This window comes from Arvicanthis niloticus, chromosome 3 (genome assembly GCF_011762505.2).
Source record: "Arvicanthis niloticus isolate mArvNil1 chromosome 3, mArvNil1.pat.X, whole genome shotgun sequence".
In the NCBI taxonomy this organism is placed as follows: Eukaryota; Metazoa; Chordata; class Mammalia; order Rodentia; family Muridae; genus Arvicanthis; species Arvicanthis niloticus.
The window spans coordinates 125,085,992-125,157,659 of record NC_047660.1 but is presented as its reverse complement, the minus strand read 5'-3'; the positions used below and the strand labels follow the sequence as shown (position 1 = coordinate 125,157,659).

Here is a 71,668-nt window from a genome sequence, read left to right as displayed (position 1 = left end):
TAAGTTCCATCCAAAGTCATTGCAAAATGTTAAAAGTAATATTTTGTCATATGAACAATTTTCTTTTTTAAAGAAAAAAGTAAAATACCACTTACAAGAAGGTTTCCTAACCAGATTATATATATTAGGCAACACAGATGCTCAGTGTACTGAGTTTTTACCTGGGACAATATTTTTTGACTTTCTATTATGAAAAAAAAAAAAAAATCTCCCGTGCAAAACCAGAAACAGTCGTATAATGAGCCCTGGGTGCCTATCTTAAAAAACAACTACTGTGTGTGGCTGGTTTTTACTCCTTGTGGACATTATCTGTGTTTTGCCCCTCCCATTCACTCGGCCCTTCAAAGTATGTCCTCAAAGGGAAGCTTAGCTGCCACATTGCAACCATCAATTTCAGAGGAGCTGTGTGAAGTAAACACCTCTGATCTTTGCCTGACTTATGTCTGTTTTGGAAAAGTTTAGACTACCCAAATAGTCACTGACAGACAGCCGTTTATCCTGGAGAATCCCCGGTCACAGGCCTGGCTACATTCTCTCAACTATCTTCACACACCTTTATCCCAACCCGAATTCACCGACCTATGGTGTCAACTGCACTTTATTCATGATTGTGCTAACTCGAGGATTTGACTTACAAAGTGTCCAGGGAACTAATAGTCATATGTTCATGCTTTATTGTTCTAGAAACAGCAGTCTAGTGTTAAGACAGGAAGTCTCTCCAACCCCCTCATCCCTCATCCCTGCCCCACACCCCATCTCCCTCAGCCCCCCCAACTCCTGCTTGCTGGCTAAGGTAGAAAACTTGCCTCTCCATTAGCCCTTTATATGAATGCTTTGCTCTTGGTTCCACATTTCCCTACCCACTCCCTCTAGAAAATTCTATATCTTCACCAGAAGTCTATAGCACTGAGCCAAAATGACATAAAACAATAGTAAATTTCTAAAAGTCTGCATGTATATGGTAGCTAACAAGTTTCATATCTCCCACTTCCCCAAATCATACACTCCCTGGTACAGATTACTCCAGGTGGGTCTGAGAGAACAGAACGCACATGACCACAATTTTATCCCTGAAGGAAGTATTAATAGAAAACAGACAACCAACCATCCACACTCCCAGGACTGAGGATGTGGTTTCTAAATTAGATAACACTAATAACATACACATCTCTACATAAAACTACTGTATATACTTAGTAACTATCGGGTATTATATTTTTATATATTACCTTAAAATAAGTGATGGTATGAGATTACCTTCCCTATAAATCAGTCTCCAAATTAAAAACTGATGTTTAGAACTATAAAAAGATAATCATTGTTTTGCAGCAGTGAGTACTAATTCAAATTCCTTTGAACGCCATCTGTAGCAATTTAAGCTTTAGATGCTTCAAAATTGACTCTTCTTGATATTTGGTTGAAATAAACTCAATATTTAAGTCAAACATTATATACTATTAATGGAAAAAATGTAAAACAATATGTTGCTTTTAAGAAGTATGATGTTTCTTTTGTACTTTAAACAGTCTGAACTGTTTATTTCCCCAATCAAAAACTCAAATTACAATGTCTTATAATACAAAATATTTTGTTATTGCTTGTTGGCAGTTGAGAATATAAATGGTTTCTAATTTTAAGGATTCAAAGATTTAATAGCTAGATGAATTATGTTTTAAAATTCCCATTAACTTATTTTCAAATGAGGAAAACCCACAACTCTGAGAAACTGATTATTATGGGGAAAAGGCCTTGATTTGTAATTGTACCCAAATATGAAAGCCTACATTTTGTAAAGCATAAAAATTACATTCTCTTCAAAAGATTTGCAAATTCTCATAGGCACATAACTTAGAGAATGAGAAGATTGTAATTTGAAAAATTACAGATTTCATTGTTTTTTGATGTGTGAAACCTATAAACAAATATCAGGAGATTGTATTGCAAAACTGAAAATCTCTTGTTTAGTTTTGTAAAGGACAGTGCCCTATGTGGCTTACACAACCCTAACTTAAAAGAAAAATGCAGAGTAATGCAAAAGACATTCTAATCACTGCATCTAATTACAAAGAAGAACTCAGCTGAAATTGTAAGGGTCCCTGGGCGGGCGTGCGGTCTAGTGGTCAGAGCATGGGGTTTCAAGTCAGTAGTCTAAATTTCTATTTTAAACACCACTTTCAAATTTCTCCATGACTTTCAGCATGCCATTAACTTTATTTTTAAATAAGAAGCTGAGGTCTGTTCTTGGTAATTATAAAGCTGTTCTAAAATCTTCCAACATGGCCATCAACTTAATAAAAAACGAAAATAGAAAAGGAGGGACAGGTGAGTCCATGACTTCTTAGATACAAACAAACTGTCCTTGACAGGAGACAGAAGCGTCGTGTGTTTTCAAGCATTTGCCTGTAAGTGTGAGCAGTGCTCTACCCCTGTGCCATGCATAGCAGCATCTGAGCCTGAACAAGGGGCTCATTGGTCTGGTGACTTCCTTCAATACCTTCTTGCTCCTTTGTGTCTGAGGATGGCGTGTCCTCACAGGAGCCATGCTGCATCTTTATACTGACTGATGCTTGTCAGATCTCCAGCCATGTGCCTGCTTTGCATTTTCCTTCTGTGCTGTGCTGTGCTAAGTGTCCCTCCAAGGGTAGTCAGACGAATAAGCATGGGTGTTTTCTTTAACTTACTGCTGCGTTTCTAGGGATCCATGTAGACAGTGATTCAAATTCTAACACTTCTATATGTCAATTTATCACAGAAATTTTCCCTGGAAATAACTTGCATTTGAATTTGGGAAATGTGATGCCCCTCTCCTGGATGCCCTCCCTCCCTTTATTCTTCTCTCCTTCCCTCTTTTCCTTTCTTGGCAGTTTTGAGTCTGATAATATTCTTGTTTGGATTTTAGTCCTAGTTCAGCCAGAGTGTGCCCTATTGTTGAAATGGAGTATACAAATTAGAAACAAAAAGCAGAATCAGGAAAAGGGTGGCATATCACTACAGTACACAAAGAGGCTAGCCAAAGTTGGCCCATGTTTAACCGCACCAAACCTACTCTATTGCATATTTTGCAGCACGAATGTGGCCTTTAAAAAAAAAAACCACCAGTTTATCAAGATAATGCTCCGTTAAGGGAATCAGAGGCCACAGAGGGTAAAGTAAAACAACCCACCGGCTCCTGTTTTATGTTTTCTGATTGGAAATGCAGCCGGGGATGCCCTGGAAGCACCTCAAGCGCTGATAAGTGGTCCAAATCTCAGGTGGGAAGTCACAGAGTTAAAGGATCAAATCCCAGCAGGACTGGTTTGGTCTGGCTTTGTTTAGGATTAGGAAGGGGGCTTTCGCTAAATTGTTTTGTGCAGAATATGCAGGTTGGAACCCTGCCTCGTAGATTGCAGGGGCTAATGGCGGCGTCCCCAGATTTCCAGAAGGGCTGGATGTAGAAAGCAAAGGAAACTAGTGTAATACATTTTTAACACTTGACAGGCTTATTGTCTTTAAAAATGCGAACATTACAGTAAACAGAGGTGTTTATTCTACATACATACATTTCCTTCCAACCCATTAGCTGAGTGACTGCTCTAGGTTCAACTTTGTATTCATAGTCAGGTAGAGGAGGGAGGAGCAGATCTCACCAGGAACTCTGCACTATAGTTTTTATGACCAGTATGTGATCATGGTTCTGTAATACAGTTAACATGTTCATAATTTTTAATTCTTTTGTCATCATTCTTGATTTTACATTTCCTACTACAAAACGATAATTTGGGGAAAAGATAAAGTTGTAACTTTCATGGTGGTATAAAAATGAACACATGTTAAAGATGTGATTTTACTTATCATATAAAGGACTTAGGCAGACGTTTTGGCTGACTCAGAGAAGCCAGACAGCAGAAATTTTAGTGTAGAGAAATATTGAGACAAATTACAAATCAAACAAAATAGCTTTGTTGGGAGAGAAGGAGAAAACTCATGCAAGGAGAGGTAAAATTGACATATCTATCGATTACCAACAATGAACAGAGTTGTGAAGTATCTCAAGGCCTATAAAGAGACCTAGAATCTGAAACTCTGAAGGATATGGGATACAGGGTGCAGTCTTTCACTGAGGCACATTTTCTTTACAGACTTCACCTTTGTGGCAGAAACATCCTTGGCCACAAAACTAGATTAGATTGGTCTTATTGCACTTGGCTTGATCTGTACATAGGTGAAATGAGATTGTTGGATTTCTATGTGGGCCTTTGTACATGTGTGTGAGTGTGTGTGTGTGTTTGTGTGTGTGTGTGTGTGTGTGTGTGTGTGTGAGAGAGAGAGAGAGAGAGAGAGAGAGAGAGAGAGAGAGAGAGAGAGAGAGAGAGGTGCTGTAATGCTATGTGTACAGTGTGTGGATGTGTGTGTGGGTGAATGTGGGCACATGTGCCACAGAGCAGGTGGAGATCAGAGAACCACTGTGGGTGTCAGTCTTTTCTTCCTTCTTTGAAACAGGGTCCTTTTCAATGCTCACCTGTGTATACCACACCTGCTGCCCCATGAGCCATCCCTCCAGTCTGGTTTTCTCTTCTTAATCTGTCTTTATTTGGTTCAGTTGGCAGGGCCCAAGTCAATGAACATATACTAAGTGAAGGAAAATGTTTCCTCCTCTCTTATATTGCCATGAAAACAAAAAATATCCAATAAGAATTTTTAAAGGGCCAGGCAGGGAAAACACCAGTTATAAAAGTTTTTATTTTAATTTACAAGAGTGTAGTCTACAGATTTTTATGGGTTATAAATGTCTTGTGAGAAGAGAGGAGGTTTTCTTTACATATCTGGACTAGGAAACATCAAACCATCAACAACGTTCCAGACAAAAGCTATAACAGCTGTCAGTTCTTACTCCACTGCATCTCAGGTCAGCTGTTCACAATCTCATCAATGTCCTAACAAAAGGTTTGGCAATCCTGACTCGCCACATCAGTATAAAGTGCTGAATTATAAAACAACTCAAAGATTGTTTAAGCCACAAGAAGCTAGTATCCAAAAACACCTGGCAGATCACTCTTCCATGGGATGGTCTTTGTTGAAGATGAAGCCTGCAACTGACTGTAAGAACTTTCAGAGACACATTAGAGGGGATGTGCTACATACTGTTTTGTCAACTTCCCAGGGGGCAGTGCCACCCCCAGACAGGAGATCCTGGGTGCTATCAGAATGTGTCTATACAAGCCAGTATACAGCTCTCCTCCATGGCCTCTGTTTCAGTTCCTGCTTGCTGGTTCCTACCCTGACATCTTTCATATTGGACTGTGCCATCTCCTCTCCAAGTTGTCTTTGGTCATGGTGCTTGTCACAGAAATAGAAAGCAAACAAAGACAGGAAACAAGCAAAAAGTTTACAGAGAACAGAAGACTTAAAATATTGATTATTTCTAAAAACTAAAACTCTGATGAGAATTCATTACAAAATAATGCATTCTAGAACCCAAAACCTAGTCAACAGCTCCAACCAGGTTTCAGACAAATCACAAACATAACTTCATTTTAAAAAAAGACTGAATAATATGTTTAACTTGTAAAGTAAATAAGCATAGTCTTACAAAGAAAAATATGACATAGGAATAATGCAGAGATACAATATAATATGAATATATCTAAATATATGAAGATATGACAAGAATGTATAAAAATGTAAAGCTGTCTAGTAAGCCTGAAACAGATCTTAAACATATCACAAAGATATTAGTGAAAGTCTATGGCTAAGTAATATGAGATGTGTGTGTGTGTGTGTGTGTGTGTGTGAGAGAGAGAGAGAGAGAGAGAGAGAGAGAGAGAGAGAGAGAGACAGAGGAGAGACTTTTGTAAGACTACATTTATAAACCATTGACCTGGAAGATACTTGATTCAGAATAAAAATGAAACTGAGTTTTAAGTTTTAAAATAACTGAAACTATGACTGACCACTTATTCTGTAACAGACAGCCTATACTGTGATTGACAGGCTATATGTGACTGACAGCCTATACTGTGACTGATAGCCTATGCTATCGCTGACAACAGCCTAAATTATATAATTCCCAGCAAAGCAGTAGCAAGATTGTAGTTGACAGAAACATGACATGGACTCTAGGAACTTATAATAAACTTATGAAGTGTTTATATTAATTTTGGACATCGGCCATCTCATGTTTTGATAACTGTTCACACACACTATTGACAGACACATGGCAAATGAATAGAGATATTTCTAGTACCTCCCCTTAGAAGGTGAGAAAATAAATGTTTTTTTTTTTCCTAGAAACATTTGAGGGTGTCTCGGAGGCAGTTTCAGGTGCAAAAGAAAATGTATAGCAAGCTGTATTTTAGATGCCTTTACATTTTGGACTCCATTGTGAGAATGTAAAACTTAATAATCAGAAGATTTCATCATTTAAGACAGAAATCCAGTCATTAACTCTTAATATATAACACTTGTCCACTTGCTTCTTAGAGTGCCAACAAAACATTTAAAGGGGGAATAGACCAGAGCCTGGACTCTGGTTGCAGGAAGGATTTTTATTATCTGAAAAACAAAACAAAACAAAAACAGAGCATAAGAGACATAACTAAACTTACAAAGAACCAAGGAGACCAAAACCCAAGGTCTTTAGGTCAAAACTAGTCCGTTCTTTGACAATGGGAAATAGCAACATTTCTCTAAAACCACTGATCACAGAGTCTCATTTACACATGTTAGTTATAATTTTCAATCAAAGTCACAGAGAATGAGGTGGCAGGAGGTCGGGAGGCAGGGGAAGCAGCCCTGAGTGCTGACATTTTTCAAGTTCTCAAACCCTGGTGATACTATACAGCCATGATCCACACATCTCTTTTGCACCCTCTCCTTTACCTTCTCCCTCTCTTCCTTCCTTCCTTTTTAAAATTTTCTCAGAGCCTCATGTACCCAAGGCTAGCCTCAAACTCATTATGTAGCTGAGGATAGCCATGAATTCCTGATTCTTCTGCCTGTATCTCTGAGGTACTAAAATTACGGACGTGTATCACCTTACTCAGGTAAAGTATTTTTAAAATGGCAAGGTCACACTTTATTATCTCTATGAAACATATAAAAACTAGTAGAAAAAGCACAATCCTTTTTGTTGTAATTATCTTTTATTCCTTCTTTGGTAATTTCATAGACAAATAAAAAAAATTTTTTTAACCATATCAGACTCATGTTCCCCTGTATCTCCTCCCACCCCACCCCACTCCCACTTTCACATCCCCCTTTCCTGGACTACTGAGTCCAGTCAGTGTGGTCCTTACATGCACAGTTATAGGACCACCCACAGGAGCCTGACATCTGAACAGGAACCACTACTCTTAAAAACAAAAACAAAAAACAAAACGAAACAAAAAAACTCAACAACCCCAGATCTTTGCACTCCAGCATCCACCATCACCTGCAGGGCTCCTCAGCCAGGAGTAAGCTTGCAAGCTCCTCTTCCTATCTAAGACTGGTTCAATCTTGTATACTTCTTGTGCAGGTAACCATAGCAACTGTGAATCCATGTGTGACATCAATGGTGTGTCCAGAAGACACCATTATTTTGTAAAATTTCTAACGCTGGCTCTTATAATCTTTCCACCCCTTCTTCCACAATGTTTCCTGAGCCTTATGGGGAAGGAGAGTAGAGGCACAATAATTAATATTTCAGAGTTTAAGTCATCTAAGTCATGCAGTGTATGGTATACCCTTCGGGAAAGGCTGTCTGTGAGAGGGTGGTAGGATATTGATATTGGTTTGGGTTTTCTTGTTTTCACAGACACACTTGATATGTTGTTATTGGCATTCTAGCCTGCCTGGGATGCCAGTAACTAGTCCACCTATGTTTGAACTATGATACACATATGTCAGCCTCCTGGGTACAAGCCCTGTGATAGATGTCCCCCTAGTATGTGCTGTTCTGTCACCACATTTTAATAATGTTAATGTTCAAATGCTTAATAGAAGAGGATGTCAGAAACAACAAATACCTCATGTGTGTATCCAAAAGAAATCTAGCATATTTGAATATTAGTTCAGCTTTATTATTTTCTGGAAATTTAGGAATATTCGGTCAAAATAAAAATGTACTGATAGGTAAGGAAGAATAAGGCTTCTTAGAGAGATACTATAAATTTTAATTTATATAATTCAGATATAGAAAGATTAAAACTTCACACCAAAGGTCAAAAGTCTTTCTGATCTTGGAGACAGACACAAATACAACTCACAATACAACTTTCAGTTTTTAAAATTGTTTATATGGTAGGTATAACATTAAGTAAAAACACTCACCAGTCTATAACAAATGCTATTCTCTTCTACGTGAGTGCAAACAATCAGTTTGAACTTAAAATAGAGAAAAGATCAATAGATGATACTTTATCACCTCTCCCTCCACAGACATTTACAGAGATCACCCATGCTGACTATAAAATCCAGATTCCCACTGGTGAATAACTAAATTAGCCACACATAAACCAAAGCCAAAGTTGACCTAGAGCAAAGTACCAATGACAACAACAGAGCTGTCTTGTCGGTTTGGATTCAGCCCTGATGACCAGGAAAGATGTGCTGTGGCATAAAGTGCTGTGCACTTCCTTGGCAACCATGTTGGTCCAACTCTAGTGGGTGGAAAAACCATTACATCTCTGGATTGTATTTCCAAAACTGTAAAAGGTCATTTTCAGCAAAATATAAAAATTTTGTCTGTCATACATATACAAAAAGGAAGCTATATCAAATAAAACCATATGTGTAAAGTGGTAGGTATTGTAATTATTTTTTAAAGTCAAATATACATTCATAAGGATTAAGGAATAATGGATTGAATTAAAATTGGATACAAAATTGGAGGTTGCAGTGGACAATGGAGAAAAAGCCACCTATACAGATTTATAAACTTAGCATCATCAATACTTTACAGAGAGTTCCAAGACATATCAAAGATAATAAAGATGGCTAAAACCTGATAATGACCTTGGAGGGTATACTACAGAAATTGCAAAAAGTTTTTCACTGAAATATTTTGTGTGTGTGTGTGTGTGTGTACACAAGTTTTTTATTCTTTGAAACATGTATTTATAATTGAAATACCTAAATACAAATTTCCTTTCTGTCTTCCAAGGCATAATTAGAACTTGCTACTTGATTTTGAATGTTTTATGGATTGAAACAGAGGTATAGAAGATGCTATGTAAATGTGTTTCAAACATGAAAGTCTTGAATAAAAGATGATTATTCTATAATTCCATACTTCTGTAATAGTCTTCCCTCATTGTTCCATTGGATTATTTAACCAAACAAGGAAATATAAAAACTTACAGGAAGAATGAAAGAACAACAGATCAATACAGGCAGAAAACTTGGGTGGGATAGACTTTTAGAATATATTCTATTTACAGAATGCTGTCCATAAGTTGCACTACGTTGTAGGATATACATGGTAACATGGTGGTTTATTTAGTAAACTTCAAAACCACACAGGTTAGGATAAGCCAGGCATTCTAGGTAAGCCAAATATGCTAGGAAAGCCAGGGAAAGGGCTAGAAAGAAAAGGAGCAAAAGTTGCACAGAGAACAGATCACAGAATCGAGAACTGCATGTCAGGTGCAGGAGAGAACATTCAGAGTTTCTGAATTTGTATCTTGCCTAATTTTCCCCTTAGAATCCATGCAGGGAAAAAAAATATGCTGAAGCTCAAAGGAAAAGCAGAATTTCTGAAGAGAAGACACAGAACCCAGAACCCAAAGGGCAATTTGTAGTTGGAGAATTTTCTTGTAAGGCAGTAAATGCCCACACAAGGACTTGGTTAAAGGGAATTCAATTATAGAGGCACTGGGGATGACTTAAGGCTCCTCAGATGCCAGGATGAAAGACTGACGTTCAGGAATAGGCCAAGTTTAAACTTTAAACAAATATGTGTGAGAGATCTCCTATTAGTGCTAACAAAATAGGATGTGGCGTTTTAAAAATAAACGTATTTATTATCAGAAGTGTTAGTATTTTATTTGCTAAGTTGAACGGTGAATCAAATTATGATCTGTGATTTTTCTGTGATTTTTCTTGTTTGTTTTGTTGTTGTTGCTTTGTTTTTTGAGACAGTAGCCCTGGCTGTCCTGGAACTCACGTTGGAGACAAGGCTGGCCTCGAACTCAGAGATCAACCTGCCTCTGCTTCCAGAATGTTGAGATTAAAAGCATGTACCACCACCATCCAGCTGTACTGTTTAAATTTAATACTGCATAACAAGTTTCCCTTAAACCAAGTAGCTTAAATATTTAATTATGATTGATCTTTAAGTCAGAATAATCAACAGAGATGAACTAGGTGAATCTCACCCCCTCTGTGGCTTTAACTAAGGCAGTGTAGAATTCAGCTGGCATCTGGTCCTGGTCCAGGCTAGTCTGAAACAGCAAAGCCCTCTTCCCTAGGTCTTCACGTGTCAGTTTAGAAGGCCAGGCTTGGAAAGCCTTGTGCTCTCTCCTAAAGACACTCAACCTCCTTAAATGACCGTTGCTCAGGATCCCAAAAGGGAGCTATTTTAGAGGCCAGACCAAAGGTTAGAAATGTCTCCAAAATTCCAGAACACACTTTCATCTATGGTGCTGGACAAACAGAGTCCAATTTAGACTCCAGGATTGAGGATGTAGACCTCTCCACTCAATGAGAGAATTTCAAAAGACATGTGGCCATCTTTTATTCCCCCACAGCAGGCTCACACTGCCTTCTACAGCTTAGTTCCCCAGGAAATCAGATACCAATAGCAGATTTCAAATTTCACATTTTCTAAACTTTCAGTGTAAATATTTTCAAACTGAGTTGCCTAACCCAGGAAAACAAGAACCACTCCCGCCCATGCAGATGCTGGTCTCCAGCAAACCATGCGAGCTCATTTGCTTTGATCTCCAAGTGCTAGCTTCAAACTCTCCTGAAACAATGATTGTGTTTCACTTTCTGTGTGGCTCTTCAGGCCCAATTTCCTAGTTACAGCACTGTATCACTAACTGGGAAAGTGCAGGTTACCAGGTCCCAGAAAGCAGTGCTAAGGTTGTGGTAAAAAATCAGAGGCTATGCAGAAGACAGAACTGTGGACCAAGGGCTGTCAACTAGCACAAGATTTCCATCCTCCATGCAACTAGCAGTTACTGGCAAAGGGTAGAAGCAAAGGCTGTCTCAGCAATAGGCATATGAAGTGGTAGCTTAGATGTGGTGTCTTCGGGGGATACACCATGGCTTTTGCACAGCTGGGGAGGAGATTTGGACATCTCGTCTAGGAGTAAGGAAGTGCTACCTCCAAATGGAACTTAAATTGGCTTAAAAAATGTGTTATTGTTTGCAGATGTGAGCCTGTGGGCAAAGATTCTCATTGCTCTCGACTGCAGCCTTATAATATTTTATAATTTTCTTATTATCTTTTGGTGAAAAGTCTACTACCCTGCAGACCATCGCAAACACTACAAACCTCTAAACTGCTACCATTACCAAGCCCAGCTCTGTTTCTCAATCACTGACCCAGCTTCCTTCGCAGACGTTCTCAATTTCCTGTCTACCTGTTCCCCAGAGTTCCCTGTGCTTGAGTTCATTCTTTCTCATTAGCACGTGCTCTCTCTTTTTAGCTCAAGATCAATACATGCATTTAAGATAACTCCATAAGAAACCAAGCTAAGAATAACTGTAGGAAGGCAATCTGACTTCATAAGAAAAGCCAATGCTCTGTTCTCTCCTTGGGTTGCAAACCATTCTCACCTGTTAAGTGGAAAAGCCAAGTAATAATTCTTTTAGAAAGGTGCTCCTGAAGACCAGAAAAGAAGTAAGGGACTAGCCAAAGAAAGAGCAGAAGAAAGAGTGAATTAGGCAGAGAAACATGAACCCCTGACGCTGTGAGAGTTGGGATATACTGAAAACCTTAAAGAACGGCATGGCCAGAGAGGGGAGGGAAGGATGATTCTGATGGACAGGCAAGCCTAGAGGCCATAGAATACTTCAGGTCATGAACTTCAAACTGTACAGCACAGTGAGAGTTACAGGCAGCCAGAATTTGGGGACAGAGTAAAGTAGCTGAGGAGGATTGGAGGAAATAGGGTTGAGCCCAAGGGAAAACAAAGAAAGTCATATTTTGACATCTTGATTGAGAAATGGAGGCAGGGGATCAGGGCTTTGAGTCTAGTCAGGCCGGCAAGAGGCCTTATCTCAATAAAACAAACAAAAAGCTCAAAACCCAAATCAAAAAAAAAAAAAAAAGCCATATTGTGAGCAGGGTTGATATATTAGATGAAGTTGAACCTTTAGGAAAAAGATTCAAAGTCAACAATACAGTAAGTTCTTGCATAATTCCTCTAAATAGTAAGATGCATGTATAAAGTTCTCAGCTCAAACTATAAACTTGAGAACTGCTAGCCCATAAACAGTAATACAAGCACTGGTAACGACTGGGGCTACATTGGGAAAACATGTAGAGGGTGAGTGAGCTTAGAGGTGAGCTATAATCAAGTGTGAACAGAGAAGGCTAACTAGCAAAAAGGTTTAAGAAGGGTTAGTCAGAAAGCTGAGGAGTCCCAGAGAGCATGGTGCTCTGGAAGAGACTTGGGAGGGCATGCAGACAGGAAGAGGGAGGAGGATGGGGCTTAGCTGGAGAGCACCCACCTCTGGTTCAATCACAGCATCTTCAAAGAGCTCCAAACAACAAATGAGTGGGTTCTTACGAGTCACATAAGGTGCCAGGTATAAATGAAGGCAAAGGGTATGGGTTCTACCTAGCAACATGGGTGACCCTGGTGAACGGACAACTCAGTGCCCTTGAAAGTGTGTTGAGAAGCAAGACTGGACTGAGTCAATCAACCAATGAGAATTAAGTTAAAAAGATGCTAGAAATACATAGAGAGAGGCTAGAAACTGCATAGCTGAGGTGGGAGAGAATGGCAATGCCAGGCAGGCAGGCAGGAGACGGGATGGAGACTATCTCCTCGCTGCACAGGAAGAAGGAAAAATGGCACACATGATCATATTTCCAAGTGAAAAGATGGGCCATTCCTGCTCAAAGAATTCTGTTCTCAGTCCCAGACAATATCATCAGTTGATATAAAGAAGGTATGAAATAATTGACTCAAAGGGAGAAACTACATTTACTTATAGTTTAAAATATTAAATAAAATAGTATTTACACATACTGTTGATTATCCTAATTAAAATTTGTAACTGTGAAAATATGTGAAACTTCTTAGTTGTGCTTACCTGCCCTAAGAGCACAGCTATTATTTGTAATAATTACAATTGTGTTGTTATAAAATGACAGAAAATAATGCTTGGTAGTAAAGGAGTGGATACATTTTGGGAGATATTTACATAATGAAACACCACGTGCCTATGAAAATAAGTAAGCTTTTGTGATGATAAAGACAGAATTCTAAGAGACTGAATAAATATAGAACAAAGTATAGAAAAACTTAGCATTATGCAAGTTCCTATTGATAGTATATAGAGAGGGGAGTAACATATCTAAATTTGAGGTCTTTAAGAAAAGCAAATGTTTCCTTATTTACTAGCGTTCAGAACTGAAACATGAATCAGTAAGGTAGAAGTCAGACCACAACCTTCATCGAGTTGGTATAGTAACACCTATACTTCTCCTGTGTGGGTAAATGACATTCCTAACATTGAACTCCATAACGAGCAAACTCCTGCATTCACAATACAGTCTCAGGTCCACATAGAGCTAGCTATTAGAGGATTATCAATGAACACGGGTTCTCTGTAAGCAGGCTTTTTGTGGAGGAGGAGGACCTGAGTTGAGCATACACAGATTATTCTTCTAAGATTTTCCCATGAGAGAAGCACCTGCATCTCTTCAGGCAGAAGGCACACAGAAGCAAGGCTATGTGTGATCAAAGGAACTGCTGTAACTATCACCACAGAATCTAACTCTAAGAAGACGGTAACAGGAAAGAGCAGAACACTGACAGTAACTGCGAGTCTGGGCAAGGTTCTGAGAGTGCCCAATGAACAAACTGGCAATCGGTCAATCGCACCGTACACCCACAGTACACTGAGGAAGAGTAGGGAGGGTGTAGCTAATGTCTCAGAAGAATGCAAATTCAGGTCTGGGTAAACCTGAGGGTAAACAGCTGTAGGAGCGTGCAGGGAAAAGGTGGAAAGAACAAGGAATTGAGAAAGCAGATGTAGAGTAGGTTACCCCACATGGGCAATTAAATTCTAAAAATGGGGAAGAGGAGGAAGTAGAAACGACTTAACTCAAAACTCATCTGCAGTGTATGGGAGGGAGGAAAATATTAGATATTAGCAACGGGAAAGGTGGATGAGTTTTGAAGACACAGAGGAAAATGAAATACCTCAAAAGCAACAACAGAACAGGAGAATTCTACTCCCCTCTTACCTCTGGGCATTTCGGGTGTGAGAAAGAAAACAGCTAACAATGTCCCTAGGGAAAGGCCATAAAAGGCAAGGATGTCAGAGCTCAAAGGAAAGAAACAGGTTCAGGTCACAGGGCAGTGAGCTGGCACAGAGTGAGCGGTGTGGGGCACCATGCAAAGCAGGGTGGGGAGACAAGGAACAGACTGAAGCTGGGAGAAGACAGGCAGATTCTCCAGCCAAGTAAGCAGTGAGGAAACAACACAAGAGAACCTGCATGTCTGAGTTTATGTGAACTAGGCGGCGGAGGCCTGTGAGGCACAATATTTCTGGTTCCTTAGAGAAGGGTGACTTGATTCAAAGTGTAAGCTGTCAGCTCTGGTTTGTGGACACTGCAGGCAGCGTTGGGGCACGCATTCACACTGGCTTTTTCAAGAGGTGCGCGTCTTGGGACCAAGCGTGCCCCTGAGTATTAGAGCATTTGCCCAACACACTCAGAGCTGACTTCAACCTCCAACACGGAAAAGCAAGGATGCCAAGTCTTAAGGTTTTCAGTATTCAAACGTTTTAGTTAATCTTCCTCACTCGCCACGCCTGAGGCTGGACTTCATCAGCATTGGCTCTTTTCCTGCAGAAGCCAGTGTCGTCATTAGCATGCCCTCACCTAACCTCTTTTCTGCCACACGTCAATTTGCCTGGCAGTCTCTACCCATGCCAAGCTTTCCCGTGCCGCCTCGCACGGCCTGTGCCTGCTCCCTAGTCTACACTGTCCGTTCCCTGTTTGCAGAGTAACAACCAATCTTACTCGTATGGAAGCCCCATCTGACTGCCACTTTAACTGATTCCTTAACACCTCCAGCAGTCTGGTCTCATAAGCAGCCCATGGGGCTAAAAGTTAGTTCTTATGCATGATGCATCTGTCCGGAAAGCTTCATATCAGAAAATTCTGTTACTGGATAGTATAATCCACCAAATAATATATACCTATACATTTTTCACAACAAAGGTGTCTTCCCATTTTCTTCCTGTCTTGCTAGTTACTTTCTTCTACTCTCAAAGGAAGAGGGCCCCCTAATCCTCTCATGTACTCACAAAGTTCTTACTTCCAGGTCCCTTGCTTCCTTTGACAGCTTCTTCCACCTCTCCTGTTTCCCTCTTTGTTGTCAAGTAAATCCAGGTCAATTTTCATCTGCAACACCACAGCCCCAACTTTGCTGCTTCCTGTGGATACGTCATGAGTTTTGCTACATCTCCATCAACATGAGATGAAAAAGCATCTCCATTCTTCCCGCCACCTGCCACATCACAGAAACACATACTAAAACCTAAACAAAAGGGAAACTTTAAGAAAAAACACACTTTCGACCATTTTGTAATTTAGCAAGACTCTACAAATGCCAACATAAATTCTGGACATTTTACTTGTTTGGACCCATTTACACATTGGGCAAAGGATACTTACTCAGGCTGTAACTTGAAGGCAATCATCAATGTTAATCTTCCAGCCACAAATGTCAAGTCCAAATGACTTGCATGTTTAATGGTAGACCCTTGAGAATGCGCTAACCAGCAAGTAAGTGGATTTGAAAAATGTAGTCATTTTAACCTAGTTCCTGGGGCTCACAGATCTTAAAGCCTATTAATGGACCCCATTAAAAATGTTGATATAAAAATTAGGATTTGGGCTGGGCAGTGGTGGCACACACCTTTAATTTCAACACTTGGGAGGCAGAGACAGGCAGATCTCTGTGAGTTCAAGGCTCGCCTGGTCTACAGAGCTAGTTCCAGGATAGCCACATATTATACAATGAAACCCTGTATCAAAAAAACCACAAATAAAATAATTCTTTTAAAGTTAGAATTTGGCAAATATAAAGTTTTCCTTGTTTATATTTTTAATTCCTCCAATGAAAATAGACTATGTTAAAATTTATAGTTGTTCAAAAAACAATCTTATTCTATATACAGCTAAAGGATCTTATAAATTCATTGCACAGTGAATTTGTCAAAGAACTGACAACACTGAGTTAGAAATTATGACACAAGGCACTCAGTTTTCACATCTGCAAAATGGGGTAATTAATATTAACCACTCATTCTGCAGCAGAGAATAGTATTTGTAAGACTCTTAATAGTTGTGAATTTTCTGGGCCCTCTCTGGGTAGTCTTTTATTCAGGCTTAAGTAGATTTAATGCTGTGGCTGTCTCTTCAGCTCTTCTGTTTTTGGAAGTGAACACCTTCCTGGAACGTACCTAAGGAGTCAGTCCTTTGTTTTCTGATAATTAAAGCACTGCAGTATTGATAGCCGACATCTGGATCCACTTTTAAAGCTTTGCCTGTGGTTTTCTGGCTCCAGGGAGATTCATGAAGAACAATGCACTAGATGAAAACGTGGTGATATGCTTCACATCCCAAGGGCAGTCTTACTCTCGCTTTGTTTCCCCTCTGCGAAGTGAGAGCTGCCATGCTGCTGCTGGCTCTGAGAGGTTACGGGGCTGAGCTGAGCTCCAGAAATTTAATATGCTACATAATGCCCGACTTATTTTTATTCTGACTTTGACTTGAATTGATAAACCCACTGGGGACTTTTGTGCAGAATCAATATCCAGGGATGGATCTTTGTGTTTTTATTTTTTATTTTTAGACAGTGGATTCATGGGGAACATTAACGTTCAAATCTCCCACTTCTGAAACGACTAAAGAAAAAGAAACTTGGGAAACCATTTTAATATTACACATAATTTCTACTAGGGTTTGTTTTCTTGTACTATACACTTTGGTTTCAAATGATAATTTCTTAGCCTGTTACACATATCAGAACCTATTTTGACTGAGTGCACAGAAGTTTACTGAAAGATAGGGAAACCCAGAAAAATCACTGGAAAGCTAGAGAACAATGACGCAACAAGCTTGGTCACTTTCATGCTTAAAGGTCTCCCTAGACCTGGCCAGTGAGAGTGTCTGTGGTAGCTGAACAGGTATGGCCCCATAGATTCGTGTGTTTTGAATGTTTGGCCATAGGGAGTGGCACTGTTAGGAGGCGTGGCCTTGTTGGAGTAGGTAGTGCATCAATCAGAGCCTTCTCCTGGATGCCTTCAGATCAAGATTTGAACTCTTGGCTCCCCCAGTACCATGTCTGCCTGCACACTGCCCTGTTTATCACCATAATGATAATGGACTGACCCTCTGAAACTGTAAGCCAGCCCCGTTTGCCTTTCTAAGAGTTGCCTTGGTCATGGTGTCTCTTCACAGCAATGAAACCCTAAGACAGTGGTTCTCATGACTGATATACCAGTACTAAATATGGCTGAGGCTATTCCTCTTGTCCAACCAGCCACTGCTGCACTAGGAATCCACCCTTATCAGGCGCCTTTAACACAAACTAGACTTTTAGCAGTCTTTCTCCCTTAAGCTGATAACATTCAAATCACCACCTGCAGGTGAAGCTAACACCAAAGACCTGGAAAGTTTAAGGGTTCTTTTTGAGGAAGCAACACATACTGTGTATCTTTCTTTTCTTGCTACTATGATAAAACACCCTGACAAAAGCACGTTACAGACGAAAGCATTTAGTTTTGCTCTCAGCTCAAAGTGCAGACCACTATGGTGGGAAGGCAAGTCAGCAGAAGCTTGACTGAAGGGACTGCTCCACTGTCAGGAAAGATGGAGTCAAGTTTGCCAGTACTCAGCTTACTTTCTCCACTTACATAATCCAGAAGCCAAGCCAGGAAAGGCACTACCCACGGTAAGAATGGCTTCCCACCTCAACAAAGTCAACACAATCCCCCAAGAAGCCTCCTCCCATCCCCACCATACTAGAGTCTGTCAAGTTGACAAGTATCTATCATGCTATGTATGGTTAGAATTCCCTAAAAAAAAAAAACACATTTTTAAAACATTGAATCCTAGAAAATGTTAAGATGTTCATGACAGGAAAAAAATTACTTTTGCTTAAGAGTACATGTTAAATATTACCACTTTAAATTACAGGTTTTGTTAGTCACAAAACAGACACCATGATGACTTTAATTCTGGAGAAACTGAGGCTCAGAAAGGTTATTTACTAGTTCCTGGTCATGTTGCTGATAAAGCGAAGAATGAAGATTCATATTCAGGTCATTTCCATTCATAATCTTGTTAGTGTTGCAGGTAACTCTAATTTCTGTTTTCCCATCTGTAATTCACGCAGAGGCAGAGGGATGCCAAACAGTGCACTGGAGAGCGGTGTGGATACATCAGCTTTGGGAGGTGAAACAAAAAGTGTATTATCTGCAAGAAAATTTAAAAACAATTAAAAGCAAACTAAATAGATCCACTCTTTAGAATCTTGTGGTGAAGCATCAATACTAACCCATGTGTGCAGTTAAATAGTCCTTCCTCTTGACTGATCCCTATTTGTTGGTGTACCAATGCATGTAAAAAGTCCTCAAAAAAATTTTTTTTGCAACTTTGCAGGCTGGAGATGTAGGTAACTTGTCTAGGAAACACAAAGACTTGTGTCTAATTCCATCCCTAGTATCACGATCACATCACTACCACCACCAGAGGAGGAGGGGGAGGAGGAGGGAGGAGAGGAAGGGGAGGAAGAGGAGGTGGTGGTGGTGACACTAGTGGTGGTGAAGGAAGTTGTTGTCACTTAGAACTTGTCATTGTAGTGCCATAAACAGTCTCAGAACAGGACAGAAAAAAAAGCCATTTAAAGTAATATGCCTAAGATGCAATATTTTAATACAGCTTACAAGAAAACTCCAAGTTCTATTTGGAAACTCATCTTTTTTTAATTTTTTCATGAGAGTGAGATAGTTTCTCTCATCTGCTAGCAGCATTAAAGTCTCTGATACAAAGGCAGAAGTTCCTGGATAGCTCCTTAGGCAGTAGATGTTCTCTTTGCAAGGTAACTGTTGGTAAGAAAGAAGGAAGATGGTCCTAGTTACACGGGGACAGAAAGTAGAAGTCTAGGTGCATTTCCAGGAATGGAGAACTTGAAATCTTAATGTTTTATGTTATTGTCAAAATTGCATATTGAGTACATAAATCTGGTGTTGAACCTGTTGGAAATGTTTCACTTTTTTTCCCCTAGGGCACAAGATTTGTGTTTTCAAGAATAACCTTAGGCTCACTATGTAGCCCAGGCTGGACTTGAATCCAATCATCCCACCTCTACCTTCTGAATGCTGGGATTATAGACCTGCCAAGGACGACACTTAAAAATCTAACTTAATTTTCAGCATTTCTCTATATGTAAAGTGTTAACATTTCCTCTAGGCTCTGCCTAACAGTTACCTAGCAACAGCCAGGTATAAGCCAGGAGCCATTCATATAAGGGTTGTTCGGCTTCTCTCCCTACACCCTCCCTCCATCTCTGTACATGTCCTGTCTCTGGCCAGTCTCTTTCTCTCTTCCTTTCTCTGTCCCCTTTCTTTTTTATGGCTGGTACCTCAGGGGAATGCCTCAGCATAGGCTTGCTAAGGCTCCCCTCCTGCCACGTCCTACCATGTTTTACAAAACACAACAGCAAGTACGGAACATTATTGTTGTTCTTTGTTGTATGTAGCTATGCTACCCCGACTAAGCTCTAGGAGTGGGCTGCTCTACCAGCCCCCACCTAGCTTCCTTTGAATCCATGGATAAAAGACACAGACACAAAATTGTTCATTTTCAACTTGCCTTTTGGCATAATTGCTGGGCACTACCTATTCCTGCCTTGAAAAGTGTGCCCACATGACTTTTGCTAAGTCAGACTCACCTGCTGAGGCAAGACTTTGGAAGACACTTGATGTTTGGAGGGAGTATAAAAAGGACTCAGTGGACTGTCTGGCTAGGCTTGTCTATAGAGCTAGCTGTGCAATGTTTGTTGGCCTCATGTCTTTGCTAATCTTCACTTTGATGAGAGAGGCATGGCCAAGAATGTTTCCTGACATTCCTGTTGGCCCTGATCCCTCCTGCTGACTTGAACCGATTTAGCTGAGACCTGGCTGTTCCTGCTAGGTCATGCCACCACTGCTGATTCATGCTTGCTGTCCTGACTCTACTGGACTGGACTGCTGGTCTATCCGTGAAGTGTTTGCAAGTGGATCGAGCTGCCACTGCTAACCTGTGAACTCAATTGCTGACTTCCTAACAATGCAGATTGGATTTGTTACAAAGAACCATTTGTAAGCAGGTTCACTTCCTCCATATCCTTTCTTTCCCACTACGTCTGGTGGGTGGTAGGCTAGAAGGGGTGGGTTAATAACCATCGTTAAAAATAGGTTTTGAAAAAATTAAAGTACACTGAAGAAAAAGAAAAGCTGAGTTGATGGGACAAGTCTGACAGGTCTGAGCCTTACAGTTAATTTGCTGGTGCACTTGTTCGAGCTCACGGGCAGGCCACCTATCTAGAAAGGAGCTCACGCTAGACTGAAGGTTTCTGGTAGTTAGACTAAAGCTGGCATTTCTCACAAGTTTGTGAAACTCATTCCCATCTGCCAAAAGGAGATTTCTCCCTCACCTCTTACAGAAGGGACATGTCAAAGCCTACACTGGCTTTCAGAACCCACCCTAGCATCAGGTCCCTTCCTCCCCCCAGATACCCATCTTCCTTATAATCTGCATGACCTTCCTACCCTGCTCCCTCTTTCCTGCTATCTTCCCTCCCTTCTCTAGCGAGCTCTTTCTTTCCTTTTGTTCTCATGGATGCTTGAGTGGTTTTCTCTATCCCACAGCTCTCTCCTACTCTCCAGCTTACCTAGCCCTGGCCATGTCCAGGCTCCTTCTCGTTCCTCTCTACTCTGGATATTTTCTTATGTACACTAAAAGCCTTCCCTGCTAACCATGGAGCATTGATGTCAGAGCTCACAAACACCCTCTCACAAACAACACTGTGTTATCTTGGTGTTTGACAATTTTATTCAAGATTCTAAAAGAGAAATAACTGACTGGTAATCTAGATCATTCCCCTGTTGGCTCTTTACTAAAGCAGTGGCTTTGATGATTGTGCAAAACTGTGAACCACTCATGGTTCCTCTTTTTCATAATGAATAAGACACAGCGTTTTAGATATTTTATTTCCTAAACATCTTTCAAATATGCTGCTTGCCTTTCTGGCCTATGCAGACCCTAATACTGTTTACCTAGATGACCTTTACACATTGCTAGCTAGTTTCCTTTTCTGCAGGTTTATTTAAGCAAAGCATTATGAAATTTACTTGCTTAACATCTGCAATGCAAACTCTTTTGACTGAGTGCACAGAAAAGAAGTTTACTGAGAGAGAGGGAAACCTGAGAATCCCTGGGATGCTGAAGTATGTGAGGCAACAAGCTTGGTCATTTAATGCTTAAGGTTTCTCCGGACCTGACCAGTGAGAATAGTTGTATGCTGCTGACCCACCAACACTAAAATGGTTGTGCCTATTCTCTTGTCTAGCCAGCCACTGCTGTATTAAGAATTCAGCAGTAATGCCCAAAATTAACTTGTAAGTTCTACCTACCCAGGAACCAGATAACTTCCTAGAATGGGAATTGTAGTTCTTGGTAAATAACAAAGCCTCATGGTGGCCTATAGGTTTGTCCTTATTAGCATTAACACATAGCTGGAATCCATTCTCAGGTGGGAAACTGCAGGGAAGGTTCCTGGCCAAAGTCCATCTCTTGGTCAGTATTTAATATTTAATAAAGCTTGCTTAAAATATGGTCCAAAATGGTAGAGGTGGTTTTTCTGGCAAATGTCAGGATTAACATAGCCTCATCAGGATTCCTAGCAACTATGAAATTATTATGGACATTATGAAATTTACTTGCTAAGATATCAAACTCCTCTACTAGCAAAGGTTTCTTAAAGACACGGCTCCATCTTACCTCTCCAGCTGCATCTCTAAAAATGTTTTCAAACCGCAACACCATAGTTCTGTAAACGTAGGAAGTCTAACCTGTAAAGTCCCCTCAGACCTTCTTTGTAGTGCACACACTGTTAACTGAGCTGACTAGCCCAGACTCACTCCCCTTTCCAACATTCACACAGCATTAAGTATGCTGTGCTGGGCACTCTGTTTTACAGTACAAGAGGAACTATAGGAAGGAATGTTCTCTCGTCTGACCCACTAGCTTGTAAGCCATTCTTATGGTGGTGGCTATCATTATGACTTTCTGAAACTCCAACAGTTAGCAAAGTTTTTGGTATCAATTTATATGATCAACACTTTATAACTAAGAGCCAGGTTCCATGTGGTGTATCTATTGAGAGCCTAGATAAACCAGATACATACAACTACATGTGGTGTATCCATTGAGAGTCTAGATAAACCAGATACATACAACTAAAGCATAAGGCACAGGATATACCCTAAAGAATTTCAGGGCTGTTGTTGTTAAGAAAAGAATGCTTAATTCCAGTTTCAGGATATAATGGGGGCACACAACTGAGAAGAGTTGAAAGCACAACAATTAAGAAGAATAACAAGTGGGATTTTAATACTTCTAGATGCCTCAAATTGAAGGAGTTTAGGCTCCAATACTGCTTGTATACAATGGGTGTAATGTAAGACTAGAGAGTTGTCCCAATGAGCATGTAATAAAATACTGGAAAAAGCTTATGCAAGTTAGATGTAAACGCTGGCTAAGGAGATATTTCATTTAGAAGGAACTCCAGTATGGTGAAAGGCAGCAATTAGGAGAAGACTATTCCAATAATTGTGCCAGTCCAGGTAAGGTATGGTAAGAGAGCTTACTTATGCTGTGGGTAGCTGTAGGACTTCACATGGCCCCCGGGGACCACATGATTCTGGCACAAGCCCCAGATGTCAGAACTGGAACTGCAGAGTATATTTGCTCTGCTTCATGTCAGTCTTGCCTTCATCTGCTGTTTCTTTGCTATGCCTCTACTGTTCCTTTCTGCAGTGAGAGTTATGTTGTGCCAATGTACACTGTGGTACGTCACTTTTAAAACAGGGCTCATGGAGACTGCCTGAGTCTCAAGAGAGACTTTGGGCTTTTGAACAGAGTTGAAGTTGTTAGACCTTGCAGATTTTTGAAGTCATAATGAATGCATTTTATAGTATTAGATGGCACCGGGGACCAGTGCTAGAATGCTCTGGTTTCAATGTGAAATGTCCGCATTGGCTCCCTGTGTATGAATGCTGGGATCTTAACTGGTGGTGCTGCTTTGAAAGCTGTGGAGCCTTCAGACGATGGAATCTTGGTAAAAGAACTGGGCCATTTCAGGAGGGCCTGAGACTTTATATCCTGGCTCCGCTTCAGTGCATTTTTTTTCTTGACTGTGGACATAATGTAACCAGCTGGATCATACTCTGGCTTCCATGCTTAATTCACCTAGAAAAACTGTATCTCTCTTAAAACCAGGAGCCAGATTAAACCTTTCTTCAATTTTCTGTTGTCAGGCATCCTGTCATTACTATATATGGAAAATCTCCTTAATATTTTGAAAACCCATCAAATGACATCAAAAGCAGGTCCAGCACTCTTACTGACCATGCGAGAGCCTCCTAGCAGTGCAGGAGCCTCCCAACTTTCCCATATCATTGTCAACACTTGTTATATATAGTTTTTAAAACTATATCCCTACCATAAATGTAAAGGAAAGCTTGTAATGGTTTTGATCTGCATTTCCCTAATGACTAATGTTGAGCACTTGCTGACATGAGTCTTGTCCATTGTTTGTCTTCTGTGAAATGCCTGGGTAGATCCTTTGTTCATTCTGAAACCTGCCCTGTCTTCATTATTAAGTACCAAGAATTTCTAGTGCAGTTTTGATATATTTCTTATCAGGTTTGTGATTTCCTCATACTTTATTTTGGGGATTGTCTTTTCCATGTTTAACCAGTAGTATACGAAATAGCAAGCTGTTGTGTTTAGCTAAAATTAAGTTTGTCTATTTTTTCTTTTGACTTTTTCATTTGTTTAAAAAACATTGGTTTAGCTAGGCAGTGGAGGCACACACCTTTAATCCCAGCACTTGGGAGGCAGAGGCAGGTGGATTTCTCAGTTTGAGGCCAGCCTGGTCTACAGAGTGAGTTCCAGGACAGCCAGGCTTACACAAAGAAACCCTGTCTCAAAAAACCAAACCAAACCAAAAAAACAAAACAAAACAAAAACCATTGGCTTATTAATGGATATGATTATTATTGATGAAGATTATTCCTATTTTTTCCTCAAGATTTTTGTCTGTTTTAGCTAATACATTCAAGTCTAATTTGTATTCATTATTTTGAATGTAGTATAGAATGGAAAGGCCTTCTGGATTTTGCATGTCTATTCAGGTGTCCCAACACCAGTGATTAAAAACTTTTCTCTCGCAAGAATTACCTTGCCTCCTATGTTGAAAATCAATTGACCATTGATGTAAGGTTGATTTCTAGACTTTGAATCCCACTTCACTGTTATGTGCTCCCACCCTTATGACTGCAGACACCTCTTTGATCAACACAGGATTGAAGTTCTGAAATGGAAAATTGTGATTCTTCCAACTTTTATTATTTTTATCAAGATGGATTTGTATTTTGAATCACTAGCCTTTAATGTGCATCTCAGGACCAGCAAAACAAGTCTGGTGGTGTTTTAATGTGGATTGCTCTGAATTAACAGATCAATTTTGAAAAAAGTACCAGCTTGAATAATACAACGTCTGAGTCACTGACACTGAATTTCTATTTTCTTGTGCTTTCTTTAATTTTAAATAGCTTTGTAGCTTTTAGTATGCATGTTCTATATTTCTCTCATAAATGTGTTTTTACTAGAGTAAATAAAATTTTTATTACTTTATTTTTGGACTTTCCATTACCAATGAACTGAAAAACACTTGATTGTTACATATTGATTTTTAAACATTGCTCAACTCATTTATTACTTTCAGTATGCTCCTGAAGATTTTTCCATATACAGTATCAAGCCATCTGCATGGATTTATGTCTTCCTCGCCAATCTGGATGCCTTTTTCCTTTTCTAATTACTCTGGCTAAACTTCTAGCATGATACTAATTAGAAGCTGCAAGAGAAGGCATTTTATCTTGTTCTGATCTTAGGGTTAAAATACTCAATCTTTCAACCATGAAGTATTGCATTAGTTGTAAGCTTTTCCTAATGACTTTTATTAGGCTCAGGAATGGTTTTCATCTTGAAAGTATGCTAGATTTTGCCAATATTTTTGTGTGTCTATTAAGATGTCTATAGTATTTTTAGTTTTATGGTATTCATATGGCATAGAACTTTGATTTTCAGATGTCAAACCATCTTAGATTCCTGTACTGTATCTCTGGAATCCAGGAAGCGATCTCTTTCTTGCTGTCCTCTTGAGACAAGGTCTTACTATTCAGCTTGGCTGGCCTTAAACCCATCATAGTCCACCTTCCTCAGTCTCCTGGGCACTGGGATTACAGGTGTGCACCATCATAACCTAGCTATAAATCCCACTTGATTATGATCCAGAACTCTCTTTACACATCATTGGATTTCTCCTGATTTTGTTGACAACTTAAGTTTTTAATCAATTGTTATTTTTCTTGTCCTTTAACAGCAAGTAAAGATAATGTAGTGGTGGCACACGCCTTTAATCCCAGCACTTGGGAGGCAGAGGCAGGCAGATTTCTGAGTTCAAGGCCAGCCTGGTCTACAGAGTAAGTTCCAGGACAGCCAGGGCTACACAGAGAAACCCTGTCTCGAAAAACCAAAAACCAAAATCAAAACAAACAAACAAACAAAAAGATAATGTATGCAAATACTGTTAGATAACCATTATGCAGGAGGTCTCACTGAGTGTTAATCTATATATCTTTGATACACATATGTTGAGGACTAGTTCTGATGCTTTCAAATAAACTGGCCCCCCAAATCTGGAATTTGCATGTCCAAACCTTGTCCCCATGGATGGTCTTTATCCATCAATAAAGAGTCAACGGCCAATGGCTTGCAGGTAGACTGAGGTGGGACCCTGGGATTTGTTCAGGCTAGGGACTGGAAGAGAGGAAGGGAGAGATCACCATTATAGGGAAGGAGAAAGACCAGACCTAAAAGCTTGCCAACATGTGAGAATCAGGGAAAGTGGCCTCATGGTCTACTTCCCCAGTTGTGTTTAGGGTAGCAGAGATGAAATATAGATGTTATGGATGTTTTAAAAGATGTTAACTCAGGATTACCAGAGGAAAGTGTTTGCTAGCAGCAGGAAGAATTAGAACTGCCCAGCCTTTGAGCTAGCCAAGGCATATTTAAAATTAAGTGATGCATGTGTGTGTGTGTTGTCGTTCATTCGTGAATCCAAAAAGCTCTTTGGTGGTACATACATGCAACCCATCAGGAGCACAGAGTAGTTAGCCAAATTTCCACTGCATACATAATTTATATATTAATAAAGTGTGTGTATCAGAGGAAAGCAAAGTGTAAAATATGTCATTTTAGCTAGTGAAACTTGCTAAAATATGCTTTCAAATCCCTAATGGACTTATTTTCTATCTTCACTCCATTTAGAATGTTTGCGGCAAATTTATATGCTAAAGTAAGCATTTCATTTATTGTCTGTTTTTCTCAAGGTCTAGTTTTAGCACAGAGCCTTGTTATATTCACATAAACACCATCATCACCACCATCATTCAAAACAAAGAGTAATTGAAAAAAAATTAAGTATTTGATAGAACATCAACTGGGATTCAATTAAATCCCATAGTTTTTCCTTCTCTGTCTCTTCGAGGAAGCCACATGTAAAGGTCTTATCTCTTTCTCTCCATCCCCTGGTCTTGCAGATCTATTTGTAACCTTCAACCAGAAAAGTTGAATATTTGTAGCCTATGGACCAAATCTGACTTGTGCATACATCTGATACAAAATCAGCTTAGTTACAAGTCAACATTTCTAGGTTAGTAAGTGATAAACAGCTACGTATCTGATTCATCCAGATAAAGACCTGACACGCTGGCAGAGCATTACCTTCATCTTACAGCCGCTCTACAATGAAGAGTGAGCTACTTCTTCCACTGTGACAAATCCCTTAGATTTTCAGTCTTTCACTTCCTGTTGCATGAGATACACATAGTTTTACTACTAATTACGACTAATGGCTTCGTTCTCTTACTGTTAGCCTTTACGATGAAATTAAAATGTCTTTCTTGGAGCCCTTCTCAAAGGTTAAAGTTTCTTCTATTATTCTGAGGGCATGATGTTCTGAGGACTCATCAGGAAACATTCTGAGAACTGAGAAGAAGCCAGATGTGGGCTGTAGAGGTTTGCACACTACCAACAATAAAATGCACACTGAAAATCACAAAGAACTGGAAAAGAGGAAAATTTACTCAACTAGGTAGAGTAACTTTGTTCTTGTAAGAACTCTTATTGAGATTGGAAGTCTGGTTCTGAGCGAGATTAAAAGGCAAGAAAGTAGAGTCCATTTGTATGGATGACTGTAGGAAAATCAGAATTATCAGGATGAATTTTGTGGGAGAAGATGGTTATGGCAATGACAAGGAGACATAAGAAGAAGCTCCAGAGTCTATGGCACGGCATATAAACAGCATCCATACCTCTAATGATGAACGAGAGAAAGCTGCTGCTTTCCCAAGACAATGTCTCCTGTAGGGTTGTAGAGATCTTTGACTGGGGAGTGGGGAGCTCTCCTTACCTCGAGCTTGTTTCTTTGCTCTTCAGCTCTTCTTTTGTATTTCTCAAAGGCCTCAATTATCTTAGAGATACTAAAACTACTTTGAAATATTTAGCATTTGCTACAATTATTTTTCTTTCTAAACACAAGTACTTCCTGTTCCCTTTCAGCATATGATTGCTTCATTAATCAGTCAACCTGAAAAAACAAAACCACAAGAATCAAAAGCTACATTAGAAATATATGTCCATATCTGGACTTGTGGACGACTAGTAGGCCTGGTGAAAGCTAAATGTGATTTGCAAACGAAAGTCAAGATTGGCTTCCTTGGTGTAATTATTTATTGACCTCTACTTCTGAACTAGCTATTTTTATAAAGCAATCAGTCTACTTTGTAGTAGGAATTAAATAATTTATTCTTGGTTTTTATCTTAGTTACTTTTCTATTGCTATGATAAAACACAATAAACAAGGCGACTTATAAAAGAAAGTATTTAATTGGGAACTCATAGTTCCAGAGGGTTAGAGTCCATGACCATCATGGTGGGACGCATGGCAGCAGACAGACATGGTGCTAGTGTTGTAGCTGAGAGCTTATATCTTGACCTACAAGCATGGAAGAGTAGAGGGCAAACTTAGAATGGTGTGGGCTTTCAAAACCCCCAAACCACCCCCGAGAAACACTTCCTCCAAGAACTCCACACATCATAACCCTTCTCAAACCCTTCCACCAACTGGGAACTAAGTACTCAAATATGAGTCTGTGGGGGCCATTCTCAACCAAAACACCTCAGTTACATTTATTATGTCAGATAGAATCTAACAGTTTACATCAAAGTAGATTGATAAACTATACCTCTATGAAGCCACTAAGAAAATATACAAAGCAATTATATTTTCTTTGTTAACAAATACAAGAATTCTAAAATTAGAATAAGGCTTGGAATATGACTTAGTTGGTAAGGTGCCTGCCTCTTTTCCCAAAGCATGGGTGCCTGAATTGGATCACCAGAACTCACAAAACACAAAGAACCGAGTAGCCTACATCTGCAATCCAGGAGCTGGGAAGTTAGGAACAGGCAAACCATTGGGGCTTCGTGGCTAGCCCAGTCTAGCCTAATCCATGAGCTTCAGGTTCAGAAAGATGCTGTCAAACAATAAATCGATCAATAAAAAAAGTTAAAAGATGGAGAGTGAGGAATGTACTATTGATACAAGAAACTGCTCTCACCTTAAAGGTAAGCCAAATATGACTTAGCTGAAGTTTTACAGTACCGAAATAGAAAACAGTATATAAATTAAAACTTTTCAAATAAGATATCAGACGGAAAAATCTCTGCTATAGGCCTCAGATGTGATCTTACAACATTTGTAGCTTGGGGCTGGTGGAAGCTAAGTTAATACATTTCAAAGGTTTCATCTGATACTCACTAGGTTACTGGCTGTTCAGGAACACAGGTTGGCTAGCAAAGGCTATTAAAGGAGCTAAAGAGAGCTCAAGGTAAATTTTAATCCGGCTTTGGACTTACATTATAATTTCTCCCCAATCACTGAAGTTCTCTATCAGCTAGTCACTCCTGCAGAAACTTCGTGTTTCGACTTCTTTCCAGGAATCTCCTTCACGCCCGAAGTCACTTCAGGGCTACAGCAGCAAATAAATGCATTTGTGTGTCCGATGTATGCACACATAATGTTAAAATGTTAAAATGAGATTCACCATTCCCATCTTTAGCATAAATTTGGACCAGTCCTATTTCTACACGATTATATGTAAGAAGTTTCCATGACTTTCCTATACTTTTCAGCATGGCTTCAAAACCCTAAATAGTAAATGTTATAAGCTGCAAACACCCCTAGAGTAAATGTGTGAACAAGTAGGCCGTTCCTCCATCTTCCATAAGCCATGTGCCCAGCTCCCTTTACCAACTAGAAAGGCACCAATTCCCTAACTAGGTAACTTCAGGACATAGGGGATTCTTTTCATTCAGAGCAAGTACAAGACTTCCAGAATCATTCTACTTTGTCTTAGACTAAATACGCCTCACCGTGAGGATGAACCTACCAATGCCTTTACACAGAAACTGATGAAACTGCTGACCCTGGGCAGCAGTTACTGCGCATGGGCCCAAACTGCAGCCCGCTCTCTTCCTCGAGCTCTCGGACTTCCGGTCGAACTTCCCGGCCGGGCCTGAGTCCGCCAACCCCACACGTCCTCCCTCGGGCCGCGCCCTCCGCTCCCCCCGCCCTCCTGACGCACGCGGCGCGCTGACGTCACGGCGAGCGGGGCCGTTGGGCTGCTGAGGCCCCGCCCTCGCCGGCCGGTGCGCGGCCCCGGCGGCTCGAGCCCATGAAGGGGTCTTGGCGGCTGCGGTCCCCGGCGCTGGTGCTGCTGCTCCTGCGGCCGCTGCTCGCTTCCGGAGACTTCGCGTCCCGCCCGCAGACCCGAGCCATGAACCCAGGCAGCGGCTCGCGGGGGTCTCCGGAGGACAACCACCGTCTGCAGCGCTCCACCGTGCCGGGCTCCGACCCGCAGCGCAGCAACGAACTGCTCCTGCTGATGGCCGGGGAGGGAGACTCCCCGGAGCAGCGGCACCACGTCCTCTACTTCCCCGGGGACGTGCAGGTAACGCGGACCAGGCCTCCCCGACACGCCCACGCGGGTTCTCACACGAGGGAGGTGCGGGGACGCCCCCGTTCCTGCCAGAGCCCCATCTGGGGAAGGGGCCTTGGAGGGCCTCGGTCTCTAAAGCGGCTGTCAGTCCAGGTGCCGCTGGGTGGAAGGAGAGGCACGACAGGGAATGGGACGTGCACGCACAGCTCCAGCCTCATCTCAGAGGACTCTGTGCTGGACACAGGACACTGTTTAGAAAACGCTGACTGACCAAATAAAATACATCCGTTGCTAAAGTGTGACCTTTCCGGTAACCCTAAAACACGGCAGTGGAAGGAATGTAATCGCCAAGAATGCCTGTGATACTGAGCCCATTTGAATTCAGCACATCTGTGTGCTTCGTGTTACTGGTTTTATAGCTGCAGACAATACATCTCTGCTGAAGGTGTCCTGGAAGCTGGGATTGTTTGTTTGTTTGTTTGTTTTTCGAGACAGGGCTTCTCTGTGTAGCCCTGGCTGTCCTGGAACTCACTCTGTAGACCAGGCTGGCCTCGAACTCAGAAATCCGCCTGCCTCTGAAGCTGGGTTTTAATATAAAACTGCATTGTACAATGGATGCATTAGCCATGTGAGAGTATCTGAATAAGTTAATATGAAAAAGGCAGGACTCTGTCTAACTAGTTGGATTGCCAGGTGTTGAGTCACCGCAGTTGACTTGCTTTTACCATGTCTGACAGTGAGGATACAGACAGCATATCCGTAGAAAATCAGTCATCCCAGAGAGGAGTTGTTAGTGCTAGGGTAGATATTTGAGTTAGAATATAGCTAGAAGGTTTCCTCATACTAGGAAACTTTTAGTTATTGTCTTGAAATTGATGCCTTAAAATGATACACGTAAAAATCAGAGTGCTACTATTTTCTCTTACTCTCAAATCAGTTGACCTAACTAGTTGACTACTACTAATGGAAACTGGAAAAAACTCGAATTTAGATTCAAGAAAATGTACTCATTTTGGTGCCTTTATTCCCAGAAAAACAAGTGTGTTGCTTCTGACATTAACTTCCCGAGACTCATGACCAACTACTTCATGCCTTCCAGCGGTGGCAGTGGTGGCACCAGTGGTGATGGGGACTGAGTACTTTCAGCTGTACAAATGTGCCAAACAGAACATCCACCTGTCTTAAGTGGGGCCTAAAGTGTTCTAGACATAGTTTGAGGATCATCTTTCATTTCCCATCATCTACTCCATCACCCTTTGGGACAATGACAGAGTGGAATTTGTGCAGAGTGTGGAGTTTTATAGAGCATGAGGTCTTCTGGAAAAGAAATAGAAGGAAGTGCATCCCAATGTTTCAAGGCCAATTCACGTAGATTTACCACTCCCTCAGATATAAAATAGGGATATTAGGTGAAAGGGCCTCAATCAAGCTTAAATTTAGTCCCAGCCCTTTCTCACCTTCGAGCACCCTTGAGCTCCATTCTTGGGATTTTTCTCTTCTCTTTCAGTGATCTCTTTCCATCTTGTGGCTTTAAATATTGCCTATGTGCTGATGGGCCTTGGCATTTATTTAGTCTAGATATTAGCAGATGTTTATGAATTCACCAGTTGAATGCCCTTAATTCCTTTGGATATTTAGTAGCTGTGTAAAACTGAAAATCTATTGAAGCAGCCAAGTTAATGAAAATACCTATTTAGTCATCCAACTTAGAAATCTGACGTTATCTGTAGATCTTGAATGCTCCCCTCTAATACAGCAGCAGACGCTGTCTCCACCCTCTGTATCTAAAGTGATGGAACAGTGGTTGACAGCCAAACCATCTGAGGGCTTCCTGATCCTCAGCAGTAAGAGCCAGAGTCCTCTCAGTGCTAGGAGTACAGATGCCCTCACAGCTTGCTTTCCTAAAGGGTAAATGACCAGGGCGATTCTAGTTCTCTGGGTCTCCTTGCACTTTCTTAGGCAATTCCCTTCAGCTGGATTCTTGCTTGCTGCTTAGTTGGGCTGTGTAATTTATGCTCTGTAAAGATGTTCCGTCCCTTGGTGCATTCTTGAGAGAAGTGTGGCTCTTACTCATTCTTCGCAGTCTGTTCAAAGGGTAGTCCATCTACTTCACATCCTTATTATGAATGCTTCTCAGCCCTTGCAAACATGAAGCTTTCTGAAAAGATTCTTTGGACTCCAGTTCAGTACAATGTAGAATGAACCCCTAAATTTCTGTATCTGTGAGCATCTAACTGGGTTAAGCATTCCTTGGTCTCTTCAAGAGATTGTCTTGTTGCCCGCCTCACTGGGCATGTGTAGAGACATAGTCTCTACTTCTTACTTCCGACAAGCATATTAAGTGCATTATATCTCCAGGAAGATGAAAACTCCCAAAGAAAACCCCTTTCAATAGGTTAGTCATAGTTAATAGCCTGGTTGCAGACAGTTTGACTATGGGGGCATTTGGTCCTCATTTCAGGGCGTGGGAGTATTTATCCATGGTTCTTGGGTCTGAGCTTTGATATATCAGTAATGACCCCAGATTTCATTTTGAGGCTCAGTTCCTCAGTAGTCACATTTTCTTTCCTTTAGATCATATACCCTGGGGCTGATGGGGGGAGTGATGTTTAGATTTATAACACTTTCTATGAGGTACATCCTATAGTCATAAAATCTGCTTCACTTGCACCCATTAAATAATTAATGGAAGGAATTGTATAGCTTCAGGACTTCGGGGTGGTCAATTATAAGCTTGTTTACTTATTTATTTCTAGTGGTTCAATATAGCTCAATCTGCTCTTGAATTCTGGATCCTCTTGGCTCAGCTTCCTAAGTGCTAAAGGCATGTGCTTGTACACCTAGCTTGCAAAAATGAATGAAGTAGGAAGCAGCTTTAAAAGCAGTTCAGTGTTTTTCTCAGCTCTATAATGAGTTCAAGGTTAGCCTAGGCTACATGAGACTTTGCTTCAAAGAAACACTTTTTTAAATTTTTATTTATTTATTTATTTTTGGTTTTTGAGACAGGGTTTCTCTGTGTAGCCCTGGCTGTCCTGGAACTCACTTTGTAGACCAGGCTGGCCTGAACTCAGAAATCCGCCTGCCTCTGCCTCCCAAGTGCTGGGACTAAAGGCGTGCACCACCACCACCCAGCAGAAACACTTTTTTTTTTAAAAGCCAGCAAGATGGCTTAATGTGGGTAACAGTGCTTGCTGCCACACTGGCCAACCTGAGTTCAGTTCCCAAGACCCACATGGTAGAAGGACAGAACAACTCCTGCAGGTTGTCCTATGCCCTTCACACATGCTGGCACACACAGAAAATGTTTAAAACTAGTAACAAAAAGCAATGAATAAACCCTTCCCTGATACAATTTTATGACAGCTTTTGTAAGATAAACTTGGATGTGTAGAAGGTAATGATAAAATCCATAAAAAGCCAATGTAAAATCTTCCTGGAATATATTGAAAATATACATACATAGCAAGCTGCTAATAGACACAGATGACAAACTATTAATGAAACAGAACTGCTAAGGAGTTGAACATTATAGTGAGAAAATTATCAAAGAATACAAACATAGTTAACAAAAGTAAAAAAATAAAATTGCCAGCAGACAGAAAAATGTTTAACCTAATATCAGATATGCAAATGAAATTAAGAGCATTGCATAATTTTATCCTACCTGGTTTTTTTTTTTTTTTTTTTTTTTGTTTAAATTAACCATTATCATTAGCTAAACAATGGCATGGAAAACAGTGCATCTTGTACATTTCTAGTGTTGGTTCTACTGTTACTGCCAGTGGTATTTTACTGATGTCTAAAGACTGTGATGCAAGTTAGTAGTGATACAGAGTCATACCTTTTAGCTTATTTTTAAGGGAAAATTATACCTAAGCTATGGTTGCTTAATAGAGAAGGAAAGAATATTTTCTTATATGTGTAATTACTTATGTGTGTGTGTAGTAGAAAACACTGAACTGCTAGCCAATTACATTTTAATTATTTCAAATATTGGTGAAATATCTTTGTAGATTTAATTTTTGTAGTAGTCTTTTTTTTTAAATAGAAAAATGTACATATTATAATCACTTAACTACAAAAGGTTATAAAGTGAAAAAGTCGCTTCTTACCTCCTTACCTCCAGCCTTCCAGTACTCAGGGAGCTGAGACAGGCAAACTACAGCCTGGGCCATATAATAAGACCCTATCTCAAACAAGAACAAACATTGCCATTAATAAAAACATAAAAGGAAATTATATAAGTAGTAGAACAAAAACAAAACTATATCATTACACTAAATTGAATGCATCTAAAGAAATAAAATCTATGTACAAAAAGGCAAAAGGTATGGACAGACAAGAGCAAACATCTAAACAGTAGTAAATAAGGGAACAAATGTGTAAAGTCATCCTAAGTTCTAATACAAAATTTGAGCTATCTAATTTGAGTCATTTAAATTTGAGCCTCCCTAGGCCTGTGAAATTGAACAAATTAAAAAGAAAACCATAGAAGGCAATTTTGTAGTCTATTACCAACTTTAAATTATGACTATTTCAAACCTAGTTAGAGATACATACTAAGATTTTCTATGATGTTATTGCAACAAGTAAGTTGAAGTCAGGCATAGCAGTTGCCAACATGATATACATGCCTACGATAGATTTTATTATGGATATGGAGGACTAGAGCTCACTGGGAAGTGTTTTTAAATTGTCTTGATCAAAAGGTCTGTAATGAAGCAAATTTATATTTTCAGTTGAATTAGGAAACTTTGTTACATATGTACTAAATAAAAATTATAAATTGTAAAACTAAAATTTATCTATTCTAAATTGTTTTATTTAGAAATTCTTAATACTTAGTATATCTATTACCCTAAAGAAGTTTAGGCTGAGAGTTCTTTCAAAATCTTATAACCAAAAAAGTGATAACTGGTTTTTAGATTTCTAGTACATTAACTGTAGGTCATCAAAACTTCCTCAGTGCCGGGCGGTGGTGGCGCACGCCTTTAATCCCAGCACTTGGGAGGCAGAGGCAGGTGGATTTCTGAGTTTGAGGCCAGCCTGGTCTACAGAGTGAGTTCCAGGACAGCCAGGGCTACACAGAGAAACCCTGTCTCCAAACAAAACAAAACAAAACAAAACAAACAAAACCTTCCTCAGTAATAATGAGAAGCTATTTTTATAGGTAAATAAACATTTAATGCTTATTTCATATTTCTTTTCAGAATTACCATGAGATTATGACTCGTCATCCTGAGAATTATCAATGGCAAAAATGGAGTCTAGAAAATATTGCTACCATTTTAGCCCGCCGTTTTCCCAATAGTTATATTTGGATAATAAAGTGCTCCCGAATGCATTTGCACAAATTCAGCTGCTATGACAATTTTGTGAAAAGCAACATGTTTGGTGCACCAGAACACACTCCGGACTTTGGAGCCTTTAAGCACTTGTATATGTTATTAGTTAATGCTTTTAACTTAACTCAGAACGGTTTGCTGTCCAAGAGCAGGAGTGTTTGGAATAAGGATTGTAAAGCATCTGACTGTGAGTCTAATTCTTGTGCTACTAGAAATGGTGGCCAGGAGGAGAAGGAGAGGACCTGTGAGCGTGCTGACGAGCTGTCCATGAGCTTTGCTCCGCTGTCATTGGATGACGCATCGTTTACTCTGATTGGATTCAGTAAAGGCTGCGTTGTTTTGAATCAGTTGCTGTTTGAGTTGAAGGAAGCCAAGAAAGACAAGAACATAGATGCATTCATTAAAAGCATAAGAACAATGTACTGGCTGGATGGTGGGCATTCTGGAGGAAGCAATACGTGGGTCACATATCCAGAAGTCTTGAAAGAATTTGCTCAAACAGGGATTACTGTTCACACTCATGTAACACCTTACCAAGTACATGATCCAATGAGATCCTGGATTGGAAAGGAGCACAAGAAATTTGTTCAGATACTCGGGGATTTGGGTATGCAAGTGACCAGCCAAATTCATTTTGCAAAGGAAACTCCTTCCATAGAGAATCATTTCAGGGTTCATGAAGTATTCTGAGACAATTAATGTGCTTGCTTAATGTGAGAATAAATATTTTGAGTGTTACAAATGCAGATTATGAGATGCAAGATTAACGATGCATCATCAGTTTGTGGGCTAAGAAGATGCACATTCCAAAAATATGAGTGTCAAATACAGTAGGATTTTTTTTTTTGCTTGTAAATGTGGGCAGTTTTAAATTCTGATTGGATTAGAATTAGTTTGAAATCTGAAAGGGTAGTTTGTGCTAATTCTATGACCATTAAAATGAAAGCAACCATGTTATTTTTTCTTGAAAGGTAACAAAATTGATGTTGGAAATAGCTGACTTTTCTGAGACCTGTTTTAATCTAACTTTGTTAGTAATGGCGTTCAGCTGTTGACTAGAGACATTTCACTTCTGTTTATCCAATGCTCTCTGGGGACAACTGCATTCTGCATCCAGACCCCTGGGGTTTCTGAACCCCTGGACTCATTCTCAGTGTTCCACCAAGTGTTTTGTTTTTTAAAGTCAAAATATTCCCTCATATCCAAGAGCATAGAATCGAATAGTTGTTTTTTTAAAACATATTACGTTGAGCACTGTGACTTAATTCTTAATTGTCGGTTTTTAATTATTTGTTAGTATGCTCTCAAAATGAGACAGATTTCACAGACCTAAATCAGCATTTCTTCAGAAGCATGGTTTTGTCTGCCAAGAGAAAATAGCTTTCTTTGGCCAAATGTAAAATTAAATTGATGAGATAAGAAAGGTTACAAAGGAAGGTTTGAAGACACAAATAATTTAAATTTTGGCCCAGAAACTGAATTTGCTTAACACTGCTACATAATTTGGGCACATTTTTCTTTACTAGAAAAATGCATTTTGAGAAACCTAGATCTACCAAATTTTAAACAATATTGGAACATAGCTGTGTAGTTTTAAAAAGTGGTCAGGTACTTTATTTATAAATAATGCTGTGTAGGTCATGAAATAACTAAACAGGGAACTAAAACTTGCTGCTTTAGGATTGGCAAGAAACTGTACTAAAGAATGGCACCTCCCAGGCCCAGCAAGCTAGTCTATTTATCAAACAGTATAGAAAGTGTTAAGTCTTTGATTTCTTCCAGAATTACATCTTAATCAACCTATAAGTATATTCCAAATATTCACTCATGATAAAGGATTCCTTCACACATGGTGTTTAAAAATGAACATAATTCCGTCAACTACAGTTGAATATCTGTACATTTTCATAAGTAGTTTTATATTGTCCCACTTTCTTTGAATATCCATTCTTTTGAGATCAACAGTTCCCACTGTAGAAACAACTCACCTGGTTTTACTATGTATTTTCTTAACGTTAAGCACTGTGTTGGATAGCTGTCTTCAATTTGTTTCATAATCCTCACACGTGTCATTTAATGTAAAACTGCTGAACTACTGGTCATACAGAGGGGAAAGGCTTTAGTTTTCACAGGATTAACTCAAGTGGAAAGAGAAGGATTTTCCTTTAAGCACTCATTGAGTTAGTTCTACACCTCTCTACTCATGTGAATGTTCAGCTGTTACATTTAAAGTGACTGCTGATCATTGGGACACTGGGACCGTCATCACCTCTGGACAGTGTTAAGTAGTACAGATGCTTAGGAGTGGAAACGATTGAGTTGACCTTCTCACAGGTATTTCTGTTTAATACTTCAGGTCCTTTTTTTTTTTTTTTATCTGTTTAAAATTGTATAAGTTAAATTTTTTATGGTAAACATGCATCTTACTTGATCGTGCCTTTGTAAAGAGTCACTGAGAGAAGTGGTCCTACAAATGTGAATATTGTTACCACTACAGCATGAATGTATAATTCTATTAAAAATAATAATCCACAGAAATGTTATTTGGATGTGTTTATCTGTTCACTCAGATAATTTGAAAGGAAATGCTTCACCTTGCCATTCCGGGTCTGTTTTTACTTTCTGCTTTTTCAGTGAACAACTTTTCACTGAGTTCACACGCCTCTTGTTGATTATTCCATAACCAACTGCATTATACCTATGTCTTCTGTTGGGTTCCTAGAGGAAATCCTTAAAAACCTCTTCCTTTTCTTTATCATCTTAGCTGTCTATACTTCTTTATCCCCATAAAAAAAACCTTTGGAATATACTGTGTTATTCTTATTTCATTTATGCAGTGTCCAAGTGCCCACATAGTATAAGGTGAATCTAAGCTACAAGGATTTAACATCAAGTTCCAGCATGTTAGTGGAGAAATACAACAGCCTAGAGCTTAGGAAGGAATGTCTAAAACAGTATTGTAACTCATTCGGAGGCTTTTGGTGAAACACAAGGAATAAGGAATAAATGGTCTCATGTGATTCACATGCTTAAACTGTGGGTCTACCCATTCTGTCATCACCTGAATGATGCAAACTACTCAGAAGTCATTTTACTGTCTCCTGCTACATTTAAGACACCAACAGTTTGTACCTTTCAAGCAAGGTTAACACCAGAGTGTTAACAGCCTGTGAGTTCCTCCTGACCCATCTGTTTCCCAACACTGGAGGAAGGAGTCACATTGGCACAGTCCCAAATGCTGTCATAACCTGCCTTTCACCTCCCTGAACTGTCTCTCCTAACTCTATAGATTTAACTTTATGTAGGCATGAGCTATGCCTTGTTCTTTGCAAATGTTCATAAAGCTGCTACAAAAGAATGAAAATTTAGGTTTGTTGACTGTTCCTTGGTATTTCATACATTCTGAAATTATGAATAAATACTCTTAATATATTCATATTGTTAGACAAATAGTGTCATGGAAAGCTAATGTTTTGAACACAATGTACAAAGCTACAGATCTGTCTGCCTTGTGATTACTCGGCCTCATCTCAGGCAATTGCTGTCACTGGGTTGGTTGTGTACCTAGCAGTCCTCATTCTATGTAAGCATTACATAGAGTATACATTGTACAAATGGCAGCATAGTTTTTATGTAATTAGACAAATTCTATGCCAACTCATAACTGCCTGACTCCTTGGTTTCATATTTTGTCTCATATTTTGCCATCATCTTCCCATTGACTATTACTTTAATTTGCATCCATGTCTGCATACAGTAAGCAGCACATTATTTTGGTGGGAGAAAACTACTTTAAGCCCTGAATCAGCTGAAAGAATGGGGTATAATGACTAATATGGTCACTACCACTGTAATCTCGGTTTCTGTAGCAGAACCAAATACTGTTCTTGCTTAACTAGAACCATCTGTGCAACCCAGGGAGATTAGATCATTCCTAAAATTCAATCAAAAATTTTGAGTCCAGTGAGTTACATTAATATATACTTTATTCATTTGGCCTTAAACTAAGATTAAAATTTTTTAAAAAAAAATGTGACCAGGAAGATTGTCTTAAAACTTGTTAAAGAATTCACTGTGTGCTGCAATCCACTGAAAGGAGTTAGCAAGTTTGAGAAAAAATACAGAGTAACTAGCACCACACATATGTACTTTTCCTTAAGTGGCTTTTGTAGTGTTGTATCAGTTATATTTTCAAGATTTGGTTCCAATTTTAACTTTTCTACGTGACCCTTCCCTTTAGTGCTGGGGTCTGAACGCAGTTATCCATGTTCTACCACTGTGCTTTACCACTGTGTTCCCAGCCCTCTATGTAACTCTGGATTTATTCAAAGCTAACTAAATACTGTATGAACTAAGGACTTTCAACTTTTTCCTGAGAGAAAAATCATTAAATAAGTTCTGTGTTCAGGCTAAGAAGTAAAGATTTAAAATAATCTGGTAATTTAACCTTATTTATCTCAGTAATCTCAGTTTATCTTCCAAAGAAAGATGCCTAGGAAAAGTCAAATTTTTTTATATACTTTTCCTTTCTTGTCTATTACCATTTCCTTTGAATCCGTGAAATTAGTTCAACTCTAAACAGTGAATGATTACTATCTTCAAGAGTAAATACTTCCTCTGCAATGTATTAAATTGAGAGCCTTAGATTACTTTTGATGGACACACATTCAGTAAGGTCAGTTGTTCAACTGAGTGAATTAGTTACGGGGAACATGTACATGCACAGCTCACTGTCTTCAAAAATTACATTAGTGGGATTTCTCATCTAAAAAAAAAAAAAACGAGTATTTGAAAAACGAGAACTACGGGCTGGTGAGGTGGCTCAGTGGTGAAGAGCAGTCAGTGCTCTTCTGGAGGTCCTGAGTTCAAATCCCAGCAACCACATGGCGGCTCACAACCATCTGTAATGAAATCTGATGCCCTCTTCTGAGGTGCCTGAAGACAGCTACAGTGTACTTACATATACTAAAATAAAATAAATAAATAAATAAATGAAAAATGAGAACTACTACAGAAGTATTTGAAGGAAAAACATCAGGAAAGGCTGGCAGCAAGTGAGATTTCTTTCAGATAAATCCCAGAACTCATGATCTATCACACTATCAAAACTACTTATTCTCAGTCCTGATAATTCAAAGCAGCCAGTAAGTTTTCTTAAATATCTAAACTTAATCATTCTGTTGTCTTAATACACTTCTTGTACCTCAAGGAAGAGCAGCCCACTCCAATGTGTAATAATAGCATGTGATAACAACAGACTCACTGATGGACAGGGGGAAGGCATTTCAAAGCATTAAGGCTAAGGGAATTCTGGAAAGCTGCTTCATGTAAGACCGTGCCTGTGGATTCCAGCCAGACTCCTCCACTGCATACAAATGAAGACACACAAGGCCCCAGCTGCTACTGGCAATCATCCCATGACCACGAGGGTAGCTAGACCTAGGATAATGCCAATCCTGTGGTTGAAAGACAGTAGGGTGGGGGATGGGGTGAACAAGGTTTTGGTAGTATCACTAAATCACTGGAAAAAACAAAGAAGGCCACTCCATCAGTAGACTTTATGTAGTGTGGTTCAATAGATTTTTTTTTTATTAACTCCAAATTTTACTTATTTACATCTTAGAGCTAAAGAATTGTCCTACTAAATACCCTCAGTTACCAAGTAGAAATCAGATATGCATCTCCTTTTATACTATAAATCTCAAACTTATGTTTCCTATTTTAAAAAGCGTCTTTAAATTTTAAATGTTATAGTTTTCAAATACTTGAGCTGCTTTCCATTTATTTTTAAAATTTTATTCCATTTAGTTCATTTTTTATTCAGTTCTTGCTGTAGGCTTTGTCTTGAATACGTAAGACCATTTGGCGCGCATAGAAGTCCCTGTATTCCTCTGGTAATTCAGCCAGTGTTTTCAAAGCTCTGTCCAAAATCTGCACTGCTCTGGCTGCTGCTACAGGATCTTTGTTGCCATAGGTATCTGTTGTATCATAGCATTCCGATGGAAGGTGCTTCCAGAAGACATTCACCCCCACTCCAAACTCTTCAGAAACTACATTATGGAACCATAAAGCTGCAGAAGTTTTGTTTTAAAAAAAAAAAAAAGTTAAAAATAAAACCTACAGTTTAAAAAACAAACGTCAGTGAACTATCACGAGTTGCACAAAACCAGTCTGTAGCACGCTCCCGTGGCTCGCATGCTCCCTGCTTCCGTCACTCACTTATCTGCCAGCTAGCTCAGCATCAGGAGCACAGCCCTTGTTCTCAACGCCTGAGAATTGTTTTCCCATCTAGCTTGAAGGACATAATAAAGTCGTACTTGCTTTGAGACTCTCAGCTTCAGGGCAGTCTTTTGTGTTCCGTGTTTACACTTCCTGATTTACACAACCACATCAGAGCATGGAGCATTTTGTAGATAGACATTTTAATTATTTAAAGACTATGCCTTGTCCTTTGGGACTCGATACAGTACTCGGTCTCAAATACTTCCTGTTCCGGGGCAGTTTGATTCCTAACGTGGGCAGCATGCACTGTTGCTTCATTTTTACATTTCTAAGGTACTTAGGTCCATCCTCTATTTTTTTCAGCTCCTTTACTATAATTATGAAAAACTACAGCAAATGTAGTGGTGACAAAGAGGAAACTTGATCCCATTATTGAGCTATTTTGTCATTTTCACTAGAAAGTTTACTGTTTTCAACTAACATTTTCAAAATGGAAGTGCTAGAAAAATATGAAAGACCACCTCAGTGTAGCAGACGGGATGCTAATCATGCCAGGAAATGTTTTAGTCCCGTGAAAGGAGGGTTTAAACGGCAAAGGCATACCTTCTAAGAGTGCTCATGGAAAAACAATACTTTTATTTATAAAAGTAATCTTACAACACTTTCAGTTTTAATTATAAGGTCTTTCAGAATCTTCTTTCACTTGTCAATATAACGGAACAAGCTAAAATTCTGATAATTAAATCTAAAAGTGGGAATCTTGGTTTTATATTAAAATATATGCAAATATTTAACCTACAAAAACCAAATGCAGAATAAGAGAAAACTACATAGCTCTAATCATGTTCTAAAGATATAAAAACCAAAACTTTAATTTACAAAATGGCAGTAGACTTAAGACAATGCTGTGGTTGCTGAAGAGTCCAGTGGTCAGCCAGTGCAGCAGTCATGAGTCACTGTATGGCACGTGCTGCTCTCTGAGGATTATAAAACTTAGCGAGAACATGGCTCCTTATGCTCAAGGAATTACAATCTAACCAAGTATGTCACCTGATTTTTTACTGTTTACAAATATTTCAAAAGTTAATTCTACCACTGAATAAAGGTATCAATAGTTTAGGACTACAAATATATTAATTACAGCAAATAGAATTACACAAGTGAAATTGGCCAATAAACCCCATTACTTTTGGTCTTTATAATCTTCAAATCTCATCTCTATCCTGTACCAAAAGTTCTATTGTTTCTTGTAATCTCTTTTCCAAGGCAAAGAATTTTTTATCTAGAGCTTTGTCTTTTGAGAAGACATAGTATATCAAAAAAATAAATATAGCAATACTGATAAATAATAAAGTGTTCCCTAAGGCTGAAGACCAGATGCTCCAACGTTTTGAAATAAGGAACTGTCTAGATGTTCAGTGGTCTATTTAAATTGGCTGAGTTTTAGAAGCCACGCTTTGTGCTTCCCATATCTTTAATTAACTAGTCATCCTGGATTTCTGATGGGGTTGAAGATTTATAATCTCACAGCCAACCCAGGCTATTTACTTTGAGAAGATGACTTTCAGATGCTATTCATTTTGAAGACAGGACATAAGCCAGGTTCAGAACTAAGTTTTTTAATTGAGAGAGATGGCAAAGGTTCTATTTAATTAACAAAAATGATGGACTGGGTGTTAGGTTTATTTTGTACTTTAACAATCACAACATGGTAATATAGTTAGTGTTCAATTAATATGTGAAAAGAAAAAAAAATTTTTTTTTATTATTGGACAAAAAGGGGGAAATGTGGTGGATAGTCCCTAGCCTCTTGTTGTCATGGTAACTCCACTCCTGGGAGGGGCTGCGAAGGAGGAGTGAATCTTGTAAACCTTCTGTCCAATCAAATTTGTTAAATAAAGGCTATAGCCAATGATTGGGCAGTAGAAGAGGAGTGGGAGGAGCCAGAGGCAGAAAAAAGGAGGAAGACCAGGGAGCCGTTGGAGGGAGAAGCAGCGGAGTTGGCAGTTGGTCGAAGCAGAGGGCAGTTGGTGGAGAGAGAGAAGACGAAGAAGACCTTGACCTAGGAAACCGCAAGTTGTTAAGAGCTCTCATAACCGGGGAATAGTGTAGTTTAATGGTAAATCTGCCCAATCTAGGCATGCAGCATTCATTTGATATTTATTGACTTGTGTCTTTTCTTCTATGGACTACCAATGGGCGAGAGATTTACCGCAACAAATGTGTATTTATTGAACATAGAAACTATACAGGAAAAAATTTCAGATGTTGATATTATAATATTTAATAAAACCCCATAATCTTTTAAAAATGATAACTTTTTTTACCATTCTAAAATGTCCATATACTTTAGAAATAAAATAGTTTTTAAGAAAACAACCAGGTACAATCTTTTCTCAGATACAATGGTATTCATGTTTTTAGTGAAGTAACTCACAATACTACCTTAACAAGTTATGGATTGCTTTATGACAGGAATACATTTTGAGAACACATCATGTAGTTATGTGAATACCACAGATGGAGTGAGCTACTACATCCCTACACTAATGGTACGACGCCCTGTTGCTAAGAGGTATAAACTTGTATAAGTTTACTGTTCTGAAGAACATAGGCAGCTGGGATATCTAGACACGAAGGTTTAGAATCCTTACCAGGAATGAACAGGACATCACCAGCTTCAAGGAAGCACTCATACCTCCTTGCCTTAGGAAAGAGTGGGTATTTATCCAGGTCTGGGCTGTCGATATTCAGCACTTCTGATTTAGAACCTGAAGCCCCCAAGAGAGATCATGGTTGAACCAAGTCCACATTTTAGAAAGCAATCACAAATATAAACTTGAAACTTAGTTCTTTTCAATTACTATATTCATACTGAGAGACTAACTATTTTTCTGGAACCTAAGATAATTTTCAATGACCATTCTTTAAATATGACAACTGACATCCATCATCTATGCAATGCTATAAGATAATCTGAAAACTCTGTGTGTGTGTGTGTGTGTGTGTGTGTGTGTGTGTGTGTGTGTGTGTGTATTTGTTTGTTTGTTTGGGTTTTTTTGTTTTTGAGACAGCTTCTCACATATCTCAGGCTGGCCTTGAACTATATGCAGCTGAGCAAGGACTGGTCTTAAACTTCTGATCCTCTGGTTTGGTTTGGGTTTTTTTGGTTTTGTTTGTTTGTTTGTTTTTGTTTTTTTGACACAGGGTTTCTCTGTGTAGCCAGGGCTGACTTGGAATTCACTCTGTAGCCCAGCCTACCTAGAAATCCACTAGCTTCAGCCTCCTCAGTGCTGGGATTTAGGGAGTGTGCCACTACACCTGGCCTTGAAAACGCCTTCTTTATACTGCCTATCCATCACTATACACACAATGGAAAATACAGTACATTTAGGAAGAAGTATCCTACAACATAGAATTCCTATATTATTTAAAAATAACTGAATAAATTCTAGAAGCATAAATTAAACCATACCTGATAAATATAAATATTGTGCATCCCGAGGATTGAACAGTGTAATTCGCTTCTTTCCTGTCACTTGTATTAAAAAGTTATCCATTACCTAAAGATCAATAAGGAGATGTGTAAGCAGTATCTAAAATTCAATTCAATGACATTCTAAATAGCTCACTTCAAACCCTATTCTTTCTTTTTGGGGGGATGGGGGCGGATGGGGGGCGGGTTGCACAGGATCTTACTATGTCCCCCACACTGACCTTCTGATCCTCAGGCCTCAGCTCTGAGCAGCTGAGATCACATATCTGAGTTAATACATGTTACTTAAACCCTATTCCTTTTGTGAGACTTGACTTACACAGAACTCTTACAGTTATAGTTCAAACCAAAGGAAAAAAAAAATTTATTCCATACACAAGTGTCTTTACTGAAGACATTCTTTCCCATGTTAAGAAACATGGAAAGGACCAGTGAATTAGGAAAACAGGAAGTGGAAATACAGTGTTAAGTACACCTAAGGCTGCCTTTGGTTAATGTTTACCTTATTAAGTTGTTGAGGAATACCTTGGGTCAAATAGAAAGCACTAATACAGCTACTGTTAAACACTGCATATACATCACCCACAGCATGGTCACGAAAACTGTGATTATGAGACTATTTGTAGAGGACTACACAATCAGGCAAATTTCCATAGTATGCTTCTCAATGAATCGCTGTTAACTTTCCCTGGGTATATAAAGGGTACCCTCTCTTGGTGCAGATTGTGCAAATGTTAAAAGGCAGAGGCACATGACTCAGTTGAAGAATTAAGACATACACTGAGTGAGCGATCATCCCTGGATTGTTACTACTGACAATCTTCTTTTAGAACTAACCCTTCACTAGCAAACCTTAACTCTGTAATTATAACTTTTCTTCCTCTGACTTCTTCTTAAGAAAAGCATTCTATTCTATTGTAATTCAATGTCAAATGAAATACTTAAAACATAATCTATGAAGCTAAAAATGTATGAAGCACATCATTTTCTCACCAATCATTCCAATACAACTTTGAAAATATGCTAAGATTTCATGTCTGTCTCATCTAATTATAGAGTTACTATGTTGCAATCCCCTGGAAGTTTTGGGATATACTAGAAAATCCATATACATGACATCACAGTTTGGCGTGTTGTCACACACCTAGATTCCTGCCAGTTGGGAGGCAAAGAAAGAAAGGTCTAAGGTCAAGGCCAGCCAGGGGTTCAAAACAAGAGTCCCATTTCAAAACACCAAAAGGCTCTGGAAAAGTACTGGTTACTGCATTAGATTCTTGTTTCTCCGGCTGCCAACACCAAACTGTACACAACACCATTTAAATTTTGCTTGTTATGTTTACATGTATATTTCATCAAATAAAACCATAACAACACAGAATCAAGATCAAAGACTGCACATCCTGCTCATATACAAATCAATAAACAAACGATATTCTTAAAGGATATATCCTAAGACCTCCAGATACCTTTAATTCTTTTTTTTTTTTCTTTTTTTTTTTTGGTTTTTCGAAACAGGGTTTCTCTGTGTAGCCCTGGCTGTCCTGGAACTCACTCTGTAGACCAGGCTGGCCTCGAACTCAGAAATCCACCTGCCTCTGCCTCTGCCTCTGCCTCCCAAGTGCTGGGATTAAAGGCGTGAGCCACTACCGCCCGCCTACCTCTAATTCTTATTCTTGCAAATCCTTCCCTATAAGCTCTACCTTTCCCCTGTATAGTATGACTTGGACAGCCAGTCAACTGTTTCATTAAGACACTTTCTATCATACTGCTTTGCCTTTCTACATTTCCCCCATACTAACCCCAGAGACCCCTTTTCACAGGCCAAAACCATAACTCCCTTTTCCCCCTGGTTTGTTATGTCTGTGATGATGCAAGAACTAGGCTTTGCTCTCAGCCGATTCCACATTACTCCTGCCCTCTTACTCTCACAGCTTCGCCTTTCAGCCCATGAGACTGAAGAGATCTACACACTAGCCAAGTCAAACCATGAACATTAGACCTGTAAGAGCAATAGACTTCTGAACGTTTACATTTCTTATTTTGTAACATACATCATAGTGAGTCCAGAGTTGCAATCCAGGTGAACTAATTCGAAAAACACTGGAAAAGAACTGCTCCTCTCTGAAGAACATTGGAAACGTAATATCTCCTCCTAATGATGGAAACTGCTGTCTGATGTCTGCAACATCCTGAATTGACAGACATACAAAAGTACTTAGATTAGAATCTGGAAAGAATTTCGTAATAAACACACACAGGCTTGAGGATCACTGAGTCGCTCAGACATCAAATAGTGAGGACAAAGAGGCAGTCTTCATCCCGGGCTTTAAAGCCGATGATGGGAAAAGCACAGTAGCAATGCCCAACCTTCCAAGTGAGGGAGTTCTTCCTACTTTCAGCAAGACTCATATATTTTTTTCTTAATAATTTGGCTCCGAATAAACATAAAGGCTCATCTAATGAATCTCTAGTAGTTTTAGGTAAGTATGTCATCAGTGGAGCTTTAGCAATAAGGATTCTTGCTGTGTGTAAATTAGATGATTCTAAGATTCCGTAATTCTGAGTAAATAATCAACTTTTAAACATTTCTCATTCAGGGGCACAGATCATCAAAAGAAACTGATGACAGTGACATAGATTATATGTCCAACAATAATATAAAATTTAGAGTGATAATGTGAAAATGCTCACTGACATTTTAAGTGACTGCTTCAAATCCACAATTCTTACCTTCCTCGGGTCGTCTCCAAGTGACCGTAAGTAGTATTTCTCATCCTTAAACATCCCAAAGAAAAATACCATCAGCATTCATTAAAAAAAATAAAAAGAAATAAGAAGGGAGTGAATCTTATAATATGATTTGGTTAAATCATATCAAAAGTTCAATTACCTTACCCTTTCTACTGATGCTCCCTGGTGGCCACAAAAAGAAATGTATGCTGCTCAAAACTGGATCCACAAAACAGTAAATAAAACAATTCTAAAGGCAATATAAGCATGCCTGAAGCTCCTGGGTAACGTATACTTCAACTCACATGGTTTTAACACTTGGTAAATAAAATGAGTTCAACAATAAACTTGATACAATACAAAATGAGGTAAATAATAACCTCACCCTTTAGCACATTAAAAAACCAGGACTGTGTTTATCCCCAATCACCTGCATTCTTGCACCAAGACCTTCTGAAGAGTCAGCTCATGCATGACTCAGAAATGATGCAAGTAGTTTCAAAAGTTATCATTTACACTTCTGACTACCTGAGTAGCTAAACAAGAGAATGGGTTATAAAATAGTCACTGTGGGGCTAAGTCCGAAGTTCCCAGCACCCGTGGCACCCTGATTCTATTACTAGCACCACAAACAACAAAACCACCCCTGCTATGTCATTTCCTTGGAGACGTAGAACTGAGATCAAGCAGTTCAAGTATAGGCACAATCCAATGGAAGAATTCTGCCTTCCAAGAAACCAATACAGACTGCTATAACATAAACTTCAAGTTATATCTCACTGAACTTTATAAATCTACAATTATAAATTAACAATTTAGCTGTTTTCATATTTTAGTGCCACAATGAAATCATTCTTGATATAAGCTTCAAAGTATATTCTTCAAAATTTGAATTGTGATTTAGCAGAGATGTATTGCTCAGTTCTCCATCAAGAAGGAGCTCTTGCTTATTTGAAAAGAATGCATTTAATTTGGGGCTGCTAGCTATCGATTTCTTCATGTTCACCTCAGCATGTGACCCCAGATTACACTGTCCACATATGGTAGACCCAAGCAATAATCAAAGATGGTGAGAGGTCTAGAAGCTGCCACATATGCAGGACTCCTCTGATGAATAGTCTCTGCTCAGGGTTCACAGGGAACTGGCAGACTGGCAGCTCTGTACAGTTGTGTCTGATGGCTCCCCACCACACACCCCAAGTCCTCTCCAGCTTCCTCTTCCTTCCTCTCACAGGCATTACTCCCTGATGCTCTGAGTCCAATCTTAGTGTCAACTTTCCTTAGAACTTAACTGAGAATCCATGTAAATCTGTTCATGTACACTCCAAAATTTTTAAATGTAACCTTTTAGTTCGTCTGATTCTTTTATGACAAATTTCATGGCAATTTAAATCTATGCCATTCATTAGCTTTTGATGAGAAAACAAATCCTTAAAAGCAATGAATATCCACATGCAAAGAATGGCACAGTACTGAGGAACAACTAAGGAAGGCTGGTTTAAGAGACATTCTAATCCTGGCTAGGCTGGAAGAACAGCCCTTGTGTTTCTTCTCAAGATGGCTGTCTACCTTGTTTTCTGAGACAGCTCATCAATTTGGCTATGCAGGTAGGTCAGTGGGCTCCAGGATCCTCTTGTCTCTCATGAGGATTTAGTCCCCAGCACTAAAATTATTATAAGTATATGCCAGGATGCCCAGCATTTTTACATACGTGCTGGGATCGAACCTACATCCTCATGCTTATTGTGCAAATAGTTTACCAACTAAGGTGTCACTTCAACTCTAACATAACTTAAAACTGTACTTACATGTAAGCATTAATTAATGCCCTAATCAAGATATTTAAATATATAATTACTCAGAACTACACTATAATGTAAAATCCTGCTTTAATCTTGAACAAATGTTACACAGATAAAAGAAACTACTCGTAACTATCAAATGTGGAAATTATAACGTAAGATATGAAAAGAAAAGTTTTCTATTAACATTTGAACTCTTTCAGAGGAAATAGGATTAATGATTAATAATTGATGGGTAGTTTCTGTGTCAGGCACACTGATAAGCATACATTATTTTATTTGCTTAGGCCTTACAAAAACCTTATGAAATAAGTAGTTTTTAGTCTTCACGTAGAGATAAGTACAGTTAAGAAAAAATAATTTGGCCAAGGTTTGAGAGCTAATAAATAGCAGAGCTACAGTTTGTAGAATAGCCAACCTAAGTTTAAGAATGGCTATGCATTGGGAGGCAGAGGCAGGTAGATCGCTGAGTTCGAGGCCAGCCTCGTCTACAGAGTGAGTTCCAGGATAGTCAGAGAAACCCTGTCTCAAAAAACAACAAACAAACAACACAAAGAATGGCTATCAGGAATTAGAACTCTGAGATATCATTATTTTTAATCGTTTGTAGAAAGCAACCTACTGGTCCTTTACAAAGAAGTCCATTGAGGGATGGCTCAATAGATAAAGTGCTTGCTGTGTATACAAGAGGCTAGTTCAATACCCAGCACCAATGTGAAAACAGCCTTATGTGGTAGTGTGTAATTATAATTCTGGTACTGGGGACAAAGATGGGAGATTCACTGGAGCCTACTGATTAGCTAACCTTCCAGATTCCTAAAGGCTTTTCCTCATAAGAAATAAGGGAGAGAGTGATTGAGGATGATACCTGATACCAACCTCTGGCCTCCACACACATGCATACACACATAAAACCCATGGCTTTGGTGATTTCGTAAAAAAAAAAAAAAAATTACCTCTGAAATGAAGAATTCTTTATGTGTTTCTTCAGCTGCTCTCTGGACCAACTTGTTAAAAGGTAAAGTTCTGAAAGAAACATAACAGAATCCTTAGATGTAAAAATAACACACTAACTAGTAATTCATTCACTATGCATGCAGTACTGATATAGTTGAGCATCACATGCTTTGAAAACTGCAGGTTTTAATATAATCCATGTGGATGGAATCCTGAGTATTCAAACCTCATTTAGCAGTATATAAATTTGACCTGTTATCTGAATTTTTAGCCTTAAAGATTTTAAATTTATGGTACAGATGGATCTTCAAAGGTCACTGTCCTTCTGTTCAAGTTACTGAGAGAGATGCTTCCACAGCATCAGGTTACTTTGAAACTCCACAAACTAGAGCTGCAGAGAAGGCTCAGTGTTTGAGAGCTCTGCTGCTCTTGAGGACCATGTGTGTTCAGTTCCCAACTCGGATACATGGCTCACAACCATCTGTAACTCCCATCTCAGATTTTCCAATGCCCTCTTCTGGCCTTGGGCACCAGACATACATGCAGTGTACTTACTGCGGTGCACATACATACATGCACATACATACATGCAGTGTACTTACTGCGGTGCACATACATACATGCACATACATACATGCAGTATACTTACTGCGGTGCACAGACATACATGAAAGCAACTCATCCACGTAAAATCTAAGTTTACAATTAAAGTAACACAGATTTGGGGGCTCTGAGTGGCCCATATCTTCAAGTGTAAGGGCAAACAAATTTAAATGGGACAAGCTACTAGTCTCACATGAGTAGCGAGATTACTAGGGAAGACATTGCTGCCCCTCACTCCTGCTCTACCTTCCATGTTACAGCTTCTAGAGAAAATGGTTAGACATTTAAGAAACGATGTTTGTTTCTAGTATACCATACTTTTCAAGTTAGAGGGTTATTTTTGCTCCAGTTGTCCTAGAACTTTCCAGAACTAAAAGCACTTTCCAGATGTAGTTTAGCAGCAGAAGGCTTCCTAGCTATCACCAGACTCTGGCTTCTAACCCTATTACCAATTAATTAATTGATTAATTTTTTAAAAATTGCAAAACCATTTCTCAATCATGAAGACAGTACTATATCAATAGCAAGACAAAGAAATCTTCAAAAGTTTGTCCTCCAGTCCCCCACTGAAAATCTGTCAGTCTCATTACCAAGTAGGTGTAATGGGGATACAAGGTAGAAAAGCCATTTTGTGGTTTGCATATGCTTGGCCCTCTACTTTTTTTTCCTTGCACTAAAATAATTGTTCATGTTCCCAGTAGCTCTAGTGAAAGGCTTTGAAGAAGCTGGAATCGAATCTATTTCATTATGTATGTATTTGAAAATCAAGTTTTGAAAAGTTTAAGACATAAGAAAACATCAAACCCATTCAGGATAAAGTTTCAATACCCACTTGTTACCGCATTAGACTATAAAAAATAAGTAATATTAACCAAGACTGAAGACCACTCATCACTCCAGTACTTTCTTCTACTTTCTTGATTAAATTTAAAGTGCCAAGTTCTTACCCTTAGAAAAACTTATGGCAATTAAATTCAATCTGTGGCCTGCGAAGTATCCCAGAACTACAGTGGTGGCTACTCACTCAGCTGCTGAGAAGTGCTGTGGCAACTACCACACAGGCTTGGAAAGTGGAACGGCCTGGACGGAAACCATTCAGCTCATCTCTAACCTGAAATCCTCTGTGAATAACAGGGTCTTTTCAATAGATTTCATTTACTGGGAACTGTATATGCTTAGAATGTGAACATTGTTTTTTTAAACTAACATTTTTAATGAACTGCATGGGAATAAATAGCACATTACATATACAAGGTGACCTTAAGGCTTTCAAGCTTAGACCTTCAGCAGCTGATTTACTCATCAAAGATGACACAGTATCAAACAAGCATGAAAGATGTTATCAGCATGCAAGGTCATTTCATCAGAAGATTCAGCATGGGTTTTAAATGCTACTAAACTAAAGAAAGTGTATACCAAATACAGGCAGCCCTCTGCTTTTTGAGAGGAAGAAAAAAATAACAGGCTTTAAGAAAACTTCCTGTGCTGGGTAATGGCAGCAGAAATGGGTCAGTAAAGACTGAGCGAACATAGAGCACAACTTCAGAAGCAACCTAACTCCAAGAATAGAAATTCTCTGTTCCCCGACTCCACAGAACACAGGGTGCACCCTATATTTAAAAAATAAACCTGTGGAAAATGTCTCTGTACAATTATATAAACTCAGAATTCTTGTCTTTTAAACCACTCATTAAAAAGGAGTAAGCTATTCCATGATTACATAAACTAGACTAAAGATGAAATGCAGTATGGTCTTTATATAATGATGTAAAACTATTTTTGAAGATTTGAAAAGTTATTTGTAACCTCAGAAGAAAATACCTATAGACAAAGTTCTTACTGATGAAGTCCATCTGTGCAACTGGAGCAACGTGAACCTTCACTTCTTTCGTCCCTCCAGTGTGACTCAGGTAATCCACTGTCCATGTGCTTGTACAAGAGCCTAGGTCAAGTCCTTCCAACACAAGAGGCTTTCTCTGTAAGGAAGATGAAAAACACAGCAACTGTGAAAACCAGCGCTCCATCAAATGCTGCCTTGGTATCAGAGTGTGGTTTTCATCTCAGCCTAAGATGTCCAACTTAATCTAATAGTTTGTACTATTACTAAACTATATAGATGACCTACATCAGACAGCTAGAACAAACTTAAGAACTGGAAAACATAACAGCCTCATCAAGAGATAAATTCAAATACTAAGGTATTTTCAAATTATTTATGGAAAAAATATAAATTTTATCTTATTTTTATAACTTTTAATTTTGATATCATTTCAAGTTTCTAAGAAATGCAAGAACATAAGTATCTTCATGGCCTCTCTACTTGACTCACCAACTTTCCAATATGCACTCCATTTGTGTTACCACTTGCTCACAAACTCAGTGTATAAAGACAGACATGTTATTAACCCTGATTTTTCTGGACTATCTCAAAGTTAAATTGTTAACATCATGTCTTCTCATCTCCAAGACTTAAGTATATCTTCTGAAAACAAGGCTATTCTCTTATGGAGCAATTATCAAAGTTGCATTTCATACTGACATATTATATAACGTACCATGTGCATCTGAATTTCACTAATTATCCCAATAATTTTCTTTTGAGTTCTTTCCCTGACCCAGAATTCAGGCTGAGATGCCACATCAGATTTAGTGAGCACAGCTCTTTCCAACTGGAATGGCTCATCAGCTTTCTTTGTCTTCTATGTCCTAATATATTTGAGCACACAGGCCAATTATTTTGTTGAATGCCCTTGGATTAGGGTTTATCTAGTTCTTCATGATTAGATCGAGTAAGGACTGCTCCACAGAAGGAATGGTGTAGAACTCCCAGGGCACATCAGGTGGCACTCACTCTCTCTGCCTCCAGCGTTACTGGTATAATTTTAATGGTCAAATTATTACAGATTTAACCAGAAGGTTGTGTTGGTTGGTTTTGTTTGATTGTTTGTGACTTAATTTTAAAACTAAATATTTCCTTACTTTATAGCAAAATAAGATGACCCAGTTATCTTTTTTATTTTCACAGTCCAGCCTTGCAATTCATCATTTAAGAAAACTCTGGTTTCTTTTCCCTGGAAACTTTCCTTTTGACATTTTAATGTATGTGTATAATGTGTTTTTATTATATTCATCTACCCTACAGGAGCTATTTTAGTGCTATATCATAACTTCTGCCTTCTCAGTATTAAAAGCAAAAGACATGTAAGGGTATATGCAAAATCTAGATATGCAATTACATACTTATCTCTAACCATATATGTACTATATGTACATATACATAAATGGAATGCATTATGAGTAATATATATAGCAAGGCTAAAGCTAGTCTTTGTATCTTTGCAATTTTTTTGTTCAACAGTAAAAAACTTATTTCCCACCATCAATATTTAATCATCTGCAAAATTCTAGAATTTCCAGAAAACACTCTCAGAACTGCTAGATCACCAGGCTACAAAACACAAGTCTAATTAAAACTGTTTTCAGTCCTTTTTACCTTTAGACTGAAGACACATAATTAAAGTATTGTTTTAAAAGTAACTTAGGTAACTTTTCCATTCTCCACAACTTCTGATAGGTTTGCTTGATGTTTATTTTTTTACTTTAGGGTTGTTTTAAAATCATTTCTCACTTCTCTTGAATTCTGCTTGTTTTGTTTGAGACAGTCTCACTATATAGCTCTGGCTAGCCTTGAACTCACTATGTAGACAAGGTTGGCCACAAAATCACAGAAATCCAACTGCTTCTTCCTGCCCCCCTCTTTGTTTTTCTTGTATTATTTAGATTGTACAATATTAATCTGATTCCCCCAAGGCCATAATCATACTACATTCTCCCAGCTCACACCCACTCAGCCTCAGAACTATGTTTTCTTTTTACAAGTTTAGAATATATACTTTAAAATTTATTGCTAACAGTTACCACATTCTTTTTTATAGCTTATATATCAAAGAATGAGCAGTAATTTATCTAATTACACTTCCATGTATAGTTTACTTCTAATAATTACTAGTATAATAGAATACTGTATTGTCATATATTTCAAGAAACATCTGCAAAGTAAACTCTTAAATATGAAATTGCTGTAAACCCAGTGGGACATGTGTGTGTGCGCGCGCACACACACACACACACACACGGAAGTAGGAGAGAGGTTTGTTGACAAGAGTTGCAACAGGAAGGGCAGGGATGAAAGTGAGTGATGGGAGTGTTAAATGAGCAAAATTCATTATTTTCATGTATGAAACTGTCAATGAATTAAAAATTGCTTGGTTATAAAGTAAACATGTAGTTTGTAAGCTGTACCAAGAGTTAAATCACCTGGTATAAACCAGTTGACTGCTATTTCAATACACCCTTACCAAGGGCAATTATCAAAGCTTCTTAATCTTGGGCAATATATGTGGTTAAGAATTAGTATCTTGCTGGGCAGTGGTGGCTCACGCCTTTAATCCTACCACTTGGGAGGCAGAGGCAGGTGGATTTCTGAGTTCGAGGCCAGCCTGGTCTACAGAGTGAGTTCCAGTACAGCCAGGGCTACACAGAGAAACCCTGTCTCAAAAAACCAAAAGAATTAGTACCTCAGTGCAGGAGTAAATGATGTGACTACTGATGAAAAACCACTGTGTCTTCCTATTGATTTGTTTTGTTCTATTTCCAACAGACTTACTAAAACGGAGGTGAGGCAGAAAGGGAAAATTAAGGAATGGAAAGGTCCTCGCCCTGCAGTCTCAAGTCTCTCACCAGACTTCAGAGAGGTAAGAATTCAGCACTAGTCAGGATGTAAGGGAGCAAGCCTTTAATCCCAGAACTCCAGAAGCAGAGGAAGGTAGATCTCTGAGTTTGAGACCAGCCTGATCTACAGAGTACCAGAATAAGTAGGGCTACACAGAGAAACCCTGTCTCAAAAAATAAAAATAATAATTCCAGCACAATTAAAAAAATTTTGCTGGGAGGTTGCCTACACAGAGATAATATTTATCTTTATAAATATTATAATAGCAACAAATCATGTCCAAGGCCAAAGTGTATGTGACTGGGTATGGCTTATCCCCTTTCCTGTAAGCCGGTTATCTATTTTAGGAGTCTCATGAGCAAGACTAAAGCTCCACTAACAGTAAAAGACTTGTCTTTTTAAATTTTTTGTTTTTGGTTTTGTTTCTTGTTTGTTTGTTTGTTTTTAAGACAAGATTTCTCCGTGAAGGCCTGGCTGTCCTGGGACTTGCTCTGTAGACAAGGTTGGCCTGGAATCCACAGATCTGCTTGCCTCTGCCTCCTGAATGTTGGGATTAAAAACAGGTGCCACCACCACCCTGCAAAAAGACAGGTCTTAACCTCCTTGTGCAACGTTAGTGAACCATGGTTTTACCTGATCAAACTACAATAGCCCAAAGCATCTCTCTATTGAAGCATGAACTTCAAACCTCTTAATAAATTTAAATTCCACTTTATATTGACTCGATTAGAAATTCTTCTAGGGTTGTCAGGAATCCTCTCTTCTCAAAGGAACACTTCAGGCCACTCCAGCAGCTATATCTACAGATCCCACCCTACTAACATGCTACTAACATGCTTAGAGACTTTCCCTTTGGAATATTCGCGAGAATCCTTACTTTGTTATTCTGAAGCTTGGATATTCTTGAAAAGTCCTGTGAGCAAACTTAATTTCTCTTTTAAAAAAAATCTAACTACTTTCTGCTACTTTTTTTCTTTAAAAAACTAAAGGACTTGTTAAGCCTTAATTATGATCCAGGGTTAAGCCAAAGAATGACCTGTACCAGAGGAAACGTACGGGAAGATTCCCATTGGTTTCCCTGTTGTAATTCTTCGTTAGACTGAAATACTGAGCTTCAAAAATCTAGTATCTCAAAATAGTCAGGAGCTGTTAGGACTAAGAGAAGGGCGAGGGACCCTGTGAGGCCAGAAAAGCCACGCGTCTCATTCTAAGTCTCCCGCCAAGGCCGACCTCTCAGTGAGCTTTGGTAAAATGCTTCATGCCACGCAGCTTTCTCGGGTCCTCCTGCTCCAGGATGGGGTTTTCTCCGGGGCTTTTAATTCCCGAGCAGGTTTACAGGTTCCTTCTGCTCTCACCCCTGGCAGCAAGCCGCCGTCTCTTTCCCCCGAAAATCTCTGGGTTACAGGAGAGCAGATGGGCAGCCAGAAGGTTCCAGGATGTCTCCCCTGTCTTCCTGCGGCGGGCCTCCTCACCTGTGGGTAAAGATGCTCCATGAACTGCTCCCGTGAGACGCCCCGAAGCCGGGGTACCGGAAGACGCTGCTCAGCCATGGTGGCTCGAGTTAGTTTTCACAGACCTGGGAATTTGGACGAGTTCGTCCACGGGTGATTTCCCCCCGTAAACACCACCCCGGAAGAAAAGGTCCGCGAAGGTGACTGATTCCAGAGGGAAGCTGGTTCGAAGCGTGCGGCTGGGAGCAGGAGGGCCTCGGCCTGGGCAGTGCTTACACAGCTGAGATGGGAGGACTCACCAGAGGTGGCAGCAGCTAGGCGGACTTGGCTCCACTTCTCCAACACCGGAGAGCTGGTTTCCTTCCGGCCTGCTTTCGGTACTGCACAGGCATGCAGAGGTGAAAGGTCACAAACATGGCGCTGGCCGCCCGTCACCTACCTCTGCCCCTGCTTTCTCGGCCGATGTCAGGACGGGCCACTCGACTCCGGACTCTCGGTACCACCGAGGTGAGCTTGACGCTGACTGAATTTTGCTGCCTGTGCCGCCGTCGCCTGGGCTCAAGCGCGGCTCCGATCCCTCGCTGCACTTGGCCCTGGGCAAGACCGGCGTTGCGTCCCTGGGGGCCCCGAAGGCCCTTTCTCGGCCGGGCAGAACATCCTTCAGGCCTCGCTTCTTTACCCGCTAGTCCCAGCCGCAGCTATAGCACCGAGGAGCAGCCGCAGCAACGTCAGAGAACCAGGATGATCATTCTGGGATTTTCCAATCCCATCAACTGGGTCCGGACTCGAATTTACGCCTTCCTTATCTGGGCCTATTTCGACAAAGAGTTCAGCATCGCTGAGTTCTCTGAAGGGGCGAAGCAGGTTTGTTCGCTTCCCTAACTGACCTCTCTGCCTCGTACATTCAGCGCTTACGTGCTCAAGTGTCAAGGATAAGAGTTTGCTGAGGCGACTGGCCTGCTAAGTGTCCACTGATGATTCCTACCTCAGACTTTGCCCATCATGACCTTTCTGAAGGTCTGAAGTGATGTTGCCTTACAATGGTCACTTTGAGTCCCGAGATCATTTACAGAGATTGTGTGTACATGCCTTTCTTTCTAGAATGGAAGGCTATTTTAATTTTCCTTTCAGTTTTCTTAGTTTGTCAGTTTCTAGCATTTCAGAACTGTTGATTAATACAAAGGTAGAAGTCATAGTTTAATCCCCAGTTCATACTGGAATAGACCATCAGCATAATAATTTAACAATATTGACTATATGTTGGTATTTGTAGTTTATTCCTGACTTCAGTTTTCCCCCAGTTCCTAGCCATTTATACGCAACTCATGTAGTTGTAAGCGAGCTTTTTAACTTCATGTACTCTGGGTCAGTATTAAGTCCTGTTTCCTTGCATCACTCTTGGCTAATACATGTTTTTACAAAAATAAAAGCAAGCAAGCTTGAGTGATAATGCCTACCTCAGTATCATGATGAAAGTGTGAATTTGCTAGTCTGTGTTCTCTGTGTCAGTTGTCCACAGAGAGGTAAATTGGTGTGATCCTACTTACTCTGCAGTGCCCGTGTGTGAGTCTGCTTCACTACCCATACATAACCCATACATGGAAATCATCGTACAACATCAAATTGAAAGGGCCTCTTGTCCAATTTAGACATGATAAACCCAAGTTTTAGAAAGGTTAAACTTAGTGTGCTTGTAACCACACTGTCCAAAAAGTAGTCTTGGTGCTGGAGAGATGGCTCAATGGCTAAAGAACATCTTTCAGAGATACTAAGTTCGATTTCTAGCACCCACAAGGTATCTTATAATTAACTCTACTTTGAGAGGATCTTACCAGGGTAGCCTTATTATGATTCATTATTACATTTTAGGGCAATTTGCTCAGATGAGCTCGACCACACAAACTAGAGATGACGTTTCTGCATGATGGTTATAGTGTTTATTGTCCAGATTATCACTCATGCTGCATGTGAGAACTTACCAAACATGCAAGATCCCTGACCCTGCGTGTCTCTGTAGTGTTCAGGGAGACCTTGAATCCATTTGGATATGTGCCTGTTCTCAAAAGTCATCTACATTGGATTGTAGTAGTTTGCTAGGGCTATTATAGAGGGGGTCTCAGACTTAACAGCTTAAACAGAAGTATTCCAATTTATAGAGATGAGAAGCTTTGCTCAGGGCCACTACATTTGTTTATGTCTGACATCTCTACACATTTCCTCCTGTCATAAAGGTACCAATGATACACTAACCACCTGGTTTTTAAAGTCACTTCTTTAAAGGTATTGTCTCCAAATAGTATCACATCCCAGGGTCTTAGAGTTTAGGTCTTCAACATGAGCATGGCAGAGAGACAGTTTAACTAGTAATAATTTGCAGAGTTCTCTGTCTCACATGCTCTCTTTTCTCCAGCCAGTATTCAGGTTTCAGCTGCTTCCTTTAGGGAGTCCTCTGTGGTCCTCCAAGATTAGATGGTTCTCTGTGTCCTTCTTATATCTTATATTCTTGAAGTTGTTGGCTAACTTGTCTTCTCTCAGCCAGCTTGAAGCTCCTGAAATACAAGTGGGATCTGAGTATACCAGCTTTTTTCTCATGGTTGGATGTGGAGAATTGTGGTTTCTCTTCCCTCTCCTTAAAATAAGACATCATACCTCAGGTTGAAATTCACTGTCTTAGATTATAAACTATTTCTGTTTTCTCCCACTTTATTAAACCAAATATATATTTTAGAGAGGGTCTGTCTATAATCCAGACTTCAAATACAATCTAGACTCTAGAGTGTCTTACTTTCTAATTGCTGTCTGTAAATGATTAAGAGGTATATCATCATTTTAAAATACAAGGCAATTTTACTGAGGTATCTACTGTATATGCCACATACTGTCATTTCCCAAGACCTAGAAATAGATTCATAATTTGTAGTCAGCTCATTTGCAACTGTGTATGCGGCCAAGCCATCTGAGAAAAGTCAATCAACTTAAAAGCAGTCATGTCCGACATTATTGTAATAGTTTTTGCTATCACGTTTACCATAAAGCAGTTTTTGCTACACTAACCATTTAACTATGAATGCTGTATGCTATTTTATGTGATGTTTTGAAATAACTGTCATCTTTACACTCCTATTTTTTCAAGGCTTTTGCTTATGTATCCAAGCTGCTGTCACAGTGTAAATTTGATCTATTGGAAGAACTTGTAGCCAAAGAGGTAAAGTGTTCTTCTTTTAATTTAAAAAGTCTATGATTCTTGCAACAGAATGATACATGCATTGGTTTCACTTCTGCTTTCAGAGAGTGTCTGTCCTTAATGGTACTTTGGGTCATAAAATTTGGAATGACTCCTGCCACTTAACAGCACAGATAGGCAAATGTTGTGCTTTCCAGTTGTTCTTATGTGTAATGTTTTATTAGGAGTTACCTAGTTGAATAACTAGACACCTTTCAGTTTCATTTCCAAGGATGAGTAGGTAAAGTATTTTAAAAATAAGTCTTGAAAAATTCCAAAATAAGTATCACTTTTTAAAAATACTTTAAAAACTGAATGAATAAACTGCTTCTTTTCCCAACTCAGGTGCTGCAGGTATTAAAAGAAAAGGTTACTTCATTGTCTGATAACCATAAGAATGCACTTGCTGCAGACATAGATGATATTGTCTACACATCAACAGGCGACATCTCCATTTACTATGATGAGAAAGGTAACGGTGGCCGAGGCAACTTTACATGACCAACAATTTTTCAAATAAACCAAAACTGTGAGTAGCACAGGACAAAGGGCTTCTGTCTCTGAGCAAATGTCCATAGCCTTTCAAAGCCTGTGTCGCTTGGCTAGTTTGCAAACCAACCCAGTATACATAATAAATAAAAATACGAATTTGAAAAGGAAGAAAAATTACCATATTGTGTTTACTGACTAAAGACCAAACTGAAAGAGTTGATGCCTGGTAGTAGATTCTAGCTAGATCTCTACAGCAGGAAAATCCAGGATCCGGTGTGGAGGCTCAGGCCTTTAATTCCAGCAGAAGCAGTATGATCTCTGAGTTCAAGACCATCTAGGATTACATAGAGAGACCCTATCTTGAAAAAATGAAGAGAAATCCTTACAGATGTTGATGAAAATGGTTTGTTTAAAACAGGCTCCTCCCATGTCTTATATAAAAATATTAATGTTTCAGATTTTCTAAAGTGTAGGAAACGTGAGCTTTTTACATTTCTAGCTGTGTGTTACTTGGAAGGAATAAAGTATAAAGGAAGCCAAGATAAAAGTACCAGATAAAGACACATAAGAACAAGGATTCTGAAACTCCAGGTGGAATTAGGTAGTAATGGTAAGGTTGAAGTTACCTTGGAGGTTATATAGTTCTTTCCCTTTTCCAGTGCATGAATCTTCCAGTAGCACACCCGAAAGTTCATTGATTAATCATACCATCTACAGATTTTTGTATATACAAGGTGGGCACACAAGAGAAATAGCCTCTGCTTATATCCTTAAGGCAGTGACAGTAGAGGACGTGTAATAGATAATTTCACATGCAAGTTAATTTGAAATATTTGGAAAGGTGTCTTGGGTGATAACTTCTTCTTCACTAACATTTCAATTCTGTCTTCGCACCATGGTTATTAACTGAGTTACACATACATTATGAGACTTAAGGCGCAGCAGAGTAAGTTAGGGTAGAAGAACAAAGGCCTTCCTTTGGGACAATTAAAGTAGGGGCAAAAATGTAGATATGGCTTCTTTCTTCACCAGGTATTTGCCTTAAGATTGCTTTAATTTTAGAAAATGATATAAGCTGAGAATAATCATGTGGTAGACTCAGTAAAGAATATGTTCAACACAATAGTAATTGGATACTGAGTTGCAAAGCAGGCAGAAGCCTAAAAGAATTTTCCGTAAAGAAAACAGCATCAATTCATTTATTTTAAGTTACATGGGAGTTTGCAGAAAGACTCCTGGTCTGCAGCACCTTACTGTTTATGATTTCATTCTGGATGTGTGGCTGATAGATTGTTCTGATTTTGTGTGTATGTGTCTGTGTGTTTTCTCTCTAAGGAAGGAAGTTCGTTAACATCCTGATGTGCTTTTGGTATCTGACTAGTGCCAACATCCCCAGTGAGTCCTTAAGTGGAGCCAATGTGTTCCAGGTGAAGCTGGGGGATCAGAGTGTGGAAACTAAACAGCTGCTCAGTGCAAGTTATGAGTAAGTGTGATTCCATTTCCTCTCCTTCATCCAGGAAATAGAAGGTGGTATTAAAGAGGGGAAACTAAAGAGAGCTTTTTAAGAAGAACAGAATTGAAATTTGACAGGCTATTTATGAAGAAAAAAGTCATAAAGATACACTGAATAAGAAATAGGATTGTTAAAATTTAAAAGTGGTAGTACTTCTGCTGGGCACGGTGATGACTTAGACTTTTCATCCTAGCCTCAGGAGGGAGAAACAGGCAGATCTCTTTGATTCCAAAGCCAGTCTCATCTACACAGTGAGTTCCAGGCCAGCCAGGCAACATAGCAATACTGTGTTTCAAAGGGGAAAACAAAACCAAACCCATAGTCAACAGCTTCAAACAGTTGTTGCTTTTGCCTGTGGTTCGCTGCTTTATGAGTTATGGAAATTCAGCTCCATGGCTTCCTCTGCCTTACCTGGCATCAAGTGAGGGTCTCGGACAGAAGGATTCATCCCCACAGTGGCTTCATCTGTCATGTGACATCTTGGCCCTCTGTGGCATCTCTTTCTCTAGGACTTTTACAGCTTGGCTCACAGCCTTAGTTTAACTTGTGACACCATTTGCCTAGTACTGGATGCTAAGAACTTGGAAAGTGATGGGCGCATAAAGAGAGCTAAAGCAATGTTCTTTTGCTGTCAGAATTCTCACAGGACTGTACAGTTTACAGGGCATGTAAACATACCTTAGTCTCTTATTTTGAAGAACAATAAATACCAAGGTCACATTGCAGATGTGTGTATGGGTGAAACATAAGGTGCCTCCATCTTTGAAATTTCCCACTGCCATAGTTGTCATAAGTCTTACTCATTCACAGGACATTTATCTATAACCTTTCATATACTAAACACTCCAGTCAGCTGCAGAATTGAAGGGAAACTGCCTGCTCTTAAAGAGATTTAAAAAAGAGATTTTATTTTTGTAATTTTGGAAAGGTGAGCAGCTAAATAAAACAAGTCAGTGGAGACACTCTTAGAGAAGAGAATACTACTGTCATTTGCCAACCATATGTGCACATTTGCTTTAAAGTAATAAAACAAATGGCGGATGTGTCCTAAGGAGAGAGTGTCTTCTGTTTCACTGAATAGCAACGTTCCTGAGTTCATTGTTTTCACCTGTGTAAAGATTTCTCGTTCGTGAGCTGGGGGGTCTTTTTGTTTATTTTGAGACAGGGTCTCCCTGTATCCCTGACTAGTTCACACCTTACTCTGTAAACCAGGCTGATCTACAACTAACAGAGATTGTTAGTTGTCTCTGACCGCCCGTCTCCTGAATGTTGGGATTAAAGTAGTAGGCCATGGTGCCTGGCCTGAGGAATGTGTTCTTGTTTTTATGCTTTGATTAAAATTAAACAAAATTTTCTCTAGATACTAAATACTTAATCAATTTAAATATATTAGTTGCCTCTTTTAAAATATCTTTAGAATTAAGATCTATATCATCAGTACTAAATTTTGTCTTTTAATATTCCTCATACAACCAGGGTGGTTCAAAACTACTGAGAGGAAGGGCTGGGGAGATGGTTCAGAAGATCCAAGTTCAGTTCCCAAGTCCATAACCACCTGTAATCCAGCTTCAGGGAGAGTTAATGTCTCTGACCTCTGTGACCCACTTCTGCGCACACATATACACACAAACAATTAAAAATAAAATCTTTTTTAAAAACCAGTATTCTAAAGATTGATTTGATATATATGAACTGAGCCAAATTCCATTATTTTTCACTAAATTGGTAACAGTGTGATTTGTTAAACAGAGTTTCCTATATGCTGGTTTATATATTTAAAGTGCTTTTATATTACCAGAGTTCATTTATTTCTGCTCATATTAGACATGTGCTTTGTAAATATTAATAACGAGCCAAATTTCTTCAGGGGCTATTGGTGTTGAATATAGATCAGACTATTAAAAGTGCTGGAGTTAAGAATGTACTTTAGTATTTCTGGTATTGCTCTGATGAAATTAGAAGAGTAAACATTTTAATTTTGACTTACCATTAACCGTTGAATTAGCTTCTTGTTAATACTGCTTTTAATTCATGCTTGCCACTTATAGTTATCTGAGAATATTTGAGTTGATGGAATATCACGATATTTATGTTTTTCCTAGATTTCAGAGGGAATTTACACAAGGAGTAAAGCCCGACTGGACTATTGCACGGATCGAACACTCAAAGTTACTAGAATAATCTTTCTTGGAAAAAATCAGGGCATGAACTCTTAATAATTGCTGTGAAAAAACTAAGGAAGACAGGTTCTGGATGATTTGACTTTAACTTAATTAAGTCTGTGGATTACTTTTGTATTATTTGCAAATAGTCAGTATATTGACCTAATACAATAAAGCATTTTCCACAGATTGCTAGTGTTCTTTAAAGGTCAAAGTAAAACACAAAACTAAAGCACCATATTGGTGTCATGTTTAACATCATTCTAATGCTACATATGTATATATGTCAAACACAAAACTACAGCACCACATTGGTATCATGCTTAGTGTCATTCAAGTGGTATATATGTACTCTGACACAGTCTAGTTTTATAGGCGTGTGTTATTGAAACTACTATATATCTCTAAATTAATGATCCAAGTTTCTGTAAGATTTCTCTTACAAGCCACTGAGCCTAGCATGTTTTGATCACTATCCAGATAAGAACTGGATAGAACCATAGCGGCTTAACCTCTGTAGGACAGCCATGTTTGTTTACTGTTCACAACATCGAAGAAATGGAGCCAGCCTAGATGTCCATCAGCAAGCACTGGAATACATGAAGTGTGGCACATATACACAGTGGGGGTTTATTCAGCTGTAGGGAAAAATGAAATCATGACATGAAGAAAATGAATGACCTGGAGATCATTCTGCTAGGTGAAATGAGTCAGACGCAGACAGCAGTCGCATGGCTTATATTGTGGAGTCTAGACTTCAGTTCATGTGCGTGGGGAAGGCCATGAGAGTAGAACAGATAGTAAATGAGGAACAGAGGAGATTTTAGGGAAGGAGGGTAATAGAGCACATGTGCTGTGGAATGGAAAGGTGTAAGTTGGGAGAAGAGCTGGGGAGGGCACAGAGGGCAGTGGGAGACACATGAGAATGACGAAAGTACAATGCTGTGTTCGTGTGACATGCCTAATGAAACTCAGTACTTGGTATGATAAGACGCTGATTTTAAAAAGGGAACTTGAATCATAGGAAAGCACAGGAATCAGAAATAGAACTCCATGAAGACAGTCTTACATGCTTGGATTTGAACTCCTACAAGTTGGATCAGGAAGACAAAAACTATGTTAAGGGCTAAAGGTTTTTCTGAGTGATGAAAACTATAAACCAGAACTAAGAAATTCAACAAGCGAGATCATTTATTTTTGAGGGTATAATGTAATTGTACCATTTCTCACTTCCCTCTCCTCCCTCTGAACTCTCCCATATACCCCTCCTCGCTCTCTTTCAAATTCAGGGCCTGGTTTTCACTGATTGCTGTTACATGCAGTCTGTAAATGTTTTGTGTATGTTTTCAGGACTGACCATTAGACAAACCAATTGGTGTGCCCTTCTCCAGGGAAGACTTTGTGCAACTCAGCATTTCCTACTGGCCTGTACACTCTTGTGTAGAGCATAGTACATTTTTTAAAAAATCTCATATGGAGTATCATAATGAAATTAATTGGAAACTAGGCAGTATTGCAAAAACATCTAGAATGCAGGATCTGTGAGTGAAGAATGGATAGTTCATGCACAGAAACCAAGGAAAGGTTAATATATACTTCTTTTCCCAAATTTCAAGTGGGAAGATATTGGGTAACATCTTTAAACATTGACATAGAGTACTACCTTTTTAGAAAAATAAATGTGACAGAAGGCTGTCAGAAACTATAAACAGATTGTTACTAATAGGTATGTTTCAAAGTTGCTAAGGACCTTTGGACAAAATTAAGTTCAGAAATTGAACCATACATATATGGACAAGTGATTTTACCATGGTATCAGAGTAATTTAATAAGGAAAAGAATCTTCAGCAAATGAAACAATAGATGCTTATACCAAATGGGAGCTTTACACAATGGACAGTAGACTTGGGAGCCAAACGTAGAGATTCTAGAAAGAAGCAGGGGAAATGTTTGCTGCCTTGGATAGGCAGAAGTCTTTTCAGGAGGGCTGAGGGTTGTGGGCAGTAATCATAACCAGGGAAGTTTTAATCAAGGTGGAATTGCTCTTTGAAAGACAGCAGTAAGAACCAAAGGTTCACAGGTTGTGAGGAAATGCATGTTATATCTTGGAAGGACATAACCAGAATGCATAAGTAATCCTTACAGGTAAATAATAGTGTGCTATACAGTGTGCCAGATACTAGGCAGACAATTGAAGTAAATTACTTTATAATACTAGTATATATAGCTGCACCCCAGTCATCTGGAATTGTATTCTGGTGACACAAACTTACCAGGACAGCTTGTGACAGCTGCTGCTTTAGTCTTTATGTTGACTGCAATAACCACACTGGTTGTGTCCTCTGGCTTTATTTTTGGGTCAGTTCCACAGGTACAAGTGGCTGCATCTGGTGATGGCCTTCTTAGAAGACCTTACCTGTCAGACATGGGAGCACTTGGGTATATGTCTCTGATCCTTTACAAGCCACTAGGTAGTCACGGTCCCACCCCAATGACCTCATTCAAAGGACCTGCCTCCAAAGACTAGTGATTAAATTTCACTTTCTTCAAAAACTACAGTAGGGATCAGGTTGCCATGCATAAAGCCTACGAGAGCACTCAGACCACATGCCAACCAACAAAACTGATACCAACTGTTGAAAACTTGGAGTACTGGAGTTCGTGTACACTGCTCATAAGAAAGCAAAAATAGTGCAGGCACTTTGGAAAAGAGTTTGGCAGCTTCTTATTAAAAAGACTTACCAATAGGATCTCTGGTAGTTTGAATGACAAATCTCCTGTATAGGTTCATATACTAAACACTCAATCCCCAGTCAATTTGAACAAAGGGAGATGTTGAACCTTGAAGGAAGTACATCGCCTTGACCAGCTTCTAACATCATTCCACTTTTGGCTTGCTCTCTCCTTCGTTTGAAAATGATCTCTCAGCTTCCTGCTCTGGCTGCCTTCTGTCCTGTCTTCCCCCAATACACATACCACTATGGACTCCCTCTAAAATTGTAAGCCAAAATAACTCTTGGAGAAGTCTCTTTGGATCATGGTGTTTAATTATAACAAAAGGTAATGCAGGACCACCCAGTTCCATTCTCAGACATTTATCCAAGAAAAGCAAAAAAAAAAAGAAAAGAAAAAAAATCTCTTGTATGTAATGATTTGTACGTGGATATAACAGGGTTTTGGTTGTCTTGTTTTCCCCTCTATGCCTTCAAACTGAACAGACCTGACGAACACAACAACTGGAGAGAGACAAGCCAAATGACTTACTCAACTGTGTGATTGTATTTCTGAAGAATTTTAGCAAAGATAGTCTACAATTCAGTAGGTGCTCGGGATAGGAAATCAGAGCTGGGGTGGAGGAGGGAAGAGTGGAGTTTTGATTGCTAAGGTGGGTTTGGGGAATGTGGTAAAGATGGTGGTGTATCTCAGCTAGTGGTGGTTACATGACTAGACAATTATGACTCACCAAAGTCAGCTTGGGATGGGAGAATGATGCTGTGGGGTTTTTGTGTGTGTGTGTGTGTGTGTGTTTGTGTAATTTATAACTAAAGTTTATGGTAAAGCATTTTTTTAAAAAAGTTAAGATGGAATGATTCTATTTTTGTAAAGTATTTAAAAACCTATAGTCCTATATTTAGATCTAATCTTCATGTAATTTCATTTAGTACTTCACAGATGAAATACACCTAGATGAGATGGAAAAGAATAGTTAAAATGGAAAGGACTAAAAGTTGCAGCCAGTTATCACTTGCTATCAAGTTTTAAGATACATCCCAAAATATTTTTAAATGGATGAGGAAAGTGAGTTACAATCAGGCTATTTCTGTTTGTCGGTTATCCTTCAGTAATGCTGGAGGCAGGGTTGGGGCAATATCTAATGCCTAGATCATGGTCTTCATGATTTCAATGAAAGTATTCTTTAGTATATTCTTGGTGTGCAGAAAATAAGTCCGAGAAATACTCATGTATGAGGAAAACACCATCAAGATATCTAGAATAATGTCCAAAGGACAAAGAAGCCCACTAGAAAGAGTTTCCACTGGATTAAGATAGACAGCAGTCAGATCAGGAGTTTCATAGACAACACAACAGGTTTTGAAAGCCATTGGTTTTCTTCCAAACACAACATTTTTTTTTATAACCTAGAAGTCATTAGTCAACTAATTTCATCATAAAAATTGGTCAGAAGAAGCATTTCTGATGGTTAATATTCTAGTGAACTTGATAGGCTCTAGAATCACGCAGGTGGCAAGCCTCTGTGAGTACCTGTGAGGGCATTTCTAGATTAGATTAAAGAAGGTGGAAAGACACTGTTCCCTGGCCTGGTGTCCTAGATTGAATAAAGAGATAGAGAGATGGGTTACTGCTTCCACACTGTGGAAATAATGTAACTAGAAGCCTGAAGCTTCTGCCATCATGATTGTCCCACCATGATGAAAAGACCCTGAAGTGTGAACCCAAATACAATTTTCCTCCCTTTAGCTGTTTTTGTCTGGATATTTTATCACAGCCATAGGTATTATTGTGAGAGTTAAAGCAGTTGGTCACTTTACAAACAGTTTAAAAAAACAAACAAACAAAAAATGAATAGTGTGTTCAGCTGCTTTCTCTTTTCATTCAATCCAGGACCCAACCCAGAGGATGGGTATTAACATCTTAATAATTTATCAACATGATCCCTCAGAGGATTGTCTCCAAGGTGATTCCAGACCCTAACAACACTAACCCCTGTTCGATACAGAGCCACAACTTAGAAACTTAAGGCGGTATCCATTCATTCTACTCTGTTAGGAATCTGAGCCTGTATGACATAGCAGTGTGTGTGTGTGTGTGTGTGTGTGTGTGTGTGTGTTTTCTGGCTTTGCTTCACCTTGCATTGCCAGGGTCATTTGGAATTCTATTCTGTCTATTTTATTTTATTTTATTTTATTTTATTTTATTTTATTTTATTTATATGAGTACACTGTAAATGTCCTCAGACACACCAGAAGAGGGCATCTAATCCCATTACAGATGGTTGTGAGCCATTGTGGGAATTGAACTCAGGACCTCTGGAAGAGCAGTCAGTGCTCTTAACCACTGAGTCATCTCACCAGCCCCCTTTCAGGGTTTTTTGTTAAGCTTTGTTAGCTTCTATCTAGAGTAGCCCCAGCCCTATGGAATCTGGTCTCTGTGGCTTGAATGAGGATAGCCCCTCTTTGGCTCATGTGTTTGAATGCTTGGTCCTGTTGGTAGAAACTGTTTGGGAATATTAGATGTGTCTTTTTGGGGGAAGTGTGTCACCGGGGTCAGGCTATAAGAGTTCAAAAGTTAAAGCCCTTCCTTACTAGCTCTCTACCTCCTGCTTCTGATTGGATGTAAGTAAGCACTTGGATAGGGCTCCAGCACCCTGCCTGCTGCCATGTTCCCTGCCATGATGGTCACAGACTATAATCTTCTGGAACCATGACCCCCAGATTAAATGCTTTTATAAATTGCCTAGCTCATCATGTTTTATTATAGAAATAAAAAGTAACTAAGATGGTCTTGTTATTAAGAAATAGCATTTATGGACTCTCTACTGGATGTCCCAGCTGTTCAACTAAGGCAGCCTGTGCTAACTAGAGGAGCCTGTGATTGAATTCCCAAAACAATAGGTTTTCTCACAGTTGATCACTGCTTGACTTCAATAGAATCTTGTTAAATCCCTCAATTCTGAATACTTAGACCTGTATTTCCCAAGAAAGGATGGTATCCTGTATAGTACGAGAAAATTAATAATCCCATATTATCTAATTTAAGTCATTTAAAATTGCACTATCTTTAAAATGACTTATAATGTCCCTCTGGTCCTCTTAACAAATTTAGAATATCCATCTTTTTCTATGACTTCACAATTATGAGGAATCTGGGGTTGTGAATTTCGCATTATGCATTCCAATCCCATTTATCTCCTCTTTCATACCACCCTCCACCCTTGCAACCTCCCCCGAAAAGAAAAAAAAAATCTTGTGGGAGCTGTAGTGTGTCACAGTGTGTCCCACAGTGTACCCTTTTGTCCACACTTCTTTGCTTGCAAACGTTCATTGCAATGAGTCATTGGTCTGGTCCAAGGCTTCTCTGGCTTCTGCTACACTATCAATACTGGATCCTCACTGGGACTCCTCTCAGATATCCTGTTGTTGGCACAGGGTGAGGGAGGGGAGGGCATCTCTCCCTTACCCACGCTGCCACATGGCAGAAAAGTTGCGGGGCCAGTTTTCCCCACCCTCATGCCCTCGAGGCCTGCTCACTCTTGCCCCTGCCAACAGGGTCAACTCTACTGTGTTGCCCAGGTGAGATTCAGAGCCTGCTCTCCTGATGTGTTGACCCCAGATACAGATCTCCCACCTGTCACTGGGGGGAGGGAGGTATC

At 39.3% G+C, this 71,668-nt stretch overlaps 3 protein-coding genes and 1 long non-coding RNA gene across 9 annotated transcripts; 2 read left to right on the top strand and 2 right to left on the bottom strand.

The window, feature by feature from the left end:
- Window positions 1–15,452: 15,452 nt before the first annotated feature.
- On the bottom strand, window positions 15,453–30,138 carry LOC143441827 (uncharacterized). Its single transcript, XR_013109529.1, has 5 exons — window positions 30,001–30,138; window positions 29,468–29,580; window positions 27,272–28,136; window positions 26,206–26,305; window positions 15,453–18,631 (listed from the first exon to the last, which is right to left on the bottom strand). It is a non-coding gene; the product is annotated as an uncharacterized LOC143441827 (long non-coding RNA).
- A 139-nt stretch (window positions 30,139–30,277) lies between these two features.
- C3H2orf69 (chromosome 3 C2orf69 homolog) lies at window positions 30,278–38,703 on the top strand. Its single transcript, XM_034497502.2, has 2 exons — window positions 30,278–30,561; window positions 35,760–38,703. Exons 1-2 carry the CDS (start codon window positions 30,286–30,288, stop codon window positions 36,582–36,584), a joined length of 1,101 nt encoding a protein of 366 aa, XP_034353393.1. The 5' UTR covers window positions 30,278–30,285; the 3' UTR covers window positions 36,585–38,703.
- A 2,757-nt stretch (window positions 38,704–41,460) lies between these two features.
- On the bottom strand, window positions 41,461–58,178 carry Tyw5 (tRNA-yW synthesizing protein 5). 5 transcript variants are annotated; one of them, XM_034497500.2, is made up of 9 exons: window positions 57,909–58,178; window positions 53,545–53,680; window positions 51,101–51,170; window positions 48,343–48,387; window positions 47,980–48,004; window positions 47,664–47,801; window positions 45,592–45,679; window positions 44,771–44,887; window positions 41,461–41,965 (listed from the first exon to the last, which is right to left on the bottom strand). In XM_034497500.2, the coding sequence occupies exons 1-9, from the start codon at window positions 57,984–57,986 to the stop codon at window positions 41,715–41,717; spliced, it is 948 nt and encodes a 315-aa protein (XP_034353391.1). In that variant the 5' UTR covers window positions 57,987–58,178; the 3' UTR covers window positions 41,461–41,714. The 5 variants fall into 5 exon arrangements, with proteins under 5 accessions (XP_034353391.1, XP_076788009.1, XP_034353387.1 ...); XM_076931894.1 differs by lacking the exon at window positions 47,980–48,004 and having other exon boundaries at window positions 53,526–53,680; window positions 57,792–58,178; XM_034497496.2 differs by lacking the exon at window positions 47,980–48,004 and having other exon boundaries at window positions 53,526–53,680.
- A 23-nt stretch (window positions 58,179–58,201) lies between these two features.
- Window positions 58,202–65,464, top strand: Maip1 (matrix AAA peptidase interacting protein 1). 2 transcript variants are annotated; one of them, XM_076931896.1, is made up of 5 exons: window positions 58,202–58,751; window positions 61,021–61,092; window positions 61,456–61,582; window positions 62,938–63,085; window positions 64,592–65,299. In XM_076931896.1, the coding sequence occupies exons 1-5, from the start codon at window positions 58,302–58,304 to the stop codon at window positions 64,608–64,610; spliced, it is 816 nt and encodes a 271-aa protein (XP_076788011.1). In that variant the 5' UTR covers window positions 58,202–58,301; the 3' UTR covers window positions 64,611–65,299. The 2 variants fall into 2 exon arrangements, with proteins under 2 accessions (XP_076788011.1, XP_034353392.1); XM_034497501.2 differs by having other exon boundaries at window positions 58,205–58,751; window positions 65,218–65,464.
- The last annotated feature ends 6,204 nt before the right edge of the window (window positions 65,465–71,668 follow it).

Bases quoted from the DNA above. Each gene is read 5' to 3' on its own strand.
- Maip1 (XM_034497501.2), top strand. From the start codon at position 58,302: ATGGCGCTGGCCGCCCGTCACCTACCTCTGCCCCTGCTTTCTCGGCCG. The intron at 58,752-61,020 runs GTTTGTTCGCTT...TATTTTTTCAAG, and splicing joins TCTCTGAAGGGGCGAAGCAG to GCTTTTGCTTATGTATCCAA. The intron at 61,583-62,937 runs GTAACGGTGGCC...TTTCTCTCTAAG, and splicing joins CATTTACTATGATGAGAAAG to GAAGGAAGTTCGTTAACATC.
- Tyw5 (XM_076931893.1), bottom strand. From the start codon at position 57,986: ATGGCTGAGCAGCGTCTTCCGGTACCCCGGCTTCGGGGCGTCTCACGG. The intron at 53,681-57,791 runs GTGAGAGCAGAA...TCTTCCTTACAG, and splicing joins ACGGCGGCTTGCTGCCAGGG to AGAAAGCCTCTTGTGTTGGA. The intron at 45,680-47,663 runs GTATGTTACAAA...ATTGATCTTTAG, and splicing joins AACTCTGGACTCACTATGAT to GTAATGGATAACTTTTTAAT.
- C3H2orf69 (XM_034497502.2), top strand. From the start codon at position 30,286: ATGAAGGGGTCTTGGCGGCTGCGGTCCCCGGCGCTGGTGCTGCTGCTC. The intron at 30,562-35,759 runs GTAACGCGGACC...ATTTCTTTTCAG, and splicing joins ACTTCCCCGGGGACGTGCAG to AATTACCATGAGATTATGAC.